Here is a 50,929-nt window from a genome sequence, read left to right on the forward strand (position 1 = left end):
TTCGACGGCAGGGAAGCATTTATACAGGAGCGCCCCTGTAAACGTTAAAAAGATATTTGGCATTAAAATGCTTAGAGACCAGAGATCCACCACACCCAAACCTAACCGAACCTTCACCGTGGCGTCGCCTCGTCGTAAAACAGACTTATTTTTAAAAGGCGCTGACAAATGACGTCGTCCTGCCGATCGCGGCGCCGGATCTACGCGTCGTTCTGCAGGACAAAAAAAAAAGTAGTTGTTGTCATTTGGAGTCAAAATTGAAAAGTCGGGAAGTTGGTTTCACTGTTACTGCTCGCTCTTTGTTTTAGAAACTCCACCTGCTCCTCCGAGGACGAGGGGCACTGATTGATTTTATTGATCAGCTCCTACACTGGGACGTCTCTAAAGGACGGGGGCAGACAGGTGGACAGATGGAAAACAAACAAAAGGAAAAAGAAAAAGGTCCATTTCCCATCTGTAGTCTTTGTCTTCTTTATTGTCCCCCTTTGTCTTCTAGCAGTCACAGTCTCTTTTTATTCCTTCAAGTCTCTCTCTCTGGGTTTTTGTTTTTCCACTTCTTGATGCATTCTCAGAAATCGAACACGGGCTCCGGACATTTCAATCGTCTCTTTCTAAGCTCGTGTCCTCAGAGACGGTCTCAGGATTAAGCCTGGTTCAGCATCCGAGGCTCACGGTTTATATTTTGTCCAGCTCTCTCTCACTCTCTTTAATTTTGAACGTCGTGGATGTCGGCAGCAGAGTCGAGCCGTGAATCTCTCGGAGAGACATCGATGAATCTTGAAACCGAGCGGATCTGGTTTTGGTCTCTGAAGGCGTCTGCAGTTCTGCCGGACGGAGACGAAGCCAGGCGCTGCTCGTACGTCCTCAGTATAATGCAGTAATGATCATCTTTATTTATAGACGCAAACCGCTTACAAAAGTGCAGATTAATAACCAACAATTAATAGTAACCTTTGTTTATAGAGCACTTTTCTTGAGCTCAATCGGCCAGAACTAAAGCCGCGAGCGGCAACGCGTTTCAGGCTTCGCAAAGCCGAGCAAAGTCACTTCAGCTACTGTAATTCTGCTTCAAGAAGGAGTGAGACCAATCACACGGATATATAGTCTGATTTGTGTTATGCCACGCCCAGTTTTAGCATTTGTAGCGCCCCCTAGTGGTCGATTTGACTGAAACTTTCAGGGTATGTTTCAGGTACTTCTGTGGATTTAACCTGTAAGTTAAGTGATGATCGAACCAGCGGTTGTTGACTTTGGTCTATTTATGTGCAGAGCCACGCCCATTTTGAAGTCCATTGGTCAATATCTTGAAAACTAAATAAGATATCGACAAGCCTCACGCAGCTTTTGATAAGCTTCGTCCAATGATGACACACCAAACATTTGGTAATAATCCGACCTACGGTTCAGGAGGAGATGTCAAAAATGTGTTTTTCAAAAAAATTCAAAATGGCAGAAGATCTAGTTAGGCGGACTTTAATGGTCCAAGAGGCTTTATTGTAGAGCACGCTGAGCTGGACTTGTGAGTTAAACTTCAAGTCATTCAGACTTACAGTGTGACGGGCATGAGGCCTGTTCAAAATTGCAATTTTCTGCTTTAACTACAGCGCCACCATGTGGCCGACTGGGCTCATATGTCTGTGGAAGCACATGCACGTCATTTCCACGTCATTGGGCCAGGTTTCGTGTTTCTAGCTCATTCCAGCTCACGGGAATTTGAGCCGAGACGATAATAATAATAATAATAATAATAATAATAATAATCCAACACAAACTCAATAGAGTTCTATCACGTCGCAGTTTGAACCCTAATAAAAACAAAAGGATCATAAAACACCAGTTTGTAGTGTCGTTGTACAGATGACACTACAAACTGGGAAGAATTACGCTGTGCGTTGCGGGGCCGTGATCTAACACATCACCTGGAGGAGATCTTTAAGTTTTCCATTTGCTTTTGTTATTATTTATTATTTATTATTATTCCTTAAACCACGCTTTGGTGTTTAAGTTCTCTTTAGTTAAAGGTCGAGTGTCATTTAGGAGGAGCTATCGGCAGAAACGGCGAGTTCTGCAATCCAGAAAACGAAGCCGGACCAGAGACACAGAGAGACACGAAATACTGAACCCAACAAAAACTAGACCTGCGAGCAGGTATTAAGGGGGTCCAAGCGTCCGGTGCCAGTCGGACCTGCAGTCCCACGAGCGTGATGGAGATCAACACAGAGGTTAGAAAATATTACAGAAGTTTGGAAAAATAATTTTAACACATTTCATTATTTTTTGCAACAGAAGCGCCACCTAGTGGCCGGTTGGCGCCAGATTTCGCGCTGAGCCTCGGTGGGGCATGGGAAAGTACCGAGTGTGTAGATACAGATGTTACGTGTTTAGAAAAATATAGAGCGACGGACTTCTGAATTGACCAGTCGCTGCAGTGAGGCAAACGTCTCTCACACCTCGGTGGATGAGCTGCAGGACGTACGGGTGATTTTGGTGAAGTCTGGAATGTGAAACATCTAGAAACGTAAAATTTGTTGTAATAAGCCACGCCCACTTTAATCAGTCATTATCAGATTTTAGGCATCAACAGAGCCGCGACCCTGGATCGTGCAAACCGAATTTTGTACGAATCCATGGAGCCGATTACGAGAAACTGTTCGCATCTGTGGCGCCACCTAGTGGCACGACTGGCGCCAGATTTTGGGAAGTCCCGGCCCAAGTTTTGTGTTAATCGGACGAACCCGTGTGGAGATACGACATAACTTCTGGAAGTTGTTCCTTTATAACTTTTGATCACGAGATTCCAAGCGCAAAAAATTTCACGCGGCCTCGGAGGACGAGGTTATTTCGCACGCTGCGAGATCTTAAAACGTCGCCGTTTTTAGATGTTTAGCACAAGTGGGGGAAAACCTTTAAACCTCAATATGTAACATTATATCAGAAACAAAGAGCTGAAGCTCCGTGAAGCCGAGGGGAGCTGCACAATTCACCGCTACCAGAGGCGGCGTCCAGTGTTTTCATGTTGCCATTTAATACGGTGTTTAATTTAATTTAATACTGGTACTTAATGTATTTTCTAATGTAATGTAAAGGCGAGCTGCTGTAACAAAGAGTTTCCCTTCGGGGATCAATAAAGTATTTCTGATTTATGAAATATAAGTTAAAGCCGCTGTAGTTATTTCTTTATTTCTCCGCGTTTGTAAGTTCAAAATGACGCTGGATTGAGAGAGGACGTCCCGTCCGATAAATACTTTATCGTGCATGGCATCTCCGCTGGGAGGAACCGCTCAACACACACACACACACACACACACACACACACAGGGTAGGTAACAATGTTCCTGCAGCAGACTGAGGAATGTGTTCATTTCCTCTTTGGTGTGAATGTTTACACTCTGGACATTTTTCGAAACAGACTTAGAATAAAAGTCCTGGAGGGAAGGAATGTGTGTGTGTGTGTGTGTGTTACTCATGTTGTGGGGACATAAATCTGTTTACACAGTCACATTGTGGGGACTCGCCTTCCTTAGGGGGGGACAAAAAGCAAGTCCCCGTAATGTAAATAATTAACTGGGTTTAGGTTTTCACATTCCTGGGACTTGCTCTGATTCTGATGAGAGAGATTTCAGTGTTTTACTTCAGAGAACAGATTCAAAGAGACAAAATAAAAATTAAGAAAACGTCTTCATCACTTTGACATGCGCATTTAGACAAAGAAATGCAGAAGCGCCCTGGAAAAATATACAGATTACTTCCGATTTTGTGCACATGTTGTAAAAATGATATAAAAACACTGTACCAGTGGTGGTTTTGTGCAAAAAATAAAGTTATTAAAACACAATAAATTGCATAATTAAACATCAATGTGTAGGCGTTACTATTAAAAGAAAATATCTGCAATTATTTTTATCCCGACTGGTGAAAAACAGACAGAAATCCTCCAAAATAAAAGCTCAAATAAGGAGTCTTCTCTCAGATCTCTGCCTCCATCTAGCGTTCAGGTCGAGGAATCACAGGAAGTTCAGAGAAGCGTCTTTACAGCTTGTAGAGCAACTGTATGTGTGACTGTTACCTTTTATTAGTTTAATTTGATTTTTAATAAGTATTTTATCTTTCATTCATATACAAGAACCTCGTAGTTCATATCAACTGTCAATCCAAAATAAAACCTCAAATCAAATATCGAGACTTCTCACAAAATTACAACTTCTTGCATGAACTTATGCCTTAAAATTACGACTTTTCAAAAACCGCAATATTTTTCAAATGTACACGTTTTCAAAATTACAACTTTAATCTGATATTATGACTTCAGTCTCATATTACGACTTCTTTACAGATAACTTCATTCTCATAATTTTAACAACTTTCTAGTCTCTTAAAATATTAAGCTTTCCCTTTTCAAATTACTTTAATCTTATTACGACTTTACTCAAACGTATTGCTTTATGTATGACGTTTCTCATTTTAAAAAAAAAATCGCGATATTTCTGTTGAAATTACTGCTTTATTTTCACATTACGTTTCCTCAAACGATTGTCAACTTTAATCTTACATTACAACTTCTTTCATAAAAATCACTAATTTTCTTTAACAGTTACAACTTCTGATATTTTGACTTTATTCTCATATTACGACTTGTCTAATGTTTTGATTTCTTTTCGTGTTTCATCTCATTACGACATTATCTCTTAATAAAACAACTTTTCACACAATCCCCCCCGCCACGGTGGCCCTAATGCTCCTGAGTACACATCATGAAAACTGCCTACATGTGGACGGTGTCGTCCCTCATTCGTCCAGGAGTGTTTTCTATCGTAGAAAAGGTTTCAGTCGTCAGTCGTCTGGACGCTGTTTTCAGAATCAAGACGTTTCGGCTCCCATCCGGAAGTCATTCTCAATTGTGAAAATGGTCTGAGAACTCAGAAATTTAAGCTACTCTGTGTTGCATAAGCCCCGCCCTCAGGAAGGAGTCTACCTGAGTATCTGTTGATTAGCTAGTTTCACCTGAAACTGACCTAATAGTTTCCAAGATGGCCCAGTAATCAGTAATCAGGCCTATTGTTTTCTGGCTGCACCTCCCTCATCACTGTTAAGTACCTGATTAGCATGTGATCGGCTTGACCAAGGTGTTAACACACTGTGGTAAACTTTGGGCAGATTGAATCTCAGACCACCATTTCTGTTCAAAGAGGGGTTTTCTTTTTCCACAAAAATGGCTTCTTTGACTCCTCTTTCAAACCAACTCTTCTCTCTACTTAGACTCTCCACCTCGCTGTCTTCAAATGTGCGGTTTGTAGCTTTTAGATGCAAACGCACGGCGCTCTGCAATCCTGAGTTAGCGTGTCGTCTGTGCTGATAAAGTCCTTTGTGAAGCGGCTGTTTGGTCTCACCTATGTTAAATGTAGCTTAAATTTCTGAGTTCCCGTCCCATTTTTTCACAATTGAGAATGACTTCCCGATGGGAGCCGAAACATCTTGAATTTGAAAACATTGTCCAGACGACTACGACTGAAACCTTTTCTACGATGCCGTACGTGTAGTTTATCCGTATATAATATAGAGCTGATAGAAACAGGACAAACCCCACGCAGCTTTTATTAACAGATTACTTTTATTATAAATATACAGTGTTAAAATGGAATGGTACCTGACACTGCCAGCCGTTTACCGCTTGTAGAAACAAAACAAAAAAATGTTACTGGAGTTTGTGCTGCAGATCTGCAATCAATCAAATCACACATGCAACACAAAAACAAAAAACTAAATTCCCCCATTCAACTCAAACACCTCGGCGGCCATTTTAGATGCACGCGTGGCCGAGGACACGCCTGTTTTAAAGTTGATCTGGGGGATTTTTTTGTTTGAAGGAGGAAAAATAAAGACAAAAACATGAGGAAATGGTGTCAGGTGATTAAAAAATGAGATCACAGGAAGATGTGACAGACATTCATTGGTGCTTAACATCCAACAGTTTATTATATATAAAAAAAAAAAAGGTGCCACACGCAGCATCTTTAACATCGATATATTATCGTCACATGATGGAAAAGTCTGGTTCATGGACTCTCGCAGCACGCTTACTGCTGGTGTTTCGACATCCACACTACATTTCCCATAAACCCCTCCGCTGCCTGTACTTCTCTCTCCACGAAGAGGATTAACAAGTTGTTCGAGATGCTTTCAGCGAGCTCAAAGTCACACATTTAACCTTTTAATCACCAGGAACTCCAGACTTTGAACTCGACTGGCCGGCGGAGAGGCGAGCACCACAAATAAAACTTCTCTCGCATTCAACCTTGTGACATTTCTAGAGCTGAAGTGATTTTATAAGTTAAAATCGATTAATGACCAAAAATAAAAATCAAGCAAACGATTTCAGTTTTAGGTTTAAATTTTTTAAACGCAGGAGAAGCCTAGATTTCACTGGTTCCTGCTTCTCAAACGTGGTCATTTGCTTGATTTCTTCGATTTATAAATGATCGCGAACTGAGTATCTTTGGGTTTTTGACTGTTGGCCGGACAAAACAAGACATCTGAAGAGACTCAGGAAGATTTTGGCTATTTACTCAGTATTTTAGACAATTAAAATTGATAATGAAAATAATCGTTTGTTGGCAAATTAACATTAGGGCTGCGACTACAACGCAAACGCTAGAGATGCTTGGTTTTCTGTGGACCGACTAATGGTTTCAGCGCTATCATCAAACAGCAATGGTTTAGATGTTAAGTCATTTTTAAAGCAAAAATGTCACAAGAGAAGAAACTGCCGGACAGTTAAATTAATTTAACGACTCACAGATGTTAAAATGCCACATGTAGCACCTTTTTAATGTGATCATTTCTGTTCACGTATGTTGCTCACTGCGTGAATCACTTCACCGAGGGCTCTGATGGCCACCAGGCGTCCCTGTTGTCGAGTCCTGTAGGTCCAGTTTGCTCCGGCAGACGTCGTGGAGCCGAGCGAGCGGTCGTGCCGTCGCTTTTTTTTCCCCAACAAGATAATCTCCCCTCGTGTGATCAAACCGCCTGCGGAGGCTTTAAACACAATAAAACATCACACAACAACAGGAGCCGCCGTTCAAGTTAATGGCATGAAGACTAATGAGCAAATGTAACTTTCATTTGCTTACAAATATCAACTCCAATTTTCACTTTTAAGTATCAGGCACTTAATTTTAAGTACTTTACATTAATGAACAGTGCCGTTCAAGACTGATGCTGAAGTAGTGTGCAAAACACCGGATATAACAAATCTGTTTGAACATGCATAACAAAATGTAAACGTTTAAATCTTTAAACTTTATCAAACGGAGAAAAAAAAAAAAAAAAGAAATTATACCTAAAAGAAACCTTTACAAACTAAAGCTTAAATAACCAAAGAAGAAAAACTACTACATGCTGCTCAACTCTAAACTAGAAGATCTCCGCTCGTCAGCCCTCAGCGGCAGGTGGCCATCGACATAAAAGCAACGCAGGAAAAATAAAACTAAGGCAAAACGTTCAGGGGAGTCGGACTGAGACCCTCCGAGATAAAACTGGTCCAGTGGAGCTGTGGTTTGACCGGGACGCTCCCAGCGCCAGAGCGTTAAGAGCCGGGGTTTACTGGAAACGATCTCGTTCGTACAAAGTGCCGTCTGGAGGCAAAAGTGTTGCAGCCGCAATCGAAGGGTGAGAGGCCTGCCGTCGCACTTTAAGACGTTCGCGGCGTCGCACTTGTTCACACGTGAAGTGACAGAAGCAGTTATGTAGAGGATAGAAAAGAGAGATCAAACCCCGTTCTCGCCCATGGATGTGTTACGCGAGCTGGACACGGCAACTTGCTGACAATTTGCCCCAGTGGCCGCTCCGCGGTACTGCAACGAAACTATCCACGAAAAGCGTTGACCTCCTTTATAAAAAAATCTTTGTATTGATTTCCCAGGGCCTTGAAAAGCTATTTTTATTTCCGTGACGTCATCTCAATGTGACGTCCACGGGCCACCAATCTGCCTCCGTTATCGTTAGCCAAGTTTCCGTCCAAATGTAAGAAAGCTCGACAGGCGTAGCGACAGTTATTTGGCGAACTGTCAATTCCAATGGCGGGAAGAAGAAGCGGGGGTTTAGTTGAAGCACATACGTCTGAAACCCCGCTGGAGTTCGGTCCCACGTTTATTTTATCGTTCCAAAACTGACAAATCAAACAACCAAGTCCAATTCGTGCTGCGATTGGTCAGTTTGAACTCAAGTGGTGGTGTGAAAAAAACGAGTGCAACACCACGAATGCTTTCGAGCACAGACTGAAAGCGCGCGCCGTCGTCCCCGTTTGATTCCACCTTCAACGCCGCAAGACGTAGTCGTGGAAAAAGACGGCGCTACAAACACTTTTAACTGAACGTGGTCGTACGAACTCTTTCCTTTTGAAGCACGCCGAGGCCTTCGCCGCTCGAGCGTCAGTGACGCAGGGCAGCGCTGCACAACGGACTGAGCGCGCTCAGAAACACCTCACCTTAATAAATAAAAAGAGGTTTACAGACAGGACGAAGCGGAGCGAGACACAAAATATACATTTATCTTGTTGCGAGATACATCGTACTGCATTGATGAAAACGGCCGATTAAGAAAAGTCACAAAAAGGAAGAAGCGTTTTACCGTCATTTCTCCCCTTGAACGAAGGAGAAAACAGACATTACCGTTAAAAGTGACATTTTTTTTTTTTTTTAAGCAAACAGGATCATCTGCCATAGCAGTAAAATAATGACTTATAATATCCTGAAATACTAACGATAACTCTGACTTCAACATAATGATAAACGTTATAGAAAGGTTACGGAGGAGGTTTGAGTTCAGGTGGAGTACATGTGCTTTGGTGCATCTGCCCAGATATGATCTACTGAGTATACGCGTCTCTACTCATGCATTCATTCACAAACAATTCATATCTGTCTCACATCAAACTGCAAATATGTTCATAACAAGTCACGGTGTCTTTTTTAATTTAGTTCTTTAAAATATTTTCTTTAAAAACTCTCTGGACAAATAAATCTGCTGCGAGAAACGTTTCACTTTAGTTTTCGAAGCTGTTTTGAGACTGAAGTCAAGATTTGACGACTTGCTGAGATGAAAAGAATTTGCTGCCTTATCGATAAAAAACAAAACGGCAACACTGCGGCAACAGCTACATGACTGAGAATAAACAGCACCAGTTAATTTCGGTGTCGTGGTTGATTCCACTACTACTGGTAAAATAACGAAACGCTGGCAGAGAGAAACAAAAAACATGGCAAATATAAATATGGAAAAACAAAATTAAGCGAGTGGGTACAGTAGGTGTGCAAATCTGAACCAACGTCTGTCCGTGGCAGAAAACAAACAGAGACGAGTTGAAAAAGGCTGCGATTAAAGCGATACCTTGACGTTTTACATTACTTTCAGCTACGCGTGGTGTTTTTTTTTCGTCGGCGTTTTATGTTGGCACTTAAGACGAGAAGAGGAAGAAGCCGGGTGGAGCAGCGGATTGGTTTACGTGGAGAAAAAAAAAATACAAAAATCGCCAACACGTTCTTTGGTGAAGCGGAGTGAATGCTGCGGGTTCGATTCCTTTCTTTCTTACTTTCACCTGGCATTAACATTTACGATCTGTATCTGGATATCTTATCTGGATTCGGGGGGGGGGAAATAAAAATAAAAAATCACGTTAGAATATGATCGGATCTCAGCCAGGTGTAAATGACGTCTTTGGCCACATTCTTAAAGCAACAGTTTGACATTTTGGGGAAAGATGCTTATTAGCTTTCTTGGCGAGAATTAGATGAGAAGACCGATACCACTCTCATGTCTGTACGCTAAATATGAAGCTACCGCTAGGAGACTGTTAGCCTAGCTTAGCACAAAGACTGGAAACAGCTAGCCTGGCTCTGTCCAAAAGTAACGAAATCCACTTAACAGCACCTCTAAAGCTCACTGATTAAAATATTACAACCTCGTTTGTTTAATCTGTACAAAAACGTAAAGGAAAAACAACAATTTGCGGTTTTGCAGGGGGGTTATGTGTCGGATTTCTTCAACAAATAGTCCAGTACATGACCCCTCCGAAAAACTACAACTTGTCATTTTTACAGATTGTGTGTTTAGTGAGTTTAAGAGGTGTTGGTTTTTTACCTTTGGACAGATCCAGGCTAGCTATTTCCCCCCGTTTCCAGTCTTTGTGCTAAGCTAAGCTAATTGGCTGCTAGCTGTAGCTTTGTATTTACCATACAGGCATGAGCGGTATCAATCTTCTCACCTAACTCTCAGCCAGGAAGCGAATAAGTGTACTTCCCAAAATATCAAAAAAGTTGAAAGGTCAACTACCTCCACCTCTTCCTGCTACGTCGAGCTGCCCGTCTAACAGCTACAGATGAGCCCTTCCTCTGCAAAGTAGAGCCCAAACAGCAGCGTAACTTCTCTTCACCTGAGACTAGCCATGTTCGCCGTCTGCCTACCTGCTTTGCACCTAATTTGAGATCCGATCACAATGAGGTCTGAACGGAGACAAGGAGAGCGCTTGTTTATATACCAGGGGTACATGCGTACGAGATGTATCCAGATACAGATTGAAGATTTAAAAAGGGTAATTCTGGTGATATTTGTCTTATTGTGAACAAATTTTAAGAAGAGACCAAAAACCAACATTAAATGTATCCTACTGAGAGCCGCAGACAGGAAGTGAGGAAGTACTGAGAGACGGACTAACAAATTGTTGGTTTTGGTCTTTTCATAAAAATATATTACACCACCAGCCTTATCCTTTAATACCAAGTGGCAATGGGGTTTAAGTGTGTCTGTCTGTGTTTATGGACTAGCATCCAACCCTGCCGTCTACCCAAATGCATGCTGGGATAGGCTCTACCGCCCTGAAACAAAATAACAACAATAATAATAAAATAAAATAAAAGCCTGAGGTAGTCTGAATGTTTGGGCTACATGTTCATGTATGATCTCCACACACAGTTCTTCTTCCTGCGCTGATGTGACTTCTTATTGGTTGAACAACCCCGAACAGTGGTAGTGATGACGGCAAGACGACGGCGCCGACACGTGGCCACGGTGGTCTTTACAACGCAAACAGCAGGGCTGGGCATCAGCAGCACCGAGTATCAAAAACTCACGCACTGAGAGCTGGCATCGAACGTCTGGTCGGACTTATTCTCGGATCAGAGAGTTCTTGATTTAAACCTACATTTTACCAGTTTTAACTACTAATATTACGACATTTCAAATTTGAGAAGTTTGGCTTCTTTTGTTCAAAGTTCTGTAGTTTGTTTATATTTCTCAAAGTAACAAAACACTCATCGTATCCACACTAGTATTTCAAAAAAGACACCCAGCCCTGCTGAGGAGTGAAGTAAAACTAAACAGGTCCAACATCAAGGTATCTCTTTAACTGAAAGCATTTGAAGCCAGCGATGAAACAGATCGCAGGCCATTTAAGGCACATATGTGTAAGAAAAGTTTATATATTTTCAGCTAACGAGCAGACTATAGAAACGCTTCACTTAACGAGCTATAACGTGAAGACTGAGGAGCTTTTCACTCAGAGCTCCAGATAACATCTAGACACTTTATCAGAAAATAACTCTACAGAAGTAGAGTACAATTTAAAAATGAAACTACCAGACTACAGTACACTCTAGATACTAATTAATGAAGTCTTGATGCATAGCATCACCCATAGATGTAATTGATTTATATTTTAAGTAATATGGATCTTATTCAATATTTCACCATAACATTGAATAGTGGAGTTTATAGTGTTATGGGGTTATGGCAGTGTTTGTTAAAGAGTCACAGTCTCACTCCTCTGTTTCTTTTTTTTTTTTACCTTAAAGAGACAGAAATCGACAGAGAAAGGAAGAGAAACTGATTTGTGATTGTCATGAGTCTCGTGTGTCGTCATTCCTCTGCAAAGTTCAATCAACGACGTGATCGAAGACCAGAAAAAAACTAACAAAAAACAAACAAACAAGAAATACGTTGCGAGTTCAAATGTTCTCAAAGATGAAGAAAAGAAACCTCCCTGTTTCGCGTATTCAGGCTTTAACCTGAGCTGGATCAACCGCTGAAGCATCCGGCGTCCAAAGCCAACCCTAAGCCCCGCGGTGGATACAACTTTCCAGATTGCAAAACCGACAAATCCCCGACGTCTGATTACAAAACGCTAATATCAACCGAGGGAATAATGCTAAAAACAGTGTGTGTCAGTGTTTGAGGGCCCGGCTCTCTTCAGCTCCGCTGGGCCAGGACCGGAGAGGTGGATGGGATCTTTCTCCTCCTGCTCCAGCTTCTGTAGTTTGTTGCTCCTCTCAGTTTCACGTCGCTCTATTTCAACCACCTCCTCCTTCGTTACTTCTTTCTTTACTGCCACTCCTCCCTCTCCTTTCTCTGTCTCGGTCCGCTGAGGTTCAGCCTTAGATCCTGGAGGAAGAAACTTCCCGAACCTCGTCCCATTCAGATCCTCCTCGAATTTCACCTGGAAGGGTGGCAGCCCGAGCAGGAAGGCCCTGATCCTGCTGGGAGAGCTCAGGTCTGCGGGTTCCTCCTGGTTCTTCATCTCCGCATCCTGCTCTCCTACTCCTCCTCCGACACTTCCTCCAGAGCCAGACCGGTCACCCGGGCTGAAGTCCTCGGCCTGCTCCGTGCAGCCGGTTCTGGGTCTCTTGAATGACGGCTGATCTGTGTTTCCGTTGATCGCCGCTGGACTCGCCTCTGGTCCCTCTGTGCTGGATCTCTTCGCCGTGAAGCGTTTGCTGAGGTTGAGAGGCAGCGCCTGCTCGGGGGGAGGGGTGATGGGAGAGCAGGGGGGCTTGGCGCTCAGGTCCTGAGACAGAGCCTCAGACAGTCGGCGGGTGAAGGTCTGGAACTGAGACGAGCCCAGATGAGTCCTCATCAGCTGGCACACCTGAACGCTGCAGTCCAGGTTCAAAGGCAGGACCCGGAGAGGGGGCAGAGGAGGACGGTTCCTGCCTCCTCCTCTCTGGGCTCCCTCGTCACACCCCGAGCAGCGGTTGTGTTGCTGGTGGAGCTGAGGCTGAGGCTGGTCCCCGCTGGGATGAGGGGTATCCGGGCTACCGCTTTTGGGCTGGAGGGTGTAGACGGTCGGATGGTGCTGGCTGGGATCCTGAGGCGTCAGGGCCGGGCTCTCTAGGCCTCTGTGGAGGCTGATGCGGTTCCTGAAGACATCCAGAGGACATACGCCTTTGATGGGGCTGAAGCCGCCCAGAGATCCTCCAATGAAGTGGCGAGGCAGAGTGGGGAGGAGCACATCCGGAGCAGGAGCCGCAGACTCCACCCTGTCCGGCTTCAGCTCCTTCGGTTTGGGCTGGAAGGGGAGGAAGGGGGCGGACATGGGGGAGAGGTCGGGGGTGAGGGGCATGTTGACAGGCAGGACAGCCGGCTGGATGGGCTGCAGGGAGGGAGGAGAGAAGAAGAAAAAGGAGGTCATGGACAATGTTTATTCATCTGTTGTAATCTTTTTCAAATGTATTTTTAAAAAATTCTGTTTCCAGTCTGTTTATTATATAATAAACGTTTCTTATTGTCAACAAATCCCTTGAAAAGTCCAAAACCAACAGTGCGTTAGTCCGTCTCTCAACGCTGGTTCATACCGACATCTTTAAAAATAAAAAACAAAACAAACCTCACAGATACATAGCTTCAAAAAGAAAACTCAGTTTTTTCCTAAAAACAGCTGGCGACTGTAGTTTTTTAAACAAACTTTATGCTTAACGAAACGTCGGCCGTTTAGAGTCGTTCAGAGGAAGACTGCGGTCGGTTTTTAATTCATGTCAGTTACAGAACAAAGTCCAATTTCAACCAAGTACCAAACTGCCTGAAACTTCTCAAACCACTCATGCAGCACAAACCCCTGATCTTACAGACAGATTTGGTGATCGGTGATCATTTTGGGACTGACTAATAGACCTCATAAGTATAGAGCCGCCAGAGTCTTTCCTCAGGACGTCGGTGATCCCTGTGCAGTGCCCGAATTAAAACCAGTCAAGGCCACACAATCACCAAAAGGAACATTTCACAGAGGAAAGATTGCTGTTTGATCAATACAACTCAACACCTTAGCCATCCCAGACCCTGAATTAGCTCTTTTCACACGTTTACCCAGATTGCTAATAGGCGCGCCCCGTTAAGGACTCGCAGAAAAACAAAACAAACAAAAAAAAACAACATGCAAATCCTTGGTTCTCTCACGAACTATCACAAGCCACACAATGCGGAGATAAAACCTGGATCTGCTGGTACTCAGACAAAATGGCCAATATTTACACACCCAAGAAAGCATGCTAAGTGTCAGGATAATGCAGCTTCCTTCTGAAAAACTGTTAAAAAGTCTTGCGAAGAATCAGACAACCTCCCTACCTTTGCAGATAAAGTGTGAAACTGGTCCGGTCACACACAAACTTGTTATTGCAGAAGCTTTTAAAAATCACCATTTTATCTCTGCAGCACATTCCTCTCCTGAGCCAGCAGGGGGAGCATCACCTGCTCTGTCTCTTTGCACCAAACAGCACCTTTTCCTTCAGGCCCTTCAGTAACCGTGTGAGGTATTAAATGCACTTGCAGGTTTAAACATAAAACAGTCACCAGGTGAAGACTAGTCCAGATCCTTATCTCCTCCTTCTTAAGCCCCATTCAGACTGGATTTCTGTCTGTAGGGGAAACACGACCTACTGTGTGAAAATGGAGGACGTTTATTAATGTTTCTGATAGATGGAAACATGCTAACACCAACATACAGGCCAACTTGGGAACCAATATGATGACAAAGAATTAAGTAGAGCGAGACCCTGTAAAAGCTCATCCAATGTCGGCTGCAGGTAGGTACCGCTATTGTCTTATTTCTTTACATTTTGGCAAATTGGCACCATTAAAAGTAGCTGAATTAGCTATTAGCAGTTCCTGTTCGCAGTGTACCCGTGGGTGTAATACATTTTGACTCGAATTCACCTCCTGCAGTGTGTTTGCCTCCCCTTCAGCTCTCCGGCGCCCCCCGCGCCCCTCCCCGAGGCTTTAATCTCTCTCTTTAGTCTTTGTCCCGCTGAATGTCTGTTACAGACCAGATCCTGTCATTTCCCCCGATGGTTAAAACACCGTCCGGAAGGATGGGGTAAATTACCTTTTTCATTCCCCACCTCCCCCCTGTAACGTTCATCCAGTCTGAATGGGGCTTTAGTGCTCCTTTTATCATCACTACCCATATATGTAATCTAACACTCTTTGCTGAGTCTGAGGCGTTACCCTGTGTGTGCTGCCGGGCGTCGGTCCACCTCCACCTCTGGCTGGAAGCAGAGGACTCTGCTGCTGCTGAGACTCGGCTGCTGCTTTGGCTTTAGCCTGCTGCTGAGCCAGCAGCTTCGCCTGAGCGATCAGCGTCGCCTTGTTGCGCGTGCCCGGCGGCCGGCCTCGGCCTCTCTTCACCACCACGGTGCCGTTCGGGTTCACCATCTGCTCAGAGACGGGAAGATCAGCGGTAATTTCTGCCGTCTTTAAGCCTTTGTTGATGTCTTTTGGAGGGTGGATGGTTTTCCTGTACATGCTACTTATTGTTGTGTACATTTTAATGTATAGCACATTGTGTTTTACCAGTAATGAAATGTGCAATATCACTTTCCTTGGCTTGCTTTCATGTGTCTGGGACCGTACTCACAAAAAAGGATCTCAAGTTTCCTCTTAATATCTTTTCATTAAGCTTCTGAGAGCAACTTTTAGTAAAGAACAAACAAACGACCACGGATTTCATACATGAAACAAAATAAAATATTCACTTCGTAAGTATTGTATCGCCATGTGATATTCTTTCAGCGTGGCACCAATTTTGCCCTGATAATCCAGCGACGGCCATGAAAACAGCTTTATTATTTAATTCAGTTTGTGATTTTGTACACTTAATATACTGTCAAGTATACTGGGGTCAAATTGGGGTCTGAAGAGCGCATTTTGGTTGGTTTAATAATTCTGACAGACGGCTGAGATATACCAAGTTAATCCGCGAGTTCTGCAAACTATCATCTCCGGCATTATTAGATTGTTTTGACTTGTGGCTGAGCCGATTGGATGTTTACTAACTCAACGGCAAAATATGCTTTTAAAAATGATTTATCATTATTCCAAAACACAGACACGCCCTTTCTCCTAACTCGGCCACTTTAAGCCTTACGATGTTTTGTGATTACGATGCCTGAACTGTTTACACGTAGACCAGGATGTCTGCGGGTTTTTATCAAGGTGCATTTATTTTCAATTATATCCGGAGTAATTAAAAAATGTCAAAAGTATGTCGGTGTTTCTTTAGGACATGAGATGAGGAGCCGTCGTTTCATCACAATGCGATGATTTTGCTCATTTAAAATGTGCAAATTGTCAGCGAAAGAAGAGGGACAACGGGAGGTAAATTAAGCGCGAATGTGCAGCAATTAAATACATTTTTTTAAATCATTCTGCGCAGACACTCAGTACTTTTACAGTTGGTCTGTCACTTACAGTATGAGGAGGAGGAGGAGGAGGAGGAGGAGCAGCAGGGGCTGTAATCTTCTTCTCCTTGGCTTTGGGTCCTGGTTTTCTGCCTCTCGGAAGTGGTTTCCTTCCTCTTATCCCTCTTGGTTTTGGAGGCATGGGGGACTCTGGGACTTTGAATTCTACTCCTCCTGCCCTGAGGTGCTCTTCATAAGGAAGCATCAGCCTGAAAACACACAGTTACAGGACGCTCAGTGCGTGTACTTTTACATTAAGACCTTTTTGACTGTCTTTCTGCCTTTCTGTCTGACCTCTCGTAGTGTCTCCTGGTGCAGGTAGCAGCGCTGGTGCTGCCGGGGCATCCTCCCAGCTCGTTATAAACCACTTTCCACAGGCGGTCCAACGTCACCTGTGACACACACACACACACACACACACACACACACAAAGATGGTCAGCTTTGAACTCCTGCAGAAACAAAACGTGTGTGCTGGGTCAACAGGTTAACTACCATTCGAACGTGGAAAAAATAAGACACGTTCAATGCGTAATGAGCAGTTAACTCAACTCAACTTTATTTATAAAGCACTTTCAACACCACAAGCGGAACCAAAGTGCTGTACACAAAATATAAAAAAGAAACAGAAAAAACAGAAAACAAACATACGACATACACACCTACAAAGCATTGTCAAAAGCTAAAGAAAACAGATAAGTTTTAAGCGCACTCTGAAAAACACCCAATGAAGGACGAGTTTTTAGAGACAGAGGAAGGTCGTTCCACAGCCTCGGAGCTGCGACAGAAAACGCCCGACCACCTTTACATTTTAGACGCGTACGTGGAACCACAAGAAGCAACTGATCATTTGAGCGCAGAGATCTGCTGGATTGACAGCGGCTGATTAGATCAGTGACACACTCAGGGGCTAGGCCATGCAGAGACTTAAAAACGTACAACAGTGCTTTGTATTGAATTTTGTATCGTATGGGTAACCAATGTAGTTTAATTAAAACCGGAGTAATGCGTTCTCTCTTCTTTGCACCCGTTAAAAGTCTAGCAGCTGAGTTAAAATAAAAATTCTCGGTGTTTAAGCACAACAGGCTGCGGCTTGTCCTCCAGCGGGGGGCAGTCCTAAAGTGCTTGCTGACTTTGTAAAATGCAACTTCCTAATGGGCCGTTCACACATGCGGACTCAAAGCCGGGACAGCGACACACTGCTGTTCATTGTGAACGGGATCACTCGGTGATTTCACGAGTTAAAATCAGCTTTACATAGCCTACAGCTTTATATTTTGGAAGGATAATAAAGCATCGATTGCTTTACGCAAGAAACACGCAAGTTCGATATGTTTGGAGGTCCGGACACTGGTATAAAGGTAGCATTAATTTAGTTTTTTTATGTCTATAAAATAAAAAGACATAACATGAAGGTGTGTGTTTGTCCGTGAGTGTGTGAGAGGAAGAGGGAGGAGGGCGAGTTTAAAGGTTTTTCCCCCTCACTTTGTGAGCAAATCACTTAAATTAAGAAGTGAAACAATGCATCAAGTTTTACTATTAATATGTCTCAAGGATTTTAAAGAGACGGCCAATTCTACATTTGAGTAAATAATAATATTTAGCAAAAAGCAGGCAGCGCCCCACAATCTGAAATAATAAAGTTCACTCACTGCAGCCGAGCAGCATCACTCCTCTGCTGCTTGTCTTATTTCACTGCGTAGTTACGTAAATAAGTTTACATTAGCGAACCGGCTGGGCGTCTGACTGGACTCCGCGCTGACAGGGTCGATCCACTTCGTCTCACTCGGTTCTTTATAGAAACGAGCGAGGGGTGAAATCGAGCGTGGCCGCAGCTGGAACGTAATTTAGAATTAGTTCAAATTAACTTGAATGAAAAACGTCTTATTTGGAATTAATTTGAACTTTTTAAAGCTTTTTTTGCTGAGTGCAGTGGTGTCAGAGTGCGTGTGTGTGTGTGTGTGTGTGTGTGTGTGGCTGAAACAATTACATACATTATACAGTGCGTCATTAGGGGTGTAACACTGTATAATACAGTATTGTTCAGCACAAGGCTCAGTTCTGTACGGCGGGTGAAATGAACGATTGAACGGGCCTTTTGTTGTGAACAGTGCAGCACTGAGCTGAAACTGCACCGCCTGTTTTCATTTATTGTAAAGCTGCTTTTGTCGTGCGTTTATTTACTGTAAACTGATGAGAAATGACTCTGATTGTTTCAGGCAGAAGTCCACTGTTTCATTCTGAAGAGACAAATATTAGTTCATACAGCTAGTTACTTCTACGTTTTCTGTACTGAAAGTATTTCAAGTCACGAATTGTTAATTGTGACAGCTGTATCTTCGATCCATCCTGTGACTCTCACAGATAAATCTGTTAAAAGGAATAGTTCGACACTTTGGGAAATATGCTTATTTGTTTCTTGTTGTCCAAAAGTGAAGACACTATATCGTTTAAATTACCGTCGCAGTCTCTCCTGCGGGACGTTGATAGGTGTTGCACTTGGCTGTTTACACAAACTACTTCCTTAAATTAGGTGTGAACGTTGGATTGTCGGTTTTTGGAAAATTACAGAGCTGGTCGGACGCAGTCTGAAAGGTGAGGGGGGGGGGGAGCGGGTTTCTCGAGCTATCTGACCAAACGACACGCAGTTCTGACGAAGTACACTGGCCCCTTAAGGCTACAGCCATTAGGGAGTTAGCATAGCTTAGCGTAAAGACTGGAAACAGGGGGAAACAGCTAGCCTGGCCCTGTCCAAAGGTAACTAAATCCACCGACCACCTCTAAAACTCACTAATTAACACGTTTTATGCAATTTGTTAAATCGATACAAAAACTAAAATGCGAAAACGACAAAATGCTGTTTTACGAGGGCAGGCTAGCTGTTTCCCCCTGTTTCCAGTCTTTATGCTAAGCTAACCGGCTGCTCGTGGTATCTCGATATTTAGCGTAAAGATGGAGTGGTTTTAATCTTCTCGTGCAACTCTCTCCGCAATATGAGCGTATTTCCCAAAATGGCAAAGTACTCTTTGAAATAAAAAGGTTAAATGAGCTAAATAAACCGAAGTAACTTGGAAGTGACTCACCTTTTTGTAGCCTCCGAGCCGCTTGACCACAGAGTACATGAGGAAGAGGTCAACTGGGGACAGAGAGGATGAAACGTGTTCAAACCCAGCGGCCCAGGCAGGTGGAAACAGACAAGACATGCAAATATGAAACATGCAGATAAAAGTGCAAAGCAGGTTGTAATTCTGAAATAAAAACGCTTAGTATGTTTCTCGCTAGACAGTTTGACTAAACAAATAAGTTCTGATAAAACCAATCTGCAAAGTACTTCAAAATGGGCACGATGTTATTATTCTCTCCTGTGTTTTTATATTCTCAGTTCTACAGAGTGCTTTAATTATGATGATACACCGGATCAGATCACATGAAGTGTTAATGATGCTCGGGGGGCAAACTTTAAAAAAACAAACAAAAAAAAACTATTATTCAGCTCCTCTAAACTTTTATTTAAAATCCAAATCAAGATCCCTAAAGTTTTCCTAGATATCAAACACATCAAGTTCAATTATCCATTCACCAGATGTGATACTTTAGAAAGCGTTACATTCGTTTTTCTAATGAAAAACTGTTTTAAATTTTAAAATAAAAAGTATGAGTTGTGGTATTATGATGCACAATATATTTTAATATAGTTATATTTAAGTCAGTCAATCAGTTAACTCAATAATTGATGGAGAAACCATTAAAAAAAAAAAGGCATGCTGAATAAAATTGGACTAAATATAACTAAAAAGACAATAAATAATGTTGTCTTGTGTGTTTTCTTGCAGGAGATTAGAGAATATTGAGGTTCAAATGACTGCAAATAATACCAGATTATCATTATATATATATATATATATATATATATATATATATATATATATATATATATATATATATATATATATATATATATATATATATATATATATATATATATATATGTGATCAGATTATGTTATAAAATGTTGTTAGTGCAAGTTATTGATCTCAAGGAATATCTCTTATTAAACCCTACTAAAATGAAGTTCTGTTTGACATGTGTGACAGAGTTCATTAAATGTGATTATTGTTGCGATTGAGACTATTATTCTATTATTGCGATATCTAGTGATGTGACGAATGTGTGTGTTAATAATGTTATGTTACCCCGTCCTGGTTCAAATACTTAAAGCCCCTATTATTGATGTTTTTACAATAACAATGTATCAAGTGACGGCGTGTCGGTGTCTCTGCTGGTGAATCATCAGCTGAACCTGCAGCTCCGCTCGGCTTCAGAATCAGAAACACTTTGTTGATCCCGGAGGGGAAACTCTTTCGTTACAGCAGCTCGCTGTCACGTCAGCGCACACAGGAAGAGAAGCACTGAGCAAAAAATATAATACACTATAAAACAGGTCAGAAAATAAATTAAGTACCAAGTGGGTATAAGTATAAAATAAAATAAGTGTGAAGTACAAAGTGGGTTTACCGGTTGATGATAATAATACGGTATAAAGTAATGGTGCATGAACTGCCAAGTTAAGTGTAGCTTATTTATAATGAGACGGAGGATATTGCACAGCAGTAATAGAGGTATGAATAAATATCAATATCAATAAATAGGGCATTTTAAATATTGCACAATTAGCTTCATAGTGACTTTCAGCTCGCTGTTTATCTGCTCTGGTTCCCTCTCAGCGCTCAGAGCGTCGTTTTCAGAGAAGAAGAAGAAGCTGTAAAAAGCCGCCGAACTCGAGCCGCTCGGCAGCAGACAGCAGCCAGACGCAGTCAGAGAGCAGCTGCTGAACGTAGCGGAGCATCTAGCAGCTAAAGAGCCAGATGTTTCCCTCAGCAGCTGCTGGAGACCAAACACAGAGCTGACGGAGAGAAGACCGGACTGACGTCCATCAGGAGACACAGACACGCCTCCTGACGGAGCGTCATGTGACTCTGACACGCCTCCTGACGGAGCGTCACGTCGCTGCTGGAGGCGGAAAAAAGCTGCTGCTTGTTCACAAGTATCGACTTATAAAGTGATGATATGTCAGTGTTGTGTTCACAACTTCTTTGCACTGCTGACAAGCGGTACGTTTTCTCACTTGTGTGAAAGCGCATTCGACAGCAGACACAACACGCAAAGCCTGAACACACAGACACAAGTGTGATCATGAAACCAGTCAAGCAGGATTTCGAGTTGCAGCCATCCATATCCCGACTGAGCACCTGTGTTAGACAGCTGTTGTTTCTTGTACGTGATCTTTTATATGATGAATTTCTTTTAGAGTTTACCATTTTGTTAATTTGTTATCATGTGATGTATATTTAGTGTTATCTAAAGTGTTTTAAAGATCTTTTTCCAATCTCAATGGCACAATTCTGGTTAAATAAAAAGGTAAAAAGAAATGTCTTCCTGGCATGGACGGTTGGTCAGATTTAGCCAGAAGCAGAGCGCATGATGGGGGAGGAATTGAACCTGTGACCTTCTCCGTTCATTTCTCAAATGTTAAGAGCACTCTGTTTGATTCACTCTTTACACAAAGAAAGAAATCAGGACAGAAAAACTCACTCTTCTTGAAGCCGAGGTTGGGAACTTTGTGGATGGGTAAGCCTTGACGGTCCATGAAGGCGAAGAGCTGATCCAGGAACAGCTGCTCTTCGGGGTGGGGGAGCCAGCTGCCCTCACAGCCGACCTCCACGCTGCCCATCACGTTCTCCTGAGAGGGAGACGCCGAGCGTTGCGACAGAAAACACACAAGAGAGGAAAAGACGCGCGTGGTTTGAAATGAACCAGTTAACAGAAACACACGTATAAAAAAGGAGCCGCACTGAAAGTACAAACGAAGCTCACGATGTTTGAGCGGTCGTCTCCGTCAGTGTCGGCGAAGATACTGTTCCTCTTTGTCAGTACAGCGATTATTAGTTTCCCGATCATCTTAAAATACTTCAGCAATTTTTAAATCTAAATTAACAAGACTACGAGTCTACAGCCACGCTAGCGGCTGTACTTGTAACACGGCGGTGCTTTGAGCTAAATGCTAACATCAGCATGCTAACATGCTCACAGTGACAACGCTAACATGCTGATGTTTGGCAGGTGAAATGTTCACCATCCTAGTTTGGCGTGTTAGCATGCTAACACTTGCTAATTAGCAGTAAACACAAAGTACAGCTGAGGCTAACTGGCCACAAACCAAAGTATTGGACAATTTTGACACAACGCTAGATGAAAAGTAATTTTGTAAAGTGCACTTTTGTTAAATTTGGACAAACTGGCACTAATAAAATCTTATTCTCTTTTAACTGATTTCATTTTCCACTTTGTGTTTTTAAATGTTGTTCTAAAGCATTTCTTTACCTCCGTCTGAAAGATGCTGCACTCGCTCAATTCAAGTTTTTAGTAATTGCACAAGTGGACTCTCACCAACGACGACTCAAAGACATGTAATTTGTAGTTTTAGGGATGTTTTATATCGACAGAATACTGATATATATTATATATAAGAACAAACCTTCATCCTCTCGATCCAGGACTCTGATTGGCTGGAGTTCAGGGAGTCTTTGCCATCTCGAGTTCTCCTCTTGCGAGGTCGTCCTCGAAGACTGAGAGACGGACATCCTGCAGAAAAAAAACAAACAAAAACAAACAACATACATGAAGTTTCAAAGAACGCAAGAAAAAATAAGTACCAGAAATAACCAGAACATTTGTTGAATTATTTGTTTTGATTTTCTGGTATTTACAACTTTAAAGCTTTACATTAGTCTTTGTTGTGAATCTGTCTGTAACGTCTGTAAAGCAGGAAGTAGACAAACTGCCTTCAGCCACATGTACATAAGTACAAATTTGAGGTACTTGTACTTTAGTCTTTTCTTTTCATGCCACTTTCTACTCCGCCACGTCTCAGAGGGAAATATTGTACTTTTACTTCACTACGTTTATCTGACAGCGTTAGTTACTTTACAAATTAAGATTTTTGCACCCAAAACTTATAAAATATGTTTTGTCATAAATTAAACTCCCCAACAGTTTATACAAGTAGGGCTGAAACGATTAGTCGAATAATCAGTTAATCGATTGACTGAAAATGAATTTTGCAACTGTTTTCATCGTTTCTCCTGTAAATCCCTTCCTGGCTGCAGCTCCTCAGATGTGCAGATCTGCTGCTTTTCCTCTGAACGACTGTAATAACTGTGATGTTTGTTAATAACGTCGAGCTTCGGATTGTCGGTCGGACGCGACGACACGCTGAAGGCGTCGCTTTGGGCTCTGGGTCGTCGTGACGGCGTTTCTCACCGTTTTCACCAGTTTTCCAAACCGATCGACGGAGAAAAGAATGGGCAGATGGATCCAGAATGAAAAGCATCATCAGCTGCAGTCCGATACAAACCGGTTCAACATGAGCTCCAGCTCCACCAGCTGCAGCAGCAACATCCTGCTTTACATTAATGCACGAGGAATAATAACCTGATGATAGAATATATAACAGCACAGCAGCCACAGGGACGCTGCACTGCTTTAATGCTTTAAGGGCTTTTTCCTGATCACACTCGCACACTTTCACTGCAGGACTTTTACTTGTGACAGGGTATTTGTAGTGTGTGTATTAGTACTTTTACTTAATTAAAAGGATCTGAATATTTCATCCACCCCTGCCCCGTGTGGATCAGTAAAACTCGTTTTGTGGACCGGTTTCACTGAAACACTCACTGAACTGCCAGGAGAAGCTGGCGCTGCTCTCCAGCGTCGGGTGGTTGAAGGTGTCCCTGCAGTACATGAACCGGGTGTTGGGCAGCGCCTTGATGCCCCCCAGGGCCAGCAAGAGGGGGTCCTGCAGCCCCGGTCCCCTCGCTCCGCCCTGGATGCGTCTCTGCAGGGAGCGAAAGCGGCAGTACTGCGGGTAGCTGAGCACTTTGACGCCCTGACGCTCCACCAGGTTGTCTGAGAGGAAAAGACACGACACACATGTGAACCAAACGTCCTGCTGCGGTAAAGAAAATCCGCCCAACTACCCGTCCAGTGATCTATACACGTCTGCGGCCAGAGGAAACTGGAAAATAAACAACTGGGAACACACGTCCACATTTATAAGGAGGTCATATAAATTAGCTATAGCATTATCCTCAACTAGCTTACTTGGTGTTGTAGCAGCGGCTTGAGGTTTATGGTGAAAACATTTAAAAAGAGCACTGATGCCTCAGTCACTCAGCCACTGCGCTGTTATCAAGTTATTAATATTATTTGCATTCTTCACAAACGATCACTGAACCAGCAAATTTTGTTTTGTTGGCCTGGAAGCTAATTTATAAACAGAACGTTTCACCCAACTATGTAATACACGTGTTTTATAAACGAGAATATCAGCATATACTTGAAATTGAGCGATTAGAGGGCGTTAACGCACATTTATTTATTTATAAATGTCATGACGTAAATTAGTCCCAAACGGTCGACTCCAACAGTAGATGGTGTGTTGAGCCATTTTCAACCCACGAAATTTTTATAAATTTGGTAAGAAATGTCAATATTAATACCGGCATTGACGTGTTTCATCACCGTACAGCCATGTAATTTAGTTTACAGCTCAAAAAACACGTTTAAGCGTGCCTCTTAATAATGCTCGTGCAAACTCAACACTTCCTCCACGTTCACCCGTTGTTATATTTATTATAATGTACATTTCCAATTCGTACAACAGCGAGTCATGTCACACTCACCACTCTGCTGCTCAAGAGTTTCACTTTTTAAAAACACCAATACTTTTTAGTCTTTGCTGTTCTTTCAATGGCTGTTAAGCTACCGTCAAATGAAACTTGACACTTCCTGCAAAGATGTTTCACATTAAAAGCCTTCCAGAGGCTCGAAAGGACATAATAATCCCCCCCTCTTCTGGTAGGCTTTAATTAGGAAACATCTGCAGGAAGTGTTTCATTGATAGCAGCCTAACACTGAAGAAATGATTGGAATCGGATTAGAATTAATTATTGACTAAGAACAGTATTTCTGTACTGTTAGAGGAGCATTTTGACAAACTGGTACCATACAAATTTCCAATTAGTCTACTTGATTTTTTTTTTTTTTTTTTTTAAATCACTTTTGGGTCTCTGACAAGTGGGCTTCAGAGTCTCGTACTCTCTGTTTTGTCTCTGAGCGGCTCGCTGCTCTTGTTGGGCGTGTTGCTGCTGTTCCCATCACTGCTCTGTAGAGGTCTGTGGAGGCCGTTGGTCCCGCAGGGCGGCGGCTTCAGGCTGCTGCTCCAACCTGCCGGCTCCGCACACGACCACCGCACCAGGTCCTCCACCCGCACCACCATCTTCCTGGACACTGCCAGAACTTCATCCTAAAACACACACGAAGAGGCAGACGCTGAGCCATTTTGGACCGAAGCCACAGGTATCTGAATTATTCATTAAAAACTAGGGCCGCACGATATGGTACAAAAATCATAATGCGAGTATTTAGACAGATATTACGATTGCGTCACAATTTTCATTTTCACTGAAAAAACTGTTAAAATCATGTTGATGTGACATCTGTTGGGGTCTGTACAAAACAAACATGTTTTCTTACATCCGGAGAACAAGATTTGTAGGCCGCGGCGTCTCTGCAGCGCTACAGTACTTCATTATAAAAACTGCAGCTTCTGCGATTTGGATAATGCACTTGGCCATATGGCGATTTCCATAATATTTCATTTAAAAAATGAATATCTGAACTATAGTATGTTGAATGTTAAGTAGATTTAGTTATTTCATTTTGCATATCATGCATCATATTCTGAAGATAGTAAAAAATGTTCTCCTTACTTTTCAAAATCCCGTTTTTGTTCCACTAACTTTTATACTTTTATACTTTCAGGTTGGTTTTTGGATTAAAATCTCTCTAAGCTTCGTCACACCAGCCTCCATAATACGGATGAGAGAAGAAAGGGAGTTGATAAAAATGTTGATACACTCACATGAGTCACCTTCAGTTATCACCGCGTGCTCAGAGCAATAAGCTTCAACGAGCCGCAGAGAGTGGTGCAGCCAGAAATTGGCAGACTTCTTTTTGCCCAGCGTTTTGCCTCTCAGACTACATACAGGCTGCCCTGAAAGGAGGACCTGAAGACATAACTCAGGGCTGAAGAAAGTAGTCGCGCCGAGCCATGCCAGGAACGGCCGTGAGCAGTCGGGCTGCGTGGGTATGGAGTGTTTTTCCACTGCGCCGCACAGCAAGGTAATGTTTACCTTTATGACGTGTTGGAGGTGTGCTAGTCACAAACTACAGTGAGAGCCTGTCGTCTGCAGCTCTGTGCAGCTCACTGCGGCTGTCCGTCTGCACTGTCCCTCCATGCAGTATTCAAAAATAACCTGTTGACCAAACAGTGCAGAATATGTCCTTGTTTTTTAGTGAATAGCAGCACCGCTAATGAAGCTCCGCTAACTCAAAACAAACAACAAACGCATTGCATTTCCTGTAACTTCACAATAAAAGCATCCTGCCGATGCGCCAGTTGAAAACCTTTAACGTGAAGCAGGGCTGTTAAGTTATTTTATCTTTTTTATGGCAAGAATCTGGTCTAAGGAGTTTAAATGTATGGATGAAGACAAGCTTCGACTTCCAAAATTGTCTTCACTTCAATAAATATTTAAAGTTCAGCAGCAGAAAACGCTTTCTTTTGCACCACATTGCTTTCCAGACATGTGCAACACGTGTCACAACAGCTCTGCATCAAATCCTATTTACTGGCACTTTATATACAAACCAGGCGGACTGCAGCTCATTTACGTCTGTAGTAAATATCCTGCTAAAAAGAAATATGGCGGTGACACAAAATGTTGTGCCGCAGATGGTAATAAAACCCTTACAGGTTGTGCGTGTTGCTCCTTTAAGCCTCCTCGAACACAAACCGTTCACACGTGAGTACAAACTGAGCCACTGTTCGCCCAGTTTACAGTTTCCTCCCGTTCCAGTTTGTCAGCTGCGATCCTGTTCAGTCCTCGGGGCAGAGGCGACTGAGCCCAACCCCCAAAAGCCTCCGCCTCCTCTGGGCCTGCAGCCAGGCGGGAGCTCCTCACACTCCTGCTCCCTGAGCAGCCAGGTGTGAGCTCATTAACGCTGCAGGAGTCATGAATAAACATTTTTAAAAAGCTCAAATATTCTAACTCTAAAATTCACTGTCACTTTTTTATGCGTTACGCTCTTAAAAGTCTTTCAGACGTGCGCCTCGTTACGTACATGTGATTCCAGTTTTATGTCTGAATAAGGGCCAGAATCACTTTTACGTTGATCACCAGCAACACCGCTGGCTTCATGGATCTGTTAAAGCGATGGCCTTTTGTCATTCAGACCGATGTGTCTTTTATGTTACAGCTTCATTCAGACACGACGGCACATTTACAGAAAGAGCCGCGATATTCGGCACATGGCGCGCGAAAGGAAGGAAGCAAAGCATTCTCAGTCGTCTCTCTGGCTGCATTAGTGATTGATTTTAAAATTTGCTGTGTAAGCCTTAATGACCATCGTGACAACAAGAGGACGCTCACTTCCTCTTCTCACATCCGCAAATCAAATGGTCTCAGTTTCATCATTTAACGTTATTAGGTGGCGAAATCTGCTGCCGGTTTTATATCGTCCACTTTTATAGACAAATTAAAACTGGCTTCGTAGTTTATCAAACTGATTTCAGTTTCTCTGAGCATAACAGATACGTGATATATTTATTACAGCACGCTCAATAAAAGGCAACCAAGAGGTGCGTTAATTTTCCTTCTGCGTATTTAACGTGCTGCAGTCTGGGCTTGTGCCGATTGGTGATCTGAACGTATATTGACGACTGACGGGATCGTCGACGATTGGTTTTTCCTGCGCCGTAACTAACTTACTATCACAACTAAGATGTCATAAAACATTATCTAGAATCTGCGCTCCACTGTGCATTTATCGATGTTTTTGGTGGAGCGGCATGTCCACCCGCCGAGCCCCGTTAATCAGAGTGACGAGTGAATTTTTAAATCCTTAATTACAAACCAGTTTGCCGTCTTTTCCATGGATCTGACACCCTGCATCTCCGTTCTCCGCATGCCTGCTCGCCAAAACTTTGCTCTGCGCGCCATAAAAGCAGTTAAAGATAAGAAAAAGAAACATGATGCTGTGATATTGTCGCACCGAGCACAGACAAGCAGGGAGCCGTTGTCTGAATAGAGGAGACGCCGCTGCTGTTTTTAAATGTTTAAAACATTTTAAATGAAGTGTTCACACTCCTTTATAAATGTTTGTTCTCTTTAACTGTATTGCTCGCAGAAAGCTTTAAAGGTTTGAGCATTTCAAAGCGCCGTCAGACACTGAGCCATGCTCAAGATGATTATTCAAAGTCTTTAATCCAAATTAAATTCCTAACGTCAATAATTGAGAGAAAAAAAAAAAGCTGAAACAGAATAAATTAAGGTGGTCTTTTACGGACCTTTGGCATCTGGGTAAAACCCATAATAATATCCCCAAATACAACACGTTACGTTTTTCTTTGACACTAAGACTGAGATGCTGGCATTTCACCGGTGTGCTGTGACTGACATTTTGGAAAATACGCTTATTCATTTTCTTACACAGAGTAAGGTGAGAAGTTACAGCCAGCAGCCGGTTAGCCTAGCTTAGCATAAAGACTGAAGGGAAACTGCTAGCCTGGCTCTGTGCAACCGTAACAAAATCAATCTACCAGCGGCTCTAAAGCTCACTGATTAACACGCGATATCTCGTTTGATTGTTGTTCAATCCGTACAAAAAGTTAAAATTACAGATCATTACATCGTTTTGTTCCTCTTAAAATAAATGCATGCATGTTAAAACTGATTGATCCTACGGCTCTTTAAAAGATGAAAAAAAAAAAAAAAAAAAGATGGCTTTCATATGACACAAATGAGACGACTATTGAGAAATAAACTCTTCATATAAAAGAAACTGGGCAACTACTTTCAAAAGGCTCATTTTTCCACCAGGAAAAATTAAACCTCTATATTAGAGACTTCAACAGTGGAATATCTAAGTTCGAAATGTGGAAAATTTGGTTTCAGACAAGTCATAGGATTTACATTTGGGTAATACATTAGTCTCATTCCCAAAGGGGGGTTTTCATGTGAAGGCTGAGCTGCAGCCTGCCTGTGAACTGTGTTAATCAAAAACACTCAGCAGCAGCAGCAGCAGCATCCACATCTGATACTTCTTTTCTTACTCTAGTCATGTGAAATCACAGTTTATATTTTCTAATATTTAAAAAGTAATGCATCTGATTGTCCTACCGAAAAGAGATGAGATTATTAATGAAGCAGATACTATCAGAGAGACTGAGAGCAGGATGTAAAATAATGTTACTGTTCGTTGTCGAGCGCTCATTAAAAAAAGGTGACCAGAAGGTCGGGTTTAGACTTTGACTGAAGGTTAACCTGTTTAGGTTCTTGGCCGAAGATGTTTGGTTAAAAAAAGGCGGCAGTGTCCGTGTGACGAGGTTATTAATAGATGTTCTTAAAGCAGATTATATTAGGGAAGAGGTTCACTCCAATTACCAGTCGACAGGAATAACAGAGGACGGTTATTTTTCATGCTACATATTGTATATAGTGTACATTTACTAAAGTAGTGTATTTAAGTACAATCTGTAGGTACTTACACTTCACTTTCCATATGATGCTACTTTATACTTCTACTCCACTACATTTCAGAGGTTTTTTACTTCACTACATTTATTTGATAGCTTTGCAGATTCTGATTAATAACACAAAATAATCACCAACAAATACATTCTGATGTATTATTAATGGTTAAGATGAGATAAGACTTAGGGAGGGGAATTCACAAGCTAAACAGAGAGGTGTTTCTGTTATTTGGCCTTCCCTCATTGATATAAATGGGGTGGAAACACCACAAACTACATCAAACGTGGATAAAGTCTGCCAGGATAATTATCAGTAACTACATTAACTTTTATTTTGTCACCAGTATATCATATCCTGTGGTGGATCTCTATAAAAGTTTTGTTTTTTTTGGCGTACTCGATGGAAAATGGCATATTTAATTTAAATTAAACTAAAATAAATTACATCAAGACAGTACGATGAAAAAATAAACATCGTACTACAGACGTTAATATGAATAAATGGAAGAATAAACAAACGATTGAAATTCCATCCCATGCAGAGATGAACGCCTCGTCAGTATCTAATGTCTGGAAGAGGAGACAGTCGACCGGTGACCTTTGACCCACCTCTCCGTGCTCCCTGGTCCGGCCCTTCGGCGTGTCCTCGGGCAGGAAGTAGAGTCTGGCGCTGGCCAGCAGGTGGCGGCGTGTCTGGTCCTCCCACAGCAAGGTCACCTGCACACGAAGAAGAACACAGATGCCTTGAAACCTTTGTTTGTGTAGCTGCAAATACACAAATATACTAACAACTGATTTAGCTGCACAATAGCCAAGCTGAAAATAGGTCAACAGGTCAGGTTAGGGAGGCAGATGTGTAATGTTAAAAGAATGCACTGTTTGTCATTCTCTGATTTAGGAATTAAAGATAAAACCAGACTCGAGTCTGCAGCCAAGCTAGCAGCTCTGTGAGGCTGAACTTAAGACACTGTGGTGCTTTGAGCTAAATGCTAGCATGATTGGCGTGTCCTCGTTAGTATAGTGGACAGTATCTCCGCCATGTTATTTCTCACACTTATTTTATCTTATACTTATACCCACCTGGTACTTAATTTATTTTCTGACCTGTTTTTATAGTGTTTTTATAGTGTATTGTATTGTATTTTTTGCTTTCTCCTGTGTGCACTGACGTAAAGGCGAGCTGCTGTAACAAAGAGTTTCCCTTCGGGGATCAATAAAGGATTTCTGATTCTGATTACAAAGACAATGCTAACATGTTTATGTTGTCTTAATTTAGCATGTTAGCATGCTGACATTTGTTTTGCAAGAATTTGGTCATAAACCTAAACTGCTAAAGCGTTTTTTTTACCCCAAATTATTTTATCTTGTCCCTTTTAAAACATGTTCAATATCTTATTTTATTTTTTTTGTTGATCTTATTTTACTGCTTGCATCCCTGTTTTATCTTAAATGTCACGATTCGCTTTTATACAAAGCGTGTTGTGTTGCATTTATGCATGAATTGCGCTACAGAAATAGCGTTGTTTTATTACTGGACAAATTAAAATTTTGACCTGACGATGAAAAGTCAAGAGGATCACCAAAGTCAGTCGGATTGATCCTCTGGACACCGTGAATATCTATCTGTACAAGATTTCACGGCAATCCATCCAATAGTTAAGAGATATTTCACAAAAAAGTGGAACACAATCTGATCAAGCAAAAAAAAAAAAAAAAAAAAAAAACAGAAATATGAGCCTGATCAGGCCGGTTTGGACCAACCAGGTTCAGGCTGAGAATCAGAAGGAAAGGGAAGTATAAATCTGGAAGTGGATGGATGTAGAATAGCAGGCGAGGAAACAGGAAGCGACAGGAGAGACAAACAAGCAAACAGGAAAGCGTCCGACAGAAAGAAATGTCTCCCGATGGCACAGAAGCCAGATTCAGTCCGAGCAGGCCGGAGGGTCTGGAGTTAAAGACAACATTATGTGAGTGTGAACTGGACTGAAGCGGACCAGACTGTGCTTTGTAGGTCAGACGTGATTCTTGGCTGAATCACAAGGAGACGTTTCAACATTACTGCGGCTCTTTTCTTTTTTTGTGTGTGTGGTTTTATTTATTCATCCAGAAGGAGTTTGACTGAGCACACAGGCTGAAACACCTGCCTCCTACAGTAACTAAACCAGATTCTACCGCAGGAGGTTTACTGTATTTTTCCAGTCTATTCAAATGTGTGCAAATATTAAAATCTGCTCTTTCGTGGAGCAGAGAAATAAAACAGATAAACTGAGCAGGATTTCACTTTGTGAACTGACCTTTTAGTACCACATATTGTTAGCAATATGGTGGCGATGGCTGAATGCTGTCGCTTGAACGAGGTGGTGGAAGAGGCATTCGGATCCTTTACTTAAAGCTGCTATAACTGATATTTTTTAAAATAACGATGTGAAAATGTGTTGTGCGTCTCCGGTAGCAGCTGAACCTGCAGCTCCCCTCGGCTTTACGGAGCTTTATAGTGAGTTTCAGCTCGTTGTTTAGCTGTTCGGCGTTCACTCTCACCGCTCTCGTGGTGTCGTTTTCGGCCAGGGCGACCAGACACGACGCCGACGTGTTATATTGCCGTCAGATAGACGTAAAGGGGGTACATGCCTGAAAGGAATCCATGTGTTGTTGTTTGTTTCTGGCCCTTGTGTCAACTGATCCTTACCGATTTATTTTATTTTATTTGAGATAAACTTGATAAACTTGGCGTTCGGTGGTTGTTCAGTTCAGTTTCTTTTGACTCATTTCAACAGTTTGTATTACTTCACTGTTTCTCTCCTTCCAGGGTTTGAACAAATAGATTAACCCAAAAACATTCACTTCGCATCCTTCTTTACAAATCAATCACTGTCAATACAATACTATCAACCTAAATACAATGCGATCTCATTAACACTTTACAGCTCGCGACCTAAATTGACTAAATTTGGCCTTACCGTGGGATGTAGACTCAAAAAAACAACAACATAGTATTAGTCGTCTATAGCTCACGTGAGCAGGCAGGGGAGCAGGCGCGTGACCCATTTTCAGAAATACTTTATTGATCCCCGAGGGGAAACTCTTTTGGGCATTTTAGGGTTTGGTGTGCCGTGGTTCAGTTTGTAGATTCAGTCAACAGTTAAAGAGGCACTCCTGGTGCTGCTCTGGCCTGTAATGCCTTTCTACAAAATCAGAAAGGGGGCTTGAGAATTTGAAAGACACTGATGTTTAACAGTCAGGGAGGGTCTACTCAAAGATGCTATCAAGTTGCATTGTGGGAAGTGTAGTATCCGGGGTTTAACGGAGCTACTGGGGACACAAAGATATCTCGACCTCTGCTGCTTCAGTGTTCATTTTTTAGTACCCCAACTTTATGAAAGTGCAAAAATAAAAAGTACCCTTTTCTGTCTGTTCTGTCTTGATGATGTTTTTATTATAAAAACATCATCAAGACAGAACTATTGATTGATCTGTTGTTCATTATCCTGATTAATCAATGAATCTCTCCTTCCATACAAAGTCAGAAAACTGTGAAAGATGCCCATTATAACTCCCAGAGCCAAAGATGACTTTTTTTTAACTTGCGTCTCTCTCTATTCAGTTTACTTTTATAGTGCATGACTTAATTTTTTTTACCCGTCCGAGAGAACGGCGGCATCGGCAAATCGATTATATAACTGGACAGCCTCCCCTCGCTTTACCCTCCCAAAAGGCATACGGACAATAACACATGCTCGACAGACAGGCAGACAGAGAGAGACACTCTGGTATTACGCAGACACGATGGATATTTTACAAGCACGGACCAGGTAAAGCAACAGTGAACACACCTGGTTGGTGCCGATGTCATTCGGTACCACGTTGGTTTCGTCATTAACAACGAGCCTCCTCCACACGCGACTCACCTGCTGTTGTTGTTAAAAAACGGAATCGCGAATGTCCGAATAGTCGAATATTCAGGTCCAGCCCCGCTCCACTGAATCCTTCATTGGTAAAAACCTGCAGGTTTTTGGGCCTCAACGGCTCATGACTTTAAAACCGCAATAACGGATTATTTTTGGGCCACTTGGGGGCAAGCTGTAAACAAAACATTTGGAATATTATCACCTTGTAAAGTTGACTGTATTAGAAAACAAGCTGCCTATTCACACAACCAGCTGAACAGTTAAGTTGCAGGTTGAAAAAAAAAACAAAATAACGAGCTGAACGAGGCTATAAAACTCTGCAAAGCTGAGGGGAACTGCAGAGTCGGGTGATAACTCAATATGAGCGACCGCTTGCACATTAGACAAAGTCACGTGAGCCGTTGTTATTACAAAAATACCGATTATAGCAGCTTTAATCTAACAGAGAGCCGAATGAAAAACCATATGAGCTGGGATCTCACCTCTGCGATGCACACAGGATCCTGGGGTCCACAGCGGATGAAGTAAAACTCCCCGAGCCTCCACACCTGGACGGGCCCGTCGGGTTGAGCTCTGCTGCTCACCGACTTATAGAAGGCATAGCTGCCTCGCTGGCAGGAGGGAGCACCCAACCACTGATAGAAAGACATGATGAGGAAGAGTTAATGGTCCCCGTGTGGCTCAGCAGGCACCCATAGCATTTTCACTGTTAGAGTTGGGCATTTAATAAACTCTGCAGAATGATCATAGACCAGACTTTCACTCCCATTAACCTCTTTTGGAGACAGAAATAACATCTATGGATGAGTGAAATCTCAGAAGGCGGAGCCAAAGAAGCACAGCTTCCTGATAAAGTAACATTAGACTGAAGTCCAGTGGGGAAAAATTTGGAGATAAGTTAGAGTTGAGGAAGCTAATATTGTTTAAACCTAGAGCTGTAGGAGTAACAGAGGAAATCCAATCAAGCTACTAAGTGAAACAGAGTTCTGCTCCATATGTAAGAAAATCTAATTAAATCACAATCATTGTACCAACGTAAAATCAAGCCCTATACAGTTACTCAAGAATACGTTGTGTGCTTCGCGCCACATGTCTAAAGAAAACAAAAAACAATTATTTTAATTAATATTTCTGCTGTTAGCGGCCTTTAACAAAAACCATTCCACTCAAGCTCGAGACCGTCGCGAGTTAAAGCGTCACGGCTCGACAGAAGAAGTCCACGGAGGGTCGCGGTTAGTTCAGACGCGTCAGCGGGACGGAGAAAATCACGTGGTGTAGATGGGTTTTTTTTTGGGACGGCAGAGATTAAACATTAAAAGCTGGACACAGGAATATAGCGTTGGTGGGTGGATTTGGCACACTGCCACGCTGGTAAAACTTTGCAGCAGCTGTAGTTTTTTTGCACGCTAACAAATTAAATCGTTTAACTTTGTTAAAATTACGAAAGGTTGGCATGACACACTATCATTCTAGACACTTAACGTTAGCATTTTAGCATGCTATGTTAGCATTAATATCCAAGTACTGCTGAGGCTGATAGGAAATTTGGTCACACGTAGGAGTCATCCTTTCATAAAGCTAAGTGTTGAACAAGTGGACATTTTGACCTGTTGGTGGCGCTAGATGAAAACTCAGAGAATCACCAAAGTGAACCAAATTTCATGGCAATCACATGTTGAGATATTTAATTCTGGACGTTCGGGCTGAATCAATGACAAACTGACATCTACATCGGAAATAAAATGTTCATGATGGAGTGCACAACCAATTAAAAAAAAAAATAAATGTTTTAGACTTTTCTACAATTTGACATTTTCATGCATTAAAAAAATAAAAATACCTCAGAGATGAAAACTATCAAATTAAAAATTGCAGAATCCACCCCTGGCATCAACACCTCAGACAATAAAGTTGTGAGGCAGTATTTTGAGTAGAAACAGCACTCAGCAGGATATTGTAATATATTAAAACAACTTGGGAGAGGAAACGTTAAAAATTAACTCCTCGGACTGTTTAGCATGGCAGAGGCATATCAGCAGCCACTGATACTGACTCAAAACATGGAGCACAGGAAAGTGATGCAGCTTTTTACTGCAAATGCAGTGACGCCTGCTCTTACAAAATGACTACCGGTGTTACTGACATTATGTAACATTATGGTGGAAAAAGCCTGGAAATTAAGACATGTATAAACCCGTACGATCATCTGTATGTGTCACAATTCTTTTCCAAAAAACCTCTGTTTAATTTCTGAATCTGAAAACTAATAAAACAACAGCTGACTTCCTGTTATCATCAGACTACAACACAGTGGTCACACTTACACACACACCCACACACCTGTAAAACTGATTTGAAACGCCCGTGCACACCTGCGCGTTAAATAAACAAACACATTAACAGTTGAAGGGTAAATTAATAGAAGCGATTCTGCTGTTTAACTTTCACTTTCACACGGCTGCACAGTGTGAAGGCCGCACGATTCCCAGAAAGCCATCATAAAATCATCAGCTATTAGTTAATCATTCAGTATCTGTAATTAGTAAAGTTATTGTGATTTGTTCTTTGACAAGAACTACTAAATTACTTCAAACTTCCACTGTGTGATGAAATCTCACAGGAGTTTACAATGTTTAAGTAACGTGTAACGTTGCAATCAAATGGTCAAATATTAAAAATTGCTGAAGAATGCTGGGTAATGTGCCAAAAAGTCATGTGACCTTTACTCTGCGTTTTCACCTCCTGACAACTGAAAGGTACAACTCTCATCGCTGCTTTCATTTCTTCCAGTTATTGACTATGGAGATGTAGTTCATATGCACAATCTCCTGCATCTATATCACAGTGCTATTCTTTATTACTGGAAATAGCTGCGCTCACCATTGTACCCTCTATAAGAGCATAAAGTGGACACCTTCATCCCGTATACCTGAGCCGCCCTTTTGTCCTCGTGCTCATTTATCTATTTATCTATCTATCATCTTTTAACTTATTTGTATATTTCTGTAAAACAGGGACACCCCGGCAAATGAGAGCATGCGTTCAGTGAGTTTACCCTCTATAAATAAAAGGTTTCAATAATCAGTGTATGTTGGTGGCAGCTAATCTGCACCCAATGACACAAACGTATCACTTCCTGCAAGTGCTTCAAAGTAAAAGCCGTAACCCCTCTTTTTTTTTTTTTTCGTGTGGAAGACTTTTACTTTGAAACAGCTACAGGAAGGGTTGACTTTGCATTAAAAGCACTAACTTTGCAAAAACAACTGTTGTCTGCTACTCGACGGAAGTTTTTATTGTACTTTATTAGTTGTAACCCACGGAAGACAATCCACAAATGTGTGGTGCAGTTACTAGCTACACCAGCAGGTGGCGAGATTCCCCTCACATGAAGAGTCATCTCTAGACCCGCCCCCTACTCTGCCTCTGATTGGCTATACCGTTCCAGGCGTCTGCTAAACGCTAATACTAGCCTAGCTATGATTTTAACCGGCGCTACGAACTAGACAGGCTCAGGAGGAGAGCGACTCAGCCGCGGCAGCTCAGGTTTTTGTCCCCGTTAACACCAAAGCAGACTGCCGCGACAGCGAGCTAGCGCCTGCGGAGGTCGCTAGCTAGCCCGCCTCGCTACACCACTGCGAGCTGGCTGGCGCTCTCTGAAGTGACCGGTCTCATACACAAGAGGCTTTTATTTCCCTGTTGACGGATGGTTTAAATATCGCAACACAAATGTCCATTATAAAATTAACTGATTAACTGACTAACTGATTAATTGTTTCAGCACTGGTCCAAAAGGTTGGCTTACGTTCCTGGCTACTTCCTAAACATCTCCTTTTAATCTAATTTAATAATATCTCCTCATATCATATCATATATCACAACAAGAGAGTTGATTTCAAATATAAAACGTTTCCGATAACACTGAAGTAACTGACAGCATGACTTGCTTCATCTGCACAGGAGGTTTTCATGTTTCAGTTTATATAAGAGATAGATGTTTTGACTCCCTGTCGGAGTAAATTGTAGCGTTTTTGCATTTTCTCCTGCTACCGTTTGTTTTGTTGTTCAGGTGTGATGGAGGGAAACAACAAGGCAACAGATCAGCGTTGGAAATTGTGAGAAACGAGCTGCATGCAGGTTTCATAATGCGTCCTTTAAAAAGCACTAAATGAACTAAACTAGGATTAAAAACCTTTATTACGCTTCGCTACAGCAGCAGCTTACTGTTAAATCTTAAAACCGAGAACATTATTCATCTCACAGTTTCCCCTCAGTGACCAGAAGAAAAGGTCAGCGTTGCTTTTAATTCTGCACAAAACAAAAACAATCCAATGTTTTAAATGTTTTGACAAAAACGTTCTTAGCTCGGAATCCAATTACTAGCTTTTTCAACCAGCTTGAAGTAAGATTGTTTTTTTTTTTTATTACTGTATCACCACGCAGAAGGAAGCGTGCATCTACTCATCCTGTGGAGATCAGTTTATAGCTAACCGATACTGCTAGCACACCTGGCACCACTGAGCTAGCTAACGTTACGGCTCAGCCGAGGAGGACGCCATTATTGTTCACATCCTGTGCTTTCACGAGCCTCTCGTCCACGAGTAGATGCACGCTTCCTTCTGCTCGGTGATACGGTTGGCGTAGTTCGGCAGAAAGAAAACAGTTCCTACATGAAACTGCTCACAACAAAGTCTGTGGATTATCTTCAGTAACCGAGGTCCTGATTTCCGAAAAGAGACGTTGCTGTTGAGTTTTTCAAATGTATTTTGTTTTTTGGCGCTTTGAGCTCCACAAGCGAGTGCCATACAGTCCTGTTATATTGGCCGATATCTCCAAAACAATCTAGATGGATAAACAGCAGTACAGGTAAGAGGAGAAATATGTATTTCTGGGGTGAAATGTCCCTTTAAAAACGGGAAAAATACCAAACGTGTTCTGGTTCCAGCTTCTCAAATGTGAGTATTTTCTGGTTTTCTTGGTCTTGTACGATAGTGAACCGAATATCTTTGGATTTTGAACTGTTGGTACAAAACAAGCGATCTGAAGACGTCACCTTGGGCTCTGGGACGTTATGAGGGACATTTTTCACTATTGATACATCCACCATTTTGTTGACAAAAAGGGAGGACCTGGTCTTTCAGAGGCTCTGCTGTCAGGAAACCTGTTTTAGGCTATTAACAGTTTATTAATGCACACATAGCTGCTATATAACTGACTTTCTTAATACTCATTTGCAAGAGTTCACACGCTAAATTTCCAGCCGTCTCACAATTTACAGACCTAGTGACTAATGGATTAATAGAGATAATAAATGGCAAATTAAATCGATAAGGAAAATAATTTAGCCGCAGCCCTAAAATGCAGCTACTATTGTAAGAATGCAAAAATGATAGAAATTCAACTTGTGCACTCTTACAATCAAGTATTTAAAAAATGTCAAATATTTAGTAGCTTAAGTGTGTATTAATAAACTGCTAACAACCTAAAGTGGTTTTTCCAGCAGTCATTCTGTAAGAGCAGGTTCCCCCGTTTGTCCCCAAAATGGCGGACGTGCCATTTAGCAAAAATTAAAAAACTCTCATGTCGAGTTTGTCTTTATTTAATCTACAGCTCAGTTTACATGGAGCTTCCTGCGTGTTTACACTCTGGATGCGATGAGGAGCACTGGATCCGTCGTACCTCACAAGCAGCTAATGCTCACTGTTTGTGGGTGTTTGTACACGGCTCGAACAATAAAAATCGAGCACATCTCGAGTCCGGTTCATACATCTGAAAGCCAATACTGCCTCTGCTGCTGCTGCTGCGTGAATAAACCTGCAGCTTTTATTTCACAGTTTTGTAAGAGGAAGTGTGAGGAGCCCCGGGCCTGCGACACCCAGAGTAGTTTGTGGGGAAAAAAGCTAAAACATAAAACCAAACGCATCTAAGAAATGGAGTTTTTTTATTTTATTCCAAGGCTGTTTTGCAGCCGTGTGAGGCCTTGACAGGTTTTGATGGTACCGGGACCTTTGGAGTTCAGAAAATACATTCTAGTTTATGTAATCTTTAAAGTACGTGACCTAAATGGTGATCTCTGTATCTGTCAGGAGGACAGTGAGCTGCCATTTTGGATCCTGAGCAACAGCTTCAGTCAGCAGGCTGTGTTAATGCGCTCCGCTACAAACATTATTCACAGATAACCACAAAATCCACAACCCGAGGTGACTCAGACGAGTTCTCACTCTGGAAATGAAACAATGTGGACTTGTTTAACCCAAACTGAGTGCATTTTTATTAAGAATAGATGCAAGTTCTACAAGTTTTTTGTTAAATAATGACAAATATAAAGCAATGAGATAAAAAATAATCACCGCCTTGTTTCAAATTAGAATCATTTTTGTCATTTTTGCTTATAAGTTGCAACAGATTGTGCTTCATTTAAATGCCTTTTCCCCTAAAAACCTAAAGTCATATTAACACTAGCTCTCACATATCTGATGAAAGTTTCAGTTCAGGTTTTTGGGCTTTAGGTCAAGTTATTTTAGACTGAGGTTTTGCAAAAACATGGCATTTGTTTTGGTATAAATAAGTACAAATAAGTACAGATAAAGTAACAAACTCATGATTATTTTCGGTATAGATCAATCTGCCAGTTACTTTCTCGGTTAATCGAGTAATCGTTTGGTCTATAAAATGTCAGAAAATAATGAAAAATATCTTTAACCATTTCCCAAACCCCAGGATGACATCTTCAAATGTCTTGTCCAACCATATGAACAGCGTATTATCATAGAAGACAGAAAAAGATCAAATACTCACATTTGAGAAGCTAAAACCAGATCATTTTTGCTTAAGTAACTACTTATAAGATCAATCGATTATTAAAATCAGGTGCAAAATTACTCAAAGACTCACGAAGGACTGGAGGGTGCATGATGGAGTCAATGTCAGAAAACTAACATATTAATAGATATGGCTGGCGCTATTCTCTGTTTTTCTTATTGTCGACAGAACTCGTGAAAAGACCCAAAGCAACAGTGTTAGTTAGTCTGTAAATCTTTAAAATGGCTCACAAACATGTAGTTTCATTTTTGAAAAAGGCCTCAGTAATTTCCTAAAATGGCTGGCCGCTGTACTTTTTAGCAAACTTTATTCAAAACAGGAGGAAATAGTGCATTTGTTGGGGACTATTTTCAGCGGCGGATGAATCCACATTTGGTGCTCTAGTCAGTATTTGGGGCAGCAGGACGGTGTGTGTGGGACTGAGTTAAAATAAACTACGAATGGAGCGCTATGGCACAGAGCAATAAGAGATATCAGGCTTTGGATACACACACAATACTTGTTAGTATTAGTTGTAGTACTCGAGATCGGTCTTGTCTCGGACTCGACCGCATTTTTACTCCGTCTCAGACAAAGAAGACGCTGGATTTTATTTCAAGACCACAACTGCGGGGATATGACTAAACTGCCTGTGCATCGTCTGAATTATTTGTTAACACAATTACCGTGATTGGGTGTAAATCTTGACTCGTTTCTAATTTGAAATTTTTGTTACGGCTGTTCGACACTTAGAAAAGAAAGGTGAGCTGTGATGCTAGCAAAGCTATCTAGCTAATGTTAGCAATCTGCCTCTGCGACAAAACTCTTCAGAAATCTCTTCACCCCTCACCCAAAAGAGATTTTGCAAGCTATACATATTAAAATACCTCACGTAAAAACTACTGGCCGGGTGTGACGAATAAAGGCAGGTCTCAATTAGAAGCCAGGTCTGGTTTTTATATAAGTTCTTCGGGTGTATAAAACCTCTTAAAGCCCACCGAGTCCGCTTGAGCTAGTTCTAATGTGTTTAGATCGCGAATACAAATATAAATGTTTAAACTTTTGTCAATATGGACATGCTATGCATCGTTAGATCGGTTAGATTCTCCAAAATTCAATCGTTAAGTTCGTTTTACGGAAACCACGAGCACCAAAGTATAATATGTGCCCATTCCTCGATTATTTATATTCATTATATCCACCGATCAAAAGAATCAAAACGGGTTTTCATTAAAATTAATCCAAGTTGAAATAACTTTGGCTTTCATCCTTTCTAAAAAGAGTAGGCTACTGGTATTTTGATATCTCTCTCTCGCTGATATGTTATTCGTTAGCGTAATATTCATACTGGTTTAAATAAACAATCTGATCGTATTTCCCATCTTTGCTGAGCAAGAGTTTTGCGCGAAAGGAATTAAAGGCCTGCCCCAAATATAGGCAGGATGTGATTGAAGCAAATAAAAGCCCGGGCTTTACGGTAGGTAGGGATATACTGTATGTTTCAGGGTGCTATTATTGATAACTGATTTAGTTAACATATACTGAGGGACGTAACGCTAGCTAATGCAGTGTTAACTTTGTGAGAAATTGAGGGGGCAGGGCACGTGGTGACAAATTGTTGCTCCTAGGTTATGTTTTTGCTTGGTCTTGGTCTTGACTCGGTCTCAGTTTAGGTGGTCTTGACTACAACACCCACTCTTCTTTATTAAAATATTAAAATGGATTTAAGATAATAAAAATCAAGGGAAAATATGTTGCTTTGTGTACAACACATCAGACACGGTGATCCAGTTTTTTACAGCCCAAGAGAAAACACAGCTGCCGTGAAAATGCTGTGTTTTCCGATATTGAGTCCATCATGCAGCCTCTGCTCCTCTGTAATCCCCTGTTTGGAGTTAGAGGCAAGAAAAGACTGAATTACAACAGCTTTACATGAAATATAATCTGCAGCCCCACAGCTGCAACATACAACCTGCAAATGACCCGAAATATTAAAACAGATATTTCTCAGTGACAGAAATTCAAACTGAAACAAGGTTATTACTTTTGCTTTATAAAAATGGCTTCTTTTTTTAAAATGTATGGCTGCAACTAACGATATAAAATGTCAGAATATAATAAAATAAATGGCCATTACGATTTCCTACAGCCCAACGTCACGTCTTCAAATGTCGTGTTTTGTCCAACCAACAGTTCAGTTCAGAGCTGCAACAATTAAATCGATTAATTGACAAGTAGAGCAAAAGAAAAATTTAATTGGCAACAAATGTAATAATCAATTAATTGTTTAAGTCAAAATGCCAAGCATTCTCTGCTTTCCCTTCTCTTATCGTTATAGTACATTTAATATCTTTGGGTTTTAGACTGTTTGGACAAAACAATACATTTGATCGAGAAAATTGTGATTGACACCCCCTCCCCTCCATTTTCTGACATTTTATAGTAAAAAAAACAAACAAAAAAAAAAACTTATTGACTAATCAAGAAAATAACTGGCAGGTCAATCATTTAGTTTCGCAAATGTTTGTTGGCAGATGAAACAGCAAATCCTCACATCTGAGAAACTGGAACGTGAATGTTCAGTATTTATGCTTGAAAAAACGGCTGAAATGATTAATCGATTAACGAAATAGTTGCACAGATAAATGTTCTGTGGATCTAATCAGTTAGCTAATCACTTAAACTCTAGTTTTACTTAAATGTTACCAAACATTGACAGAAATTCCACTCAACTTGCAGTAAAGTTACTAATGTTAAGGGCTGCGAATAACGATCAGTTAATCTGACAAACATTTCCTCCGTTAATTGATTGATCGTTTGGTCTATAAAATGCCAAATTTAGAAGTTCCCAGAGCCGACAGCGACGTCTTCAAATATCTTGTTTTGTCAGAGCAGTCCAAAGACAAGAGTTTACTGTGATATAAAACACAGAAAACAGCAAATTCTCACATTTGAGGAACTGGAACTGGTGCATGTTTGGAGCTTTTGCTTTAAAAAAAAAAAAAAATGACTTAAATGATTAACTGATAATCGAAATAGTTGATTAATTTTCTGCCTGTCGACTAATCAAGTTAATCGACTAATTGTTTCAGCTTTACTAAGGTTTACTAGGGCTGCAACTGCTTATTATTTTCTCTCGATTAATCTGCTCGGTCTATTAAATGTCGCGATTTCCCGAAACCCCAAGCGACGACTTCCCAAAAGATATTTCATTTACTATCATAGCAGACAAAGAAAAGCAGCAAATCCTCACATTTGAGGAGCTGGAACAACAAACATTTTCGCCATTTGTGTGTGAAAACACGATTAATCGATTATCAAAATAGTTACCGATTAATTCTTTCGAAATCGACTTACCGATTAATCACTGCGGCTCTGATGTTTAAATGAAGCATGGCTGAACAGTTTTAAGTGCGTGACAGATAACTTTTTCCATATTAAGTGAATTATAATAAACCAGGCAGACGTCACACATCTACCAAGCGTACTATCCACATGAAATAAAAGGCCTAGTGTATAAGCTGAGGGTGCGGCCAGCTGCGCAGCTGCTATCCATTTACTCATGATAGATGGGACATGAAGATTCACAAAATAAATGCGTATACTCTTATTTCCTCCCCTTTCTGTACCAGAAATAGTCTTTTTCTAAACCAGAGCTGTTCTAAAAAAAAAAAAAAACAGCCAGTCGCCCCGTAGCCGCTGTAACGTCTGAACACAGCAGCCTTCTCCGCCTGCCTGCTGCCTAACTGCAGAATATTCTCAAATTCTCACTCTTGTGTTGATCATCCACAACCCCCATCCCACCCAGCACACCCTCCCCCACCCAATACCCATAACCCCTCCACAGGGAGCCCCCCCTCCCCACCCGCTGTAGCTCTGCAGACCAGCTGCAGCAGGCCTGAGATCAATTTTTAGAAAGATACAGCAGTAAATACACTTATGAGCTGTATACAGTGTACAAATAGCAACATTAATACCACATACAATTAAAAATAAAAAGGCCACTACATGACATAATGCAGTGACATGATGCTTCATTACGTCACTGTGAAGTATCGCAGACACACTCTGAAAAAGGCCCTGCGGGAAAACTGTAAGACATCAAAAAAAAAAAAAAAACGAGCGATGCAAGCTCACTATCACTCTGCGAACGTGATATTTGTATTAGAGGAATATCACGGTGACACAGAGAGAATACCATTTACCGCTAAAATAATGGACAAGGTCACTGTTGAATGTCAAACACACACTATATCCCGCTATAGGAATTACAGAACCACAGGAGGATTAAATAAAAAAAACACACAGAGTCCCCTGTGGAAACATTACGGGACTATTATGACGACACGCTGAAAATAAAGCACATTTAATTTGATTTAACCACGAGGCATTTCACCTCTTTGGTGAAAGAACAGTACGATAAAGTCATTAAAACATACTGCGAGTCCCTATAGGAATATTATAAAGACACTATAGGATTAAATAATCATTAAATATTCCCTGTAAACTAAAGTACAGAGTCCCGGAGGTACATTTAAAGTCCTTAATACAGATATATTTTACAGATAAATGAGTGATTAAGTAAGATAAAATGACACAGAAACATTATAAACGCTCTGATAATTCAATATTGAGTCACCGAGTTACAAATAGCTGCTATAAACATATTTATATGTATAATATTACACTCATACAAGAGGGGGAAAAAGACATTAAGTTTAATAAAATCACTATTGAGTACCCTAGAGTACTGCTATAGGAATATTTAGGGAATATTATAGTAATACAGCCAGATAACGTCTCTACTGGTTGTTATGAGCCCACAGAGGAATATCATAGATGTTTTTAGGGATTATTATACTGGATACGATACGATACGTATGATAAAACAGTAGCGAGTACTATAAACAAAGTATCAGGCCCTAAAGGAGTATTACTGGAATATTAAAACAGATAAGTACGAGTTGAATTAAGAAGGATAAAGAATCAAATAGCTCTACAGACGCAATATTATCCATTATATGAATATTGCAGCTATATATTCAAGGAATATTATAGTAACACATTTGGATTCAGAATACCATAAAGTCCCTGGCTTAAATATTAGGTTAGAAAAGACACTACAGAGTACAAAAGACATTAGCATTAGCCTCCAAAAAGGAGTATTACAGGATTATTTAACAAGTATTCAAGGGAAAATGAGAAGGACAAAGAAAAAGAATGAAATAAAGTTGAATAAAATCATTATTGAGCTCTACAGACACGATAGTACCCACTAAAGGACTATTATAACTATAGTTCAGGAGCTTTATAGTAATACTTTGAGGAAAATATTACCATTAAGTCGCGTAAAAAGTAAACACTACGGAGTACTGTAGACGTTAGCATTAGCATCCAAAGGGAGTATTACAGGATTATTTAACAAGTATTCAAGGGAATACGAGAAGGACAAAGAAAAAGAATAAAATAAAGTCATTATTGAGCTCTACAGACACAATATCACCCACTGTAGAAACATTACAGCCATAGTTCAGGAGTTTCATAGTAACACTTTGAGGAAAATATATTAAAAAAGGGAAGCTCTGCCGATTTTCAACCAGCTTTGCATCATTGCAGTGCGGGCGGCACATGCAAACGAACAAAGGTTAACTTCCCTCCGGGGGAACCGTCGTTCGAACTACAGATTGTACTTCGGCACAGCCGGGCCGAGAGGGCCGCGGCTCCTCGACCGCTCCGAAACCGAAAACATCCCGTCCAAAAATCAACTGGCTAGAACAGCCGGCTGGCTGAAGGCAACGCTCCTGTGGATATGGAAGAAAGCGATTTTAAAACAGTGCTGGAATCAGACATTCGGGGCTACTTCTACGAGCACAGCGCGGAGGAGTTATGGAGGAGGAAGAGGCCGCCACGGCCGAGAGTCAGGCGCCGCCAGCCGGTGACGATAGCGGCTGGCGGCGCCTGACGTTTTTAATGAGGCTCAGCACGTGCGCTGCCCGCTTGTTACCCGGCGGCGCTATCAGAGGTTAGCCTAGCGTTAGCAGCTCCGACCGGCTGTTTGTAGTAGTTCGGGGAAGTTTGGGATATATTTGCGTCTTTCTACTGCACGGACAGCCCAGTTTTAAGAAAAATACCATCTTTCCAACGGTCAGACCCTAAAGGAGCATTATTGGAATATTAATCAGTTATTTATAAGTATACGAGTTGAATTAAGGAGGAGGAATAATAAAATAAAGTTAGATAAAATCATTATTGAGCTCTACAGACACGATAGTACCCACTGAAGGACTATTATAACTATAGTTCAGGAGCTTTATAGTAATACTTTGAGAAAAATATTACCATTAAGTCACGTAAAAAGTAAATACAAGACACTACGGAGTACTGTAGACGTTAGCATTAGCATCCAAAGGGAGTATTACAGGATTATTTAACAAGTACTCAAGGGAATACGAGAAGGACAAAGAAAAAGAATAAAATAAAGTTGAATAAAGTCATTATTGAGGTCTACAGACACAATATTAGCACATATAGGTATATTATGGGTATTTTTTAAGTAATATTATATTAATATAATAGGATTATGAATACCATAAAGTCAGATAAAGTCTCCACTGAGCCACTATATAGATATTTATAAGGATTATTATACTCAATATGATACGTAAAGGAATATAATCACGTATGATCAGGACAACATTCAGTACTACTGACAAAATATTAGCCATTAATTGAATATAATTTAATAATTCCAGTAATATTAAACAGTTACCCTCAAGCGTATGAGTAGGAACAAGAAAAGAAAAGAGTAAAATGATTATAAATATGGTAATAATTTAGAAAATGGATAACATAAAGACAGATGAAGTGTGTACGGATCACTGGAAACCCCTCCAGGAAGGTTGGTGTGACATTTTAGATGTTTTGAAGTATTATTATACTTGATACAATATAAGAAAGACTATAATTAAGTATTGAGTACTAAACAGGACAAAAGAAGAAGAATAAATGATAAAGTGAGATAAAATCCCTACTGGAGGTCTACAGATACAACATTAGCCCCAATAGTTATAAATATTATAGATATACTGTATATTTAAGGAATAGTAATAGAGCTGTGATCATTTTAATTATGGATTAATCTGGTAGTTACATTCTTTAAAAACCGCGCGGTCTATAAAAATGTCACGTCGACACACTTTAATTTGCTTGTTTTGTCTGACCAACAGTCAAAAAACACAAAAATAATCAAGTCACTACACACAACACTGAGATAATAAATATTCGCATTTTAAAAACTGGAACTGAAGAATTTGTTTTTTGGGGGCATTTTGATCCAAAACCGATGGGACTTATCGTCAATTGCCGATATATTTCCTGCCCGTCGACTGATCGATTAGTAGTTTGAGTTATTTGTAGGTACACGAGCAGGACGAAGGACGCAACAAAAGCGCGATAAGTTCACTATTTAGCTCATATTTGACAAGTGGGGGAACCAGAGAATCTTTTTTGCTTTAAAGAATAAACGCAATCGATTATCAAAGTGTTTATTTTCTGCCCATCGACTAATCTATAAATCCTTTGCGCACTAGTTCTATCTATAATCAGCAGTAAAAGCAAGCAGTTTGAATATTACACATATGTTTTACTTAATTATAGTGAGACCATACGATAAGTGCTACCATCCAGTGAGTATAGCGTATCGTAAACATGCTATTACGCACTATAGGGGTGTTATATGGATATCATGGAGCTCCAGTAGTTTCTGGTCTCTGGTTTTTTTTGGCCCTGGGGGGAGGGCCAGCTGAGGCAGTGCTTCAGCCTAGCGGTGGAAACGAGGCAGGGCTGAGCAGGCAGGAAAATATAAAAACCACATAATATAATCTGAGCACTGAGAGGCAGCCCAGTGTCTAAAATGTGAGCACACACACACACACACACACACAAGAATTTAAGATGGAAACCCTTAATCTGCACCCTGCCTACGTCAGTTCTCGTGATATTTCTGGGAATAATGCAGAGATTTTTTTTTTTTTTTTTTTTAAAAACACAGTTTTCAGGAGGAAGGAAGAGGAAGAGGAGAAACAACAACAACAACAACAAAAAATAAATAAATAAATAAAAAACTCCTCTGACGAATATTAATAATGTGTTTCCTGCTTTGGACAATAAATAAACAAATAAAATGCAAAAAAAAGCAAAAACCCACACAGTGTGCAGTATTGACCTTGGGTATATCCTGTTATTGAATAAGCTCACAAGTTCACCACTGGAGAAAACACAAAAAAACCCTCCAATGCAGCAATAAATTAATATTTAAACAGAGATATTATTATATAAAATATATATATATATATATACACACACACACACAACCACCACTGGAATATTAAACACATCCCACGCCACACATGAAGGATTTCTGTCAAAATAAATGACTTTTGGCTCGTTTTTATTTCGACTAAAAGCTCGCATTGCCCCTAGCTGTGTGTCCTCTGGATGTTTCCTGGGTTTTTAAAAAGGCAGGACTAATCCTCGATATTTCAAGTACAACATAAAAAAATAAATAAAAAATAAATAAAGAAACTCCACATTTCCTCCTCCTCCTCCTTCACACACACACACAATATTAACATTCCTCCTTAAACTGTGGTAATTACGCCGGAGACAAAATGTCGGGAAGGATTTGATAATAATATCAATATGCTTCCTATTAAAAACCAACACTACTGCTGCTCCACCTAATCCCCTGTCGAAAAAATATTTCAAATCTTTAATATCACGTCGGTGTCGAAATTAATTTTTTAAAGAGTCTGCGTTCAAAAAAAAAAAAAAAAAAATTAAAAATGTCGGATGCAACGGCTCGCTGCTAGCTAGTTTTTGTTGAAAAAAAAAAAGGGCTGACTAGCTTAAAAGTTTCCTGATATTTTTCAGGCAGGCAAACGGCCAGAAAATTAAATTTTATTTAGCTAAATGTGTTGTCAGTGTGGGTGGGGGTTGGTAGCCGGAGGAGAAGCTGAAGACTGTCGACACGACACACAAAGAAATTAATCATTAACACGGCGAAAATATCAGAAATATTAAACTGCCATTTAACGAGCGAGCCTCCGGTATCAAACGAGGCGACGGCTCGGTGTCACAGCCGATCGTTTCCCCGTAAAAATACAAAATATCAGCGGTTTATTTCCCACCTCTGGAGGAAAAGAAAAAAAAGTTGAGCCTGGTTGAATAAAGTTGTAATTGCAGTCAACTCTCGGCGCTGGGGTTTGGTTGATATGAGAAAACAATCAATACGATACACGGTCAAACTAAATGAAATAAAACGCGAAATTCGGCTGCGGTTCGCAGCGACACACGGTTAAAATACAGCCCCCTACATCAACAGGTCAGAAAAACCGCCGGGTCTAAGTGACAGAAATCGACATTTATTTGGAAATTATATATCGGCTTTTACCTGTATTGCATTGTGCTCCATTGCAGTCCTGCATTCCCTCTCTGAGGCCCCTCTCCGGTTACACCGCCGGGACTCGCCGACACACAAACAAACGCACCAGAAAAAAAATAAATAAATTAAAAAAAAAAAAAAAAAAAGCAGGCTTTTTTTTTTGTGTGTGTGTGTGTGTGTGTGGAAATGGGACAGGATCTAGGTGTGGCCAAAGTTTGCCACAGAGTACAACTTAATGTTAAAGTCACAGTGAAACGGCAGTTGAAGCATCTTTAGCTTCAGTGGTGTGACGTACTTCCGTGTGACACGGGTTATGCGTGGGCGGGGTTTAGACACGAGACGGGTTTTAAATCAGATCCCCCCCTAAAATATCATTAAATTGCGGAAAAAGTGACTGTAGTTTGGCGAGTGTTGCTGTGGAGAGATACTGTACTTTTTTTTGTGCATTTTTTTTATTTTTTATCAACAGCTGCATATTATTTTGGAAGCATGTACTGTTTGTCATCCCTAGATGATATGTTTTAATTAAATTGGCAAAAATTTATATTCATAGATGTGAATTTACAGGTTAAAAAAAAAAAAAAAACTTCTTGGTTTTCACAATGGAGGTCAAACAGTACACTGGCTTGATCCG

General features: G+C 41.0%; 1 protein-coding gene across 1 annotated transcript; it reads right to left on the reverse strand.

Moving 5' to 3' along the window:
- Positions 1–5,589: 5,589 nt before the first annotated feature.
- zgc:77151 (uncharacterized protein LOC337153 homolog) lies at positions 5,590–50,679 on the reverse strand. Its single transcript, XM_044221179.1, has 12 exons — positions 50,305–50,679; positions 34,538–34,690; positions 30,760–30,867; positions 25,653–25,860; positions 24,231–24,461; positions 23,032–23,138; positions 22,089–22,236; positions 19,579–19,631; positions 16,791–16,888; positions 16,507–16,705; positions 15,265–15,471; positions 5,590–13,417 (listed from the first exon to the last, which is right to left on the reverse strand). The coding sequence occupies exons 1-12, from the start codon at positions 50,323–50,325 to the stop codon at positions 12,197–12,199; spliced, it is 2,754 nt and encodes a 917-aa protein (XP_044077114.1). The 5' UTR covers positions 50,326–50,679; the 3' UTR covers positions 5,590–12,196.
- Between the last annotated feature and the right edge of the window lie 250 nt (positions 50,680–50,929).

This window comes from Siniperca chuatsi, linkage group LG14 (genome assembly GCF_020085105.1).
Source record: "Siniperca chuatsi isolate FFG_IHB_CAS linkage group LG14, ASM2008510v1, whole genome shotgun sequence".
Classification (NCBI taxonomy): domain Eukaryota; kingdom Metazoa; phylum Chordata; class Actinopteri; order Centrarchiformes; family Sinipercidae; genus Siniperca; species Siniperca chuatsi.

What these genes read in the sequence shown, in the direction of transcription:
- zgc:77151 (XM_044221179.1), bottom strand. Translation starts at nt 50,325, where the DNA reads ATGGAGCACAATGCAATACAG. An exon ending in ATCCTGTGTGCATCGCAGAG is followed by an intron (nt 30,868 to 34,537) that starts GTGAGATCCCAG and finishes CTTCGTGTGCAG; the next exon opens with GTGACCTTGCTGTGGGAGGA. An exon ending in CAGCTTCTCCTGGCAGTTCA is followed by an intron (nt 23,139 to 24,230) that starts GTGAGTGTTTCA and finishes TTTTTTCTGCAG; the next exon opens with GATGTCCGTCTCTCAGTCTT.